Source organism: Cheilinus undulatus, linkage group 9, assembly GCF_018320785.1.
Source record: "Cheilinus undulatus linkage group 9, ASM1832078v1, whole genome shotgun sequence".
Lineage (NCBI taxonomy): Eukaryota > Metazoa > Chordata > Actinopteri > Labriformes > Labridae > Cheilinus > Cheilinus undulatus.
In genome coordinates this window covers 7,647,352-7,719,440 of record NC_054873.1, presented here as the reverse complement: position 1 = coordinate 7,719,440, position 72,089 = coordinate 7,647,352, and the positions used below count along the sequence as shown (strand labels likewise).

The window sequence follows — 72,089 nt, the reverse complement described above, 5'->3', positions numbered from 1 at the left end:
CTGTGAATGTATGCTGTGTCCTAACATTACACTTTCCCATGTACAGGAACAATAGATCATCATTGAGAGGACCCTGAGTGTTGATGGGGTCAGAGCCGGGTGATATGATCTATGTGTGGCACTGCTCCCCGCTGGGCACCTCCCAGTCAGTTAAGGCCGAGCCGATCCAGATAAATTACTTCCTGTAGAGAAAGGAAGGCGAACCAGCACTTAAGTCATTATCTAACTGCAGCCTGCTGTAATGGCTCTCAATCTCCAAATCTAATCAGTGGTTCGCCACCACAATGGAGGCTCGCCACCTGATTAAATGCAAGTTCAAGTGGTGGAACTGGTGTCACTTTGTGGTTTTCTACATCAGGAAGAAGGAGGGGTTTGTTTGAACACCTGGGATGGAGCGTCCATGGATCATTTAAAGTGAAAGATGAAGCTCTGAACAGGTGCTACGCTCTTGAACCTGTTCTTTAAACTAGCAAGACGAGTGGCTGAGCAGAAGGTCATGCTAACATTTGGGGACAGGTCATCAGTTAAGAGAGCATGTTAAATGTCAAGGAGCACACAGGGGAGTCTAATTTCCCCGCCGTTTGCTGTTGTTCATTCCCAGACATTAGGGAGATTACATTCAACCGTTGAGACCTCGGAGCATCCATCAGGAGACTCGGACATCGCTGCGTGGGAGGGATGCTGGCCTCCTGTCTCTGACATCACTGTCTGAATGGCCGAGCTCGCTTCTATCTGCTTCACATCCATTCAAGAAAAAGCAGCAAACGAGAAAAAGAGACCTCTCAGCAATCTGCAGCCAGACACTTACAAATGCTGTGGACGGGCCCAGCAACACTAAGAGGAGTTTGTGCTTCCGAAAAGTGCCTGCTGGCAGTCCAATTTATCATGATTACACAGGAATGAATGAAGTGACCTGACCGCTCCAAATATAGTGGGATTGGATCTGAGTCGTGCTGCCATTACGCTCGCCAACTCGACTAAACAAAACATTATGCGAATCATCCAAAGATTTATTTCATCCACTCACATTTTCTAATAAAAGACAAGAACCCCCCTCAGACCAAGACGCTGATCCCAACACAAATCTGGATTCTTCTATGAAACACTTTAGATTGAAGCCGGCACAGACTGCTGTGATACGGGTTTACCTTATTACCGGACCTCTCTATTCAAAAATCTTATTGGCATATTTAAGCTTCATCTCAATAAAGAAAACTTTATCTTAGAGGTGTTTTTTTACTCATCCTAATTCCAAAAAAGTTGGGATGCCGTGTAAAATGAAAATAAAAACAGAATGCAATGATTTGCAAATCTCATAAAACAATATTTATTCACAATAAAACTTAAACAACATATCAGATGATGACATATTTTAGCATTTTATAAAAAATATTAGCTCATTTTGATTTTACTGGCAGCAACATGTCTCAGAAAAGTAGGGATTGGGCAACAAAAGGCTGGAAAAGTAAGTGGTACTAATGTAAAACAGCTGGAGGAGCATTTTGCAAATAATTAGGTTAATTGTCATGACTAGGTATAAAAGGAGCATTTTAGAGAGGAGGAGTCTCTCAGAAGTATGGATGGGCAGAGGTTCATCAATCTGCAAAACTGTTTTCTTAAAAAATTTTTGAACAATTTCAGAAAAATCCTCCTCAACAAGAAAGACGAACACACTGATCATCCCACCATCCACAGCAGTGGTTTTCATCCGGTTTAAACATCAGGACCTGCCACTGCCTCCTGAAGGGAAATCGTGACCCAAATTTTTTCAAATTTCCAACCACTCAAAACTATTTAATGAATTTTTTTGCAGTTTGGACCCAATATAGAACACGACATGATAAAACAAATAGAGCAAAAAAAAAAAAAAAAAAAAAAAACAGTTTTAAAAGCACATCATTACAAAGGAACTTGCATGCATATATCTTATTTTACTCCATTTTCCCAAGACAGCATGTACATTTAGAAATTTCTATTGAAATGTTGTTGCTTTTTTGGAAAAATCAGCCCTCTAATCCAAAGAAAATGAGAATAGAAATCTTCAGACTAAAGGTCTTTACGCACTGGGTCCGTTATTTTCTGATCCATAATCTGAAAAAAACGTCACGCACTCAGACCTTGCATGCTGAGTCAGATGTGTTTTTATTTGCCTTCACAGTGAAAATCTGTAGAATGTGGCGAATTGTTTCATATTGTGAGCCTGTGGCTCCGTCACTCCTTTAAAATCACGCTGGATCCATCCTGACAGAGAGTTTATTCAGCACACGTTCATGCGTCATAGCGCTTAGCCAAGTTGGAGAGACGGAGAACAACTTTTCAATTCTGTCTCTGTTATGACCTGTGAGTACGTCACAATCTAATGCCTTTATCTGTTATATTTCCATGGCTGATATCCTCATAACACACTGGCAAACTACGGTGTTGAGGTTTCAGTGAGAGAGGGAAAGAGAGAGAGGAGGGGTTGGGCGATGTTGAACAAGCCGGGAGGAAGCAGCAGGCGCTGTTTTGAATCATCAATAACCAATTTAAATGACTTGGACTTTAACAACACTTCTCCTGAAATTAAACCTGTTCTGAAAAAAAAAAAAAAAAATGATGGAGGAAAATTTTGGTGCCAGTGTGCAAACATGATTAGAACAATGTAAGCTTGATTCTCTTTTTTTAACGTTCGGAGAAAGAAAAGAAAAGAAAACAGACTCTGTGTGTGAAGGCCTCAATACTGAAATTTACTTGTCATCATAAGCTACATAATGTCCACTTCAGGCTTATGTACATGGACTTTGTGACAGAGTTTTTTGTCCTGGCACGCATTTGCAACCCTCTGATCTACGGTACATGATGTCATTAAAAGATTTAAAGAATCAAAGCAAGGAACAAGGCCAAAAGTCAGTACTGGATGCTTGTGATCTTCAGACCATTGGTTGGCACCGCATTAAAAACAGGCATGATTCTTTACTGGAAATCACCACACGGGCACAGAAACACTTCCAGAAATCAGTTTCTGTCAAAAAATGCAAGTTAAAGCTGTGTAATGCAAAGAGGAAGCCAGCTGTGAACAGGATCCAGAAACCCTGCTGTCTTCTCTGGGTGAAAGCTCAATTAAAACGGGCTGAGGCAAAATGTAAAACTGTTATGTGGTCAGATGAATCAAACTGTGGAATTCTTGTTGGAAATTTGTTGGACTAAAATGGAGAGGGACCATTTAGCTTGTTAGGTATGGGGTTGCATTAGATCCTATGGCGTGGGCAACTTGCACATCTGAAAAGATACTATCAGTGGTGATAGAGGTTTTAGAGCTACATACTGTATACTCCCAGTCAGATGTCTCTTTCAGGGAAGGCCTTGCATATTTGTCCAGTATGTTGACATTGCCAAAGCTAAGTTCTTGTACTTTTCAAAATTCATTGATCTAACTAGCATCCCAGGTGCTTAAATATTAAGTTATATAACTTTGTTTTCCTGCAGTTCTTGTTTCAAGATGGAGAAATAAAATACCCAGTGCTGCAGTTCCATGCAGTAGTCGGTGGTAGCTGCCTAAGTTCTTTTTGCCCTCCAGGCCAGTCTACAAAAGCTATGAATTCTGAGCAATACACCTACAAAAACACAAATATTATATCACAACTATAACTATAGCGCACCATACCTTCCCATATGAATCAATGCATTGTACACTCAGCTGTTTCTACATTTTTGTAGTCTTCCCCAGATCTGTGCCTGCCAACAATCCTGTCTCTGAGCTCTGCAGGAAGTCCCTTTGACCTCAGAGGTGTGTGCCTTTCCAGCTCATGTCCTATCAGTTTGATTTACCACAGGTGGACTCCAATCAAGGTGTAGAAACATCTCAGCAAAGATCCAGAGAAATGGGAGGAACCTGAGCTAAATTTCAACAAATACATATTTTCAATCATTTCCAGGTTTCCTTGTTTGGTGTATGACCATCCTGTTATTCTTCTTCCACTTGAACCACTGAGATCTACGATAAGAAAGCGAGCAGTGACTCAGGATGGTGCCGTGTCAAAAGCTGGGCAGGGGCAAGCAGTTCCTCTCAAGTATCTTAAGGAAACTTGGCTCTCTTCATTGGAGTCATTTCAGATTCAATCACGCTTGATCAACTTGGACCGGGGCCCGTAGTATTTATAGAAAGTTAAACGTTATGCGGTTATAAAGCCTGGCTGAGACCCAAGAATCTGCCATCATTTCTGCCTCTGCAGCAGAGCGGAGACTTGGAAATTTCTGGCTCTTTGTATGCCTAAAAGATGCTCGAGTTACAATGAAACCGAGAGAGAAAACAGTCATTTAAAGGCATTTTAATTCATCTGTTGTTTCACCAAAAAGCTGTGTGTTGCTTTTAATTATGACGGTAGCTTTCAGAGCTTTAGATTATCGTGACTTTCTTCCTTTTTGAGTCATATCTCTTCCTGTCTTTCGTGTTTTTCACCCTGTATCATCTTACCTCTTTCTTTCCTTTGTCATTGCTCTTGTACCTTTCGCCACCTAAGCCAAATTTGTCTTGTGTACCACCATCGAGTACTCATCATCCCCTCGAAGAGCCTGTTCCTCTTATCCGAGGAAAATATCTCCAATTGTCAGCCATCAAATTCCTGACCCACGAACCTCTCCTTCCCTTGTTATGTTGCCCTCATTGACGTAATTGAGCCCAAAAGTTAATGGAAAAGCCGACGTGGCAATGAAATTAATGCGGCGTGTTAGGCCATGCCATTTTTTTTTCCAATCAGTCAAATGCGGTTAAAAGCACCCCTCACTCACCAAAGCCATTACAGAGACATGATGGATCCTGAAGCACAAGAGGCCATTAAGGGGGTTTAATGAAGAGATTAGCCGAGCAGCCAGGTGTCTCCAGAACAACACTCAATCACACGCCCACTTAAAGTGGCGCTTGTTAAATTTACAGGTCACCATTGACAGACTGACTTAAATGTGCATGTTTCAGCCTGTAGAAATATAATCAGACACTTTTTGTTTTGCAGAACTCCAGTAGAAATCCAAACATGGCGTCTAGACTGAAGTATTTCATTGGGCTCATAAAAAGTCAAATAGCATCAATATCAAATTGAGCTGACCTTTTTCTGTGGACTAGAACTCCTCTGTGTACAGACGGTTTGCTTGACTTCTTCTCCAAGAGTATTGATCAGCACGCTTCCCTGTCCTGAGTTTCTGTCGTGCCTGTTGCGCTGTTATCAACAAGGCATGCTTACATAATGCGGATAAACCCTCAGCTGAACCTCATGGCATGATCTCATGAGTTGTTAAGACTTTAAGAAAGGGGAATTAGGGAGAAAGGAAAAGCCACTGAAGACTAGGGCTGGGAGTCGAGGCCTAAATATCATATCACATTATTTTTTTGCCCTTCAGGGTAATGCTTTTATATCACGGTATTGTAAAATTAAAAAGAGATAACACATTTAAATGCATATTCAAGGGCTGAAACTAGAGCTGTTCCGATTCCAACTGCATGCATTTATGCAACGATCTGATACTGTTTAGTTTATCTTTATATTTTGCTCATTTAGCCATGCCATATGTTAGCATCAGCATCTAAAACACTGCACATAAGCTTCTGTTCTTAGAGCAGAGAAGAAGAAGAGGGGAGGAAAAAAAGGACCCACTGCATCATTAAAGTTTGAGCCAGCATGACATTCATCATCCTCTGTTTGTATTTGTTCAAAACCCTCCTAGACCAGCACTATCATTTACGACAAGAAGTGTCACAGGTTATTAAGAGTAAAATAACTTTTTAACCATAAATTATAGCCTCTTGCTTTTTTACTTCTTGAAGCTGGACTGCTCGATAGAGGCGATTTATGCCTTCATAGCTCTTACGGGAGCTTTTCCAGCAAGCGCTGGAACTCAGGTGATCCAAAATTCAGTAGGGACCAAAAACTGAGCTAAAATGGTGTTAAGGGACCTACAATGTTTGGGTTAAGGTTATATTATATACATATATATATATATATATATATATATATATATATATATATATATATATTATATTGGGTTAAGGAATCAGAGGTTGAATTAAAAAGTAAGGGTCAGGATTTTATAAGTTTGTGTTTTAGGATTTCCTTTTTTTTTTTTTTTTTTAAGTGGGGGTATTATGCCTTTTTTCAAAGCTTTACACATCTCTCTGATACCCACGTAGTAGCTTCACATGGTTTACAGTTCAAACCTCTGTCTGAAACTTCGTTTTTGCTGCTGTGTCTTTAACTCAGAATGTCAGAGTTTAAAAAATCATACATTTAGTCTAAAATGTTGACATTAGGAAACTAAAAAATATCAGGTTGTAAAAAATGTTTTTGGTTCATTGCAATTTACAACTATAAACATAAAAAACAGAAATCTACTTTCTTGTAAACTTGAGAATTTTGAGTTTTTCTTGTAAATTAACTGATCCTCTTTATTTATTTTTTAAAGATTGGTCCTTATATGCCATCGTAATAATGGGTAGTTTATACATAAATCCTTTTTCAGGAACACATGTACGTAGGCCAATTATGTTGGGATTTTATTTCTAAAAAGATTTAAATTGATGTGTGCTATTTCCAAGGGTGTCCTGGGGTGGGCCTTACTATTACTGTATGCTATGAAAAAGTAAATCAATTAATCAATAAATCAAACACTTTTTATATATAGTGCTTTACAGACAAATAAATGAATAAAAGGAAATGAGGCCTTAGTCGCCCATGGTACTGCAATGGATGCCACCTTTGCAAGAAGACAGCTGGTGAAATTTCATCTCTGCTGGATATTCCACAGTCAACTGTCAGTGATACTGAAGCATTTAGGAGCAACAGCAACTCAGCAAAGTTCTGCTGATTCCATAGCTGAACAGTTCTGAACTTCACTGGCATTAATGTAAATCTGTGCGGCATGGCCGAGCAGCTGCATGCAAGCCTCACATCACCGAGTCTAATGCCAAGCACTGGATGTAGCGCTGCAAACCGCACTTACACTGGGATTTAGAGCAGTGGAAACGTGTTCTGTGGAGTGATAAATCATGCTTCTCTGTTTGGTAGTCAGATGGGTGAGTCTGGGTTTGGTGAATACTGGGAGAGAATGTTACCAGCCTGATTTCATGATGTCAACTGTGAAGTTTGGTGGAGGAGTGATAACAGTATGGGCCCCTTATCTCCAGTGACGGACAATCTTAATGCTCAGTATACAAAGACATTTTGGATAATGCTATGTTGTCAACTTTGTGGCAACAGTTTGGGGAAGGCCCTTTTCTATTCCAACATGGCCATGCCCCAGTACCCAGTACACAGCACTATAAAGACATGGTTTGATGAGTTTAGCGTGGAAGGACTTGACTGGCCCTGACCTAAATCCCATCGAGAACATTTGGGATGAACTGGAACAGATATTGTGAGCCAGGCTTTCTTGTCCAGCATCACTGCCTGACCTCTAGAGAATGAATGGGCTGTTATAGCTGCAAAAGGGAGACCACCTCCATGTATTTGAACACAATGTCATGACAGGCCCTGAGAATCTGCTTAAATGTGGTAAATATGACTCTCTGCTCAGCATTATCATGTCTATGTTGGCAGTATAAACGGGCCAGTCTATTGTCTAGATTCTCGGTTCTTAATACGCACATAGGCCTGTGAGATGTGGCGCTCATGCAGGTACTCTGAAAGGCCTGACTTTTCAACATGAGTGCCAAAATGAAGAAAGAAGAGTTTGAAGACTAACAAATTTTAAATTCAACTTTGTTTGCTAGATTAACCTGCCAAGAATAAACATGAGCTGAGGCCCAAAGGGAGCTTATTACTAACTAAAACACAGAATTTTAAATAACAGGAAACTTACATGAACTATATCTTAAAACAAGACGGTCCAGTAATTTGGAGGAGCCTCATTAGGGCTCCACTTCCTCTCAGCTCTACTGGAGCAAATTACCAACACAAAAACAGAGGACTTTATTTAAAGTAATTGCTGCACCGACAACAAGGGTCATTGGGTGAGACTCTAGGGAGTAAAAACATCTCCAATCAGGATTTTTTAAAGTAAATTATCCGTCAATAGTCTTCTGCCATGTAGCACAATGTTTACAGCAACAGAAAAATGTGAGTGTGACGTCGCTGTGAAGCTCACTGAACTGAGATTCACACGAGTCAGGAATCAGAGTAAAGCATCACAGCAGACTGAGTTTGGTGTCAAACATTCATCTACGGTTAAATACATCACTGTGACAAAAAATCTGCTCCGGAGAGACAACAAAAAGAAAAGTGTGACTCATGATGGATCAGAGCTCTCCTGACTTCTTAGAGCTCTACTATCATCGTGTGTCATCGCCGAGAGGAAGCGTGACGGACTCACGTAACCCACATCACTTATGACGTTTGTTACAGCAGTCTTTTTACTGCAGTTCAGTACTAATATGTAGATATCAAACAGAGCGGTGCTGTTCGATGTGACAGAAGACGATCTAAACTCCAGAAGTGACCGCTCACATTAGTTTTAAAGCTAACTCAGAGAAACATGAGCAGAGACAATCAGAGCTTTAATGTTTGCTTTAAGGCCTCATGAATGATTGGATGTGTCCGTTCTTGGCTTGTCACATGTTTCTGCATTGGTAGTGACAGAGGATGACAAATGAATAAATGGCTCTGTACAATGGTGAACACAAAGTCAAGTTAGATTATATTCAAAAGTCTTTTCAAAACTTTAAGTCTCTGTTGACCAAATATGATGAGATTATAGAGATGCAAGGTTTGTAACACAAGGGTCAATGCCGATACCAATGTTTAAGGTAACACCCATGCAGTCTTCATTTGCAAACATTTGTGATACTAAATGGGTCATTCTGAAGAGCTCACTGACTTCAAGTGTAGTACTGTGATGGATGCCACCTTTGCAAAAAGACAGTTGGTGAAACTTCATCCCTGCTGGAGATCAACAGTAAGTGATATATTGGAAAGTGGAAGTGTTTTTATCTTGAAAAGCAGATGAATTCTCCCGTTTCTGTTTCCCACTGGCGATTCCATCTTGCAAAGCTCCCATCTGAACAGTTTGGGTCCAGTTAGAAAGTGACCGGACCAATAAGCGTCGAAGGGCAGTGCTTTCGGGCACAACAGAGTCATGGCGTAAGCAAGCAGCAACAAGAGGCCGGTGCAGTTATGTCGAAAGACATTTGCGTGGATGCTGCTATAGCATCAGTTTTATCAGAACTTGACAAGATTTCTTCATTGAAAGAAGAACAAAGAACAGCAGTGAGTTGTTTCCTTTTCAAAAACTATAAAAGTCTTGTACTGACATGTCTACAGTCACCATGGCTGGTGTTATGCAGTTCTCTATGGAGTTAATACCTCGGTAACGGCTATGTCACGTTTTTTTTTGCTCTGATTGGCCCGTAAAGATGTGACAGACAGAACGTTCCTCCAATCAAAGGCTCTGCCCTTTCCTAAACGTTGTCTATGGAGGGTTTTCCAGATGGATGTATGAAACAAATCCATCTGGCACGTCAGGTTAAAAGTATTTAGGAACGACAGCAATTCAGCCATGACGTGGAAGAACACGTCAAATCATAAAGCAGGTCAACGACTGCTAAAGAGTATGGTGCGTTTAATACCCTAGAGTTCTGAGCTTCTACTGGCATCAATGTTAATACAAAAACTGTGCAGCAGAAGCTTTATAGAATAAGTTTTCCATGGTCAAGCAGGTGGTTGCAAGCGTCACATCACCAGTGGAGTGACTAATCATACTTCTCTGTTTGGCAGTCAAAGGGTGAGTCTGGATTTGGTAGATTCCAGGAGAACATTACCTGACTGACTTCAGTGGACCAACCGTGAAGTTTGGTGGAGGAGGGATAATGGTATGGGACTTGGCCCCTTATCTCCAGTGAAGGTCAATCTTAATGCTTCAACATACCGAGACATTTTGGACAATGCTATCCAACTCTGAGGCAACAGTTTAGGCCCTTTTCTATTCCAACATGACTGTGCCCCAGTGCACAAAGAAAGGACTATTAAGACATAGTTTGACGAGTACAATGTGGAAGGATTTGGCAGGCCCTGACATAAAACCCTATGGAGCATGTTTGGAATGAGCTGGAACAGAAATTGTGAGCCAGGCCTTCTCGTCCAACATCAGTGCCCGACCTCATAAATGCTCTACCGAATGAATGGGCACAAATTCCCACAGAAACACTCCAAAGTGAAAGCTGTTACAGCCGCATAGAGGGATTAACTTGCTGAATGTTAGCATCTAGAAGTATCCAAATTCCAAACATACTCCACATCTAAATCACTAAGGAAGACTGTTTTGGACAAATTCTTTGTCATTTCATTACTAAAGGGTGCTTTTGAAACCAGTTTCTGCCATGTTGAAAACGCTGTCTCAAACTACCTGTAGACCACCCCAGAAATGGACAAAGAGGTGGAGCTGTGGCAGGTCTTCAGCCTCCTAACAGACTGTGCTGGCTTGCAGTTGTATCAGCAACTAATAATGCCAGCACATATCCTTCTTGAAAAAAAGGAACATTCAAGAGGAAGTTATTCCAAATACTCAACAATTCCCACCAAAATCTTCCTTTGAACCATGCTGCTGACATGTGTATTTCTGCCTCAAAAACCTGCATTTTAACATAAAGAGTGTATGTGACCTCTAGTGCTTTTGCAGGCAGCCTCTAGTGGACATACAAGGAACTGCATTTTTTGCACTTCCTCACTGGCTTTATCTTCTATTTGGTCCAAAATCTATTAATGATATTTAATAAATACTGTACACAAAAGTTGGACTGACTGAAGGACAAATAGGGCTCTTTTGTTCACTCTTTGACCTATTCAGTTGCAAATTGATGTAAGTTTGATAGATTAAAACATAAAGGCCAGTTCCCTCAGTGTCAAAAAGAACCAATGCCATAAAGGAGGGAATTTATAGTTGACTTGACCATGGGCAGTCTGCTGTAATAACCCAAAAAGTGTGTGAGTCTAAGGGGAGTCTGCAGACATAAATCCTCTGAGCACTTAGAGAGAGCCCAGTTTTACTGGTAGGCAAAGGGGTTTCCCTTCTGCTGATGCAGAGGGGTGTCCTCTTTCAGGAGGCCGCACAGCCAGCAGAATTTACTGCCCATCTCTTTTTCGGTTGTGTTTCACAAGAGCCATCAAAATGGTGCATCAGAAGCAAATAATGTTATGTTGTATTTCATCACTTTCAAAGGAAGTTCAACTCCATCGTGTCCCATTGTGACTTTAACATCTAGTTTAAATTTTGTTTATAAAAATGTGGTTCTCTTATGGTTTAAACATCATTAGTTTTATCATGTAGGCAAAGTTCTAAAGTTGTCTTCAGTGAGCTGAAGTCAGATGTAATCGATTCTGCTCCTTCAGCCCTGGCGTGGCTGTTTCCCCGCATTAAAACAATGAAAATGATGCATAGGAAAATTAACATAATGACTGAAATCTGCTTCCTACATGACTGCATTTCCTTCTTATAGAGAAGAGGATTAGTCACTTCTCTCAACAGCCTGATTACTGTTAGCCGGCATTCGAATGAGTCAAAGCAACTTTTATGTTTAATGCTTACTCACACACTGTTCCTTTGTTTCTGTTACTGCAATAAGATGAGTTAAGTTTTGACACTGATCATCTGAGTCAGCTCAGTCTTAGAAGTCATCTCTCCCAAACAGCCCTTCTATTTGAAGCATTTTGGTTTTGATTAAATCTGCAAAACGCTAAAACTTTGAAAATAAACTCTGATTAAACTTCCATTTACAGTTAGGGTGAAGGCTTGTCCAAAACGCACCTGCGCGTCTTCTGACAGGGAAGAGACAACGTGATCATATCACACCAGTCTTAGCCTCCCTCCGTCAGCTTCCTGATCTGGTTTAAGATCCTTCAACTGGTTTATAAAACATTGCATGGGGTAGCCCCACATTACTGTGTTGTTGCCATAGACTGTAGAAAGAATTGGACAAACCCCGTGTGACATCAGTCGTCTGCTTACAATAGGTGGACTCAAACGGTTCTTGAAGCCCATTCATGGAGGCTTCCATATTGATATTCATACTGGTGTAAATAAATAGTTTGATTAAATTTAACATATTTTTCCATTTTTTGCTACAGAAGATTTTTGTGAGAAAGGAACTAAACGTCTGTCCCAAATAGCTGCCTGGTCCCAAATAAACACCTGGTCTGCCCAGTGATTGAAACAAATAAAAGCCCTGGCTATTATTTGGTATTTTACAATATTTGTACTCTGTTATTGTTATTTAAATTGTGTTGTATTGTGTGTTATTGCCTTTTATGTCCTAAGCCTGTGAAGCACTTTCAGCTCTGTGGTTGTTTTAAATGTGCTAAAGAAACAGACAGGAGCACAGAACAAAGTTTGAGCAGACATAAACAAGCATATATGAGGAAGATGAGAAACCTGACATGCCAGATGATTTGTTTCACACATCCATCTGAAAAACCCTGCATAGACAACGTTTAGGAAAGGGCGGAGCCTTTGAAAAAAAAACTCGGAGGGTGATTGATGATCGTTTTGTCTGTCACATCTTTACGGGTCAATCAAAGCAACTAAAAGCGTGACGTCGTCGCCTCAAACCAAGGTGCGCCCCTACCGACCAGTAGGCTAAACTCTGTAGAGAACTGCATAACGCTAATCATGCCGACCTTAGACATGTCAGTACATGACTTTTGTCGTTTTTGAAAAGTAAACAACTCAGTGCTGTTCTTTGTTCTTCTTTTAACGAAGAAATGTCGTCAAGCTCTGGTAAAACTTACGCTTTAGCAGCACCCATGTTAATGTCTTCCACCGTAATTGCTCCGGCCTCTTCGATTCTGTCGCGCCTGAAAGTGCTGCCTCTCAACGCCAATTGGGCCTGTCACTTTCTAACCGGCCCCACACGGTACAGCTTTACAAGATGGATTTGCCTGTGAGAAACATGGAAACAGGCGAATCCATCTGCTTTGTAAGGATAGAGCATGAGTAAATTAAAATAATGAATTAGTGAGCATTTGTCAGTATTGAACTGTAATCATGAAAATATCAGGCTGATCATCTACATCCTCTAAAAAGCATGCAATGAGACCAGCTCATTAGGCTTTAGGAGTTTGATGTTTGATTAAGGTGTTTAATGGTGAATGATTGAGGGATGATCCATGTTGGAGCCAGCCTCCAGTGGTGACTAGTGGAACTGCAGCTTTTGCATCTGAGGTTTCAGCTTGATTATGAAACAGCCTGTATGGTGTGGTCCTGGTTTGTTGTAATCTAAGGTTTTTAGGCTTTACAGAGACTGTCTTTGTAGCTGATTGTGTTGTTACTCTCCCCACAACGTTTTGATATTTTAATAAGAAAAAAGCCTCTTCAGCCATTCGCCACTAAAATGCTGCATAGGCGCTTTCGTCAACAGCAGGAAACTGACGGCAGCGGGTTGAATCCCTGCACCTCTCCTCTCATACGTACACTGCTCTGGCCTTTTGCCGTAGGAATTGTTAACGTCAATGATGACATACAGTATTTGGACTCATAAAACCTACGGAGGGGGAGGGGCTGGGATGGCTTCCCTCTGCTCCGTTTGCTGCGCGGCTGCAGACCCCTGACCCATCTTGTTATAGGACTCCTGCCAGCTTAATGCAACCTTGGCTGGGCTGCCACCTTTCCTGCCCATTAGTCCAGTCATTTTCCAGGCTTAAACATATAAGTGACCTATTTTAAGCAGCAAGGGGATGGCAGATGTGGAGTGTTTCCACACACAGGTTGCAGCATAAATCCTATAATAAGTAAATACACACTTATGTGGATACTGCTGATGTGTAGCTCAGGAAAAAGTGGCTTCAGGGGAGCGTAGTGCAAAAGAAAAGACAAAAAAATACCATTTGCCGTTGCCATTTCAGTAAAAAGTCATAAATAAATCAAGAACCAGAGATAATTAGATAGAAATAAGATTGATGTTGAGGCAGTTGTTGCGAGTTAACAAGCTAAAAATCATGAATGGGAAGAACGGGCTCACACTCTCTTCTACTCCCTAAAACACCTCCCATTTGCTCTCCCCCCGCCACCACGTGCAAGCGCAGAGTCCACAGCGTGGCTTGGACCCACCGCACAGTGACTCAGGCTGCTCTCCATTTGAAAAATTAAACTCGGGGGCCGTTTGGCAGAGTTAAATGAGGCCCCCAGGAAAAAAAAAAAAAAGAAAAACATGCTGAGCTCAGCACGGCTCCTACAATCTCAATCACAAAGGAGGAGGTTGCCGCACTGATGTAATGGCCGCCGCCGTGCTGCTGCTGCTGCCTTGGCAGAGGAGGAGAGCTCGTCAGCACAGCCTTGCTAATTCATCTCCCCTCCCTCCCTTCCTTCCTCCTCCTCCCCCCTTCCTCCTGGATCAAGGGTACATCAGATATCATTAACAGAGACAAAAAGGCAAAGTTTAAAACCAGACACGAAGCCGGACGTAAGAGAGGATGAGGCCATCGGATCTCTCACTGCAGAGACATTCAGCATGAAAGTGACAGGATCAAGGAAGAAAACCAACATGTACCACATGTACCGTACCTGTTATGAAGAAGGAAGGATTTAAAGTCACATGGGAGGCGTCATTTATTACAGGCTCCCTCATTAAACCGCCACTCACCTGTCAGCGAGTGTCACCTGTAGAGCGTTTTACAATCTTATCAATATTCTCTGCAAAAAGCAAACAATAATGTATTTTAGAGGGATGTCAGATCTAATCCATCTTACAATAAGGAACCCCAGAAGACAAAACCCTTCAGATCTATGTAAGGAAACTACAGAGGCATGTGCAGGGCGCTTTTTTAATCCCACTACAGGTCTGTCCAATCTCACCCGCATCCTATACAGATTCTGACTATCCATGTAAAATATTCCGAATAACAGACAGTTTAACACAAGAGCTGCAGTGAATCTCTTTATACCGTAAACAGCCAACGGGTCAAATGTACCTGTCATTACAGTGCCTTGATTTTCATGAATAGCACTGATCAAGGACTGTTATACCCCTTTCCCACTGGCTGAAAAACCCATTAAAACATGCCAACAATCCGCTCCTGTCGCCAGTAAGAAAGGCTCTAATCGGCATTCAGACCCGCGTCGACTGACCCTGCAATGGACACGGGTTTTTATCGGCTTGCCTCTGATCAGCTCCATTGGGAACACCACACCCAGGTGAACGCGAGATGACTTTGGAGTAGCGTGCCTACGTCATAATATCGCACCTGTAACTTGGGGCAACAAAAGGACGCCGGCAGCAGACGGACAAGCATTGTCTTTAACTTCTGCGACTCTTTGCCAGCTCAGCAGTAAATTCCATCCGCCTTCGTATCATCAGCGCTCGAATGTCGTTCAGTCTGCGCTGAGTTTGTATATTTTGAAAGAGGGACAAAAATACAAAGTATGGAAATCAGTTGACCACCATGTCCGTGGCTTCCATGCTCCTTTCCGTTGTTTGCCTAGCTGTGTTTCGGCACGCTGATGACGCACCAGAGGAGAAAAACAGCCACGCAGCTCGTCTGCTGGCAATCAGACCCCGGTCTGCTGGCACTGGGAAAGGAATCACTTGCCGATTGTTAGCGGGTTTACCCACGTTTAAAAACCCCACTTTTACACGCTTATTTTAGTGGGAGAGCGGTATTAGTTAACCACTGACACTGAACAGCTTACTAACCACAGAAAGTGAACTAGATCACTGTTGGAAGATGATCCGGCACATAGATTGGACTGATTGCTAATCCCAAAACTTCCTCATCACTGGATTCTTCTTCATTAAAAGCACTGAGATTGACATTTAACAGTGATAAATGTCTTTTTTCCCTGGTGTATCCATGTTGAAGGTTGATCTGACTTCTGATTAGGCATTGCTGCAATAGAGAGAAGGTATTTCCATTGCACCTTCTATTTATGAAATAAAACAGTGAAAAAATCAAGGCTTTTTATGGGGTAAATTTGACCTGCATGGTGGTTCTACATATAAATGTCCATTAACAAAATTTGGATTTATTTAAAGATTTTTTTATGACACCAGGTTCTATAAAACAAACTTTTAGGAAAAGTCAAAGACCAGAAATCCAGAGATCCTGTGGGGAAATGAGTCAAAGCTCAAGAAGGACAACCATCACTGCTGCTCTCCACTGATCTGGGCTTAATGGCAGAGTGGCTAGACGGATATGGATTCCTTTTGTTTCCAGGAACATCAAGTATAGCTCAGTGTAGAGCTAAGCAGGGCAATTAATCAAAAGTTTGATTAAATTACAGCGTGGCCTCAAATTGCAGAAGGTGCAATATTTCTTTTACCTGAAATTTGTGAAAAATTCCAATTTTAAACCTTTTTGGCAGCAGAGATGTTTTATATTACTTATCATGCAATCATCCCAGTGGCATCTTTTTAGAATAGTCAACAAAAATCCAACTTTTTTGGAGGTTTTTCTTACTTAATATGAGAATAAGATAAAAAAAAATATATGACTCCCTTCAATACAACAATGCCTATCCAATTTGCAAGTGAGTCAAAAGCAACACAGTTAGATATTTTTCTAAATTGCTCAGCCCTAGTTTTATCTAATATTGTGTTGGTTGTAATATGTAATGATTTATTGACTAAAGAAAAATCGCCTATCATAATGCAATATTAGAGAGAAAAAAATCACAATTAGATTATTTTCCCAAATTGTTCAGCCCTAGCTTAGTGCAGGTTTAAATGTGATTATAAGAAACAAGAAAGGGTATTAATACTGTTTCAATGCATTTTTATGAATGTATAGGTTATTTGAGTAAAGACAGTGGAGGAAAATGTGTAAAATATGTCATATTTAATAGGAAAGCTTCATGGAGAGCTCTATCCTTGTATGAATTTAAACACTGAGTCAGACTGTTTATTCTTTTTTCCTGAAGCTGCTGAGAGCTTCTCTGACAAAGATGAAATAAAAATCAAATAAAGAAATTGAAAACTCTCGGGCTCAAATAGATTTTGCAGCAGACCTCATCACACTCCCGTCTGTTGTCAGTGGAGGATATTCAGGAGGATCTCAGTTAAAGGTCATGTGCTGCTGCTCCAGCTGAAGCTTTAACAAAAGCTCAGTGGATGAGAAGTATCGACTGGAGCGCTTCGTGGCTCAGAAATAACAAATGTGAATTATTAAAGTGGTTGGTTTGAAGATGAAGACATTACATGAACCCTCTTGCCTTCGTCTTATGGCTGCTTTTGGGTGCAGAATTTATTTTTGACTGATTTAGCAAAAGAAGCTCAGTCTGTCGGGACTTAGGTTAGTGGTTTGAGTCCTAATTGGAGCAGGTCTGGTGGCTGGAGAGGTGTCAGTTTAGTTCCTGAGCACTGCCAAGGCCACTGAGCAAGGCATCGAACTCGTTCAAACCATTTTCATTGCAGCAGCCCGTCACTCTGGTATCTCTCCATCACTAAATCTCCTCAGGATCCTGCTTGTGTTTCAACCATTGTTGGTCTTCCTCTAGAATATTTTCATGTTTGAACAGCAGGAGGGGGGACGTTGTGTCACTGTGACAAGTTAGGAGCGACCCCTTACCTCTATCTTACTGAGGATCTTGATTTTTATTCATGTAAGATGTTTCTAAAATAAAATGTTTACTGCCATATATAGTCCTGACAGAATCCTGAGAGAGTACTCCACACTGGTCTCACTGGTTTACATCTCGGGAGTGGAGTCTGTCAGCTGATTGTCTCTGGCTACTGATAATCTAAACCTGTTGTTGTATTTGATCGGGCTTTTTAGGGAGAGTTTGCTTTGAGATTTAAGCAAATTTGCTTCAAAATTTTCAGGCATTAACATGGACTTTAGGGGAAATTTTGTATTGGAATGTCAAGGCTTTATAGTAAAGTTAATATCTTAGGGAATTTTGGGTTACTTTGTATGGGATGCTTAATTTTTTAAAGAATTTTGTAGAAATGTTAGGTATTTTTTTAATCCAGGGAATTAGTGTGGATTTTAAAGGAAGATTTCCAATAAATTCAGACCTTTTAGTGTAAATGTTGTTGATGCTTGGCCTTAATAAGTCCTTATGGTCCATCATCAAAATAACCTCACCATCCCTCTCTCAGTAACTGAGATTAACACCATGGCTGTTTTCGAATTCGCCTACTATACTAGCAGTGGGTACTGATTTGCCAAAAATGCAGTATGCAGTATGCAAACAAATGCGAAAGTTGCAGTATGCCAAAAATACCCTGATGACGTACTGATTTGGGAAAATTATTACAGTATGCATCAGACCAGTCTGCTTCGCCTACTGTTACCCACAATGCAAAGCGCCGGGTCAGAGTTCATAATGGCAGAGAGTGGCCAAACTTAAACTTTTGGCGGCTGACAGTTACAAATGGAAGTGCTATTACTTTTTATCTTTACCTTTTTAACATGTACTATAGTGAAATAAGTTGTAATAAGGTCACTGTTGTTTTTGTTTTGCATTACGGCTCGTAACGGCCGGAAAGGTGCTGTGAAGTGTGTCCTTTCACTGCTCTATACGTGCTAAGCTAAAAACAACGGCTATAAAAATCCCCAAAAATCAAATAAAAACACTTCCCAGATTTTTTCTGTATGTAAATGGATGAAGAACACTGTAGCATCGTTTGCATTTGACCAGGGTATGACGTACTTATGTATACTGGAAACCAGCTAAGCCGGGCCAAGCATACTACACAATAACGTCCGACTGGTAGTCATGCTGCATCCTACTGTCAAACACAGTACGCAGTGCACATGCATACTGAATACTGCATTTGGCAGGAGTATGCAGTAGGCCAATTCAAAAACAGCCCATACCTTACCGACTGAAGACCCCCAACATCAGACCAACAGCCTGAAACATTAACATATGTTCCACAGCCAACCCAGCTCTGTATTTTTGTCAGAACAGGACTTTCAGGAGATTTCTGTACACCATTTTGAGTCAAAACTAATTTCTATTTAAAGACAAGGTTCTTATCAGGTCTTAGTGGAAGAAACTAAAAATTTATAACAGACAAAAGCCAAGGTCTCAGGAGGTTAATGAACAATAAATCTGTTTTGTAATCTCTTCTGTGTTTCTGTGATAACTCTAATAATTGATGTATCAGCAATAATCAAAAATAGTAAACAAATGTCTTCATTACTTGAAATGTCCATCTTCCTTAGCTGTAAAAGGACATACTGTATGTATTTTGATATTCTGTTATTAATTATATCAAAACAACAAATATACTCAGGACGTGATTGACATAAATAGTTTACTTAGCTGATTTTTACTTTTGTTTTATTTTCCTCATCTTCCCTTTAAGCTCTTACAACCCCTCTAGCATACCCAGTTGTTTTTTATTTTTAAAAAGGCTTTAAATGCATTCATTACTGGTAGAAATGCTTATATTTGTATCAAAATTGACATATTCTTTAATAAATAATAACATTTAAATAAAATATTAAGATTTTGTATCTTTTTCCTTGCCTTTTCCTATTTTAAATGGACTACAGACTGTATCCACCAGCCTAAGCATGGGTCAGATTAAATTCTATCAACTGAAAAGTAACTAGTGGTTGTTTTTTTTTTCTCAGTGAATTTGTGCAGTTAGATTTTGCCTTCTCTTTTTACCTTTATGTTAATCAGTGCATTCAGAAAGTATTCAGACCTCCTTCACTTTTTTCATGTTCTTTCTGTGAGGCCTTTTACAGAGAGGTGTGTGCCCTCGCTAATTATGTCCAATCAGTGGAATTTACCACAGGTGGACTCCAATCAAGGTGTAGACACATCTCAGCAGCAACGATCATGAGAAATGGGAGACACCTGGGCTAAATTTCAAGTCTTTGCAAAAGGTCTGAATACTTACGTCAATGTGATGCTGCGTTTTTTATTTTTAATGAATTTGCAAAAATGTCTCAATTTCTGTTTTCACTTTACCATTATGGGATCCTGTAAGAAGATAATGACATAAAAAATGTTTTCGACTGCAGCATCATGTTGCAATAAAAAAAAAAAGAGTGGAGGGGTCTGAATACTTTCTGAATGCACTGTATTTAGTTGGAAAAGGTTGATGGTCATGGAGCCAGTCTTCTGGTAATTTATTGCTGCCGCCTAGTGGTCATACAGAAACACTGCACCTTTAGGATGAGCGCAGAAAATACAAGAGCAGGACGAACAAACGGCTTCATTGACAAAATCATTTTAAACAGATGTTTAAGGGCTTCAGTAAACTAGTAGATATGAACCTGCCTGAAAACAGTAATCATCTATTTGAGAAATCCTTTGCTTTTATCGGAAATTATGAACATTTAAGTACTGAATCAACGTTTCTCCAAGAGTTAATAAACTGCGACACAAATAACGTTGATAAAAATAGCATACGGTAAGTGAAATTTTTAAAAACATGCAAAAACTGCAAATTAAATTAAGAGGGTCCCATCTTGATTAAAAAAACTCAAATGATAAAATAATAACTATAAAATAAATTTAGTATGATGACGTTTTTTAATTATCTATACAGTATATTTTAAATGGTATTTCGTTTGGAGTATTTATTATTTAAAACTAGAACATCAAAATAGTAAAACTGGCGTAAAGCCGAGTCCAACTAGAGTACAACTGATCAATCACTGATCTCAAATCGGGGCTCTACTACTTTCCCTGACATCCCGTCCAGGAAAATAAATCAAGTCACGATCACTTCACAGGCGGAGGAGACGACACACTGAAACGCGGAGATGGTAAGTTTGAATGAAATCTAACAAACGATCACTAAAGTTACGTGTTATTATAAATCTGTAGAGTGTCTGAATCTAACTTTTGTAATGTGGGAGGATTTCTAAACCTAGAAAACATGGCTGACTTACTCGCTCTGAGCTATCGTTAGCTAGCTAACTTACTGTGCACTGTGAGTAAGCAAAACAGCCTTAGCGATGCTAACGTTAGCTTCACGGAAGCCGGCTAAATGACGTGAGTCAAACGTAACGTTTCACCGCTGATAGTCACCGGTAGAAACTCAGTTTAAACGGTTGTAATAAACCCGGTTTATACATAAAAGCCCCAAAATCACAGATAGAAACTCCTCTGGCAGTTAGGTTGCTACTTAGCAGGCTAGCGCACATAGCTAGTAGCCTAGCATCAAACTGTAGTGTCATGTCTGTTACTTTCGATTTCCCTTAACTCACTGAACTCTTTCCTCCAACCGCATAAGTGTTTGTAAAGAAACCCAGAGCTATTGTAACAGATCACTGGCTGTTTCTTTAAATCGATCAAACTTTAGTAGACTGCTCGTTTCATCCGGTTAATGCCAGTTAGCTTTCTGCAGGATCACACTGAGGCATCGCTGCTTCAGTCAACAGTTTCTGTAATGAATTTACTCTGTTGCAGAGTCCGCTCTGCTTAGTAGCTGTAAATGATACTGAGTTTGTGTATTATTTATTCATGGCAGTAATATAAAACCTGTTTCTGGAAACGTCCAGGCTGTAGACGGACCCAGAATGACAGTAGTAGTGTTAGTTATGTGAAAAAAGTCTGATCCTGAAAGATGCCAGTGATGCAGGACAACTATGTAAGAAAATGTGTGTGTTTATACTGCATTAAGAGTTTTTTAATGATTTCACTTTTCAGTTATGGTTTATTTTGTTCTCATTTGTAGTTCCGTAACCAATATGACAACGATGTGACAGTATGGAGCCCACAGGTGAGTCTCTGTTTGTGCTAGGTTAAAATAGTTGGAAGAAGAGGCCGATTATAGAATCAAATCTTTAGGGATGCTCATCCCATAGAGACACTGTGGCATGTAGACATTTCTGCAAATGTTTAATACACCTGCCAAAACACAATACCTCAGGTGATGTTTTCCTATGTGCATCGTTCATGAAGATGTCTGTGTATGCTCTCATTCATCCAGGTCATGGTCATCCAATTCTTCTTAAAAGGGGCAACTGGACTCGCTAGAGGTTCTTGAAGATGTTTCGCCTCTCTTCCAAAAGGCTTCTTCAGTTCAGAACTGAAGCAAGTCCAGTTGCCCCTTTTAACGAAGAATTGGATCGTTCATGAAATTAATAACAACGTGGGTTCCAACTCACAAAACTAAACGTGTACAATTTAACAGAAAACAACTGGATCATCATGATTACCAAAGTTGTTTAGCATGTGTACCTGCTTCACACAGACCAGCACCTTTACCCACCTGATCACATCACCATTACAACATTTTTGAATGCTTATCCATGGTGAAAGAGGCCAGTGTCTATATTATTGCAGACCATTTCGAGATAAAAATGATTTCAGTACATGAGTCCTTATTTTCTGCCACTTTTTAGTAGGGATGCACGATATTAATGGCCTGATATTGGCAGTTACTAGCTTAAAAAGTGAATTATTGGTAATTGCAATTATCTGTCGATGGTTACAGCTGATATTTTGACTAAAAATCTGCCTATATTGTAACCTGTAAATATTGGTGGTACAAACAAGTAAGTCAGTTGAGTTTAAGGCTGCCTACATCAGCTAAAGTCTATAGTCATTATTATTCCTTACTTTTTAAGGTGTGTTTTCAGGCCTGATTTGTATTAATTTGTGAATCCTAAAACTTTAAATTGTGTGTTTAAGGACTGACGTTTTAGAGCAGAAGTACATCTAAATATGAGCTAAGATTCATTTGTAAAATTGGATATCAGCAAAATCCAACATTGTGCAACCCTGCTTTTTAACATTGTGCTCGAGTACATTGAGTGCAAACTTGTTTTTAATTTTTACTCAACATTACCCTGATCAAATGAGGCTACTTTCTTTCCACATTCAGGGGTTTGCCTCTTTCAAATATGATTTATGACATATAGATGTAGTGTTGATTATTGCTTTCCTATGTTTAAAATAGCTAAGGTATAAATGCATATTTATAAAATACCTGTGAGACTTTGAAAATCTGGTTGGACAAAATGCCCCTGTTACATTTCTAGAGGTGCTGAAATTAAATTTAGCATCCCTATAATAAAATAACCTATAGTTGGAAAGAGTACAAAACATTTTACTCAAGTAATAGTGTCACTGGTTAAAAATGCATTTTTAGAGTTTAGGGCAGAATGATTTAAATAAAAACACTGAACTGCTATTATTTTGACTTGTACTGCTATTTTAATATGATTTGTGGTCTTAAAGAGAAGGGATTTTTACATGATTCTCTTTGTAATTAACCTTTTTATTTGCATTTAGCATTCTTTTGGGTGTGGGAACAAATGTATGTATGTATGTATGTGTATGTATGTTTGTTGGATTGTTCCTATAGACTTGGGGTTTTTTTCTGTTAAAGGAGAATTTGTTTTATGTTAAACAATTATTGAAACAGAATTATTAAGATACATGGACATGTTTTGTTTTTTATCTTGCAATTTCTGCACCAGACAAAGACAGTAAATATTCTTATATCTGGGTATGGTATGTTTGCAAGGACAGCTCTGCTGCTTTCAGTGGAGGATCCTGTCCTATTTCCATCACTGTTGTGTCCTTGACTGTCTAATTAAGAATGTACACTATCACTGATATTTAAGCATTAATTTTTCATAAATAAAGTAAGGTTTTTTTGTTTCTCCAGGGTCGTATTCACCAGATCGAGTATGCCATGGAGGCTGTGAAGCAAGGGTCTGCAACTGTAGGACTCAAATCCCAAACTCATGCAGTCCTGGTTGCACTAAAGGTACAGTCATTAACCATCTTCTCTGGGGATATATTGTCTCACCTTGCAACACAGTCTAAAGCTCTAAAATGTCATTTAAAATTGTGCCAAAATCATTATTCTGTTGGGTTAGTATCGGGCGTGTGTACAAAAGTAAAGTGTGTTCCAAAGACTAAAGTTTGTTTCTTTATTCATCCTCAGACTTAAAAGTGTGTTTGTAAGGATTTAAGTTTGAGGTCTAAAAATGTCTGCATCTATTTGGTATTGGCTAAAATAAATGTATAGATATTTGCATATCGGATGAAGGGAAAAATTCAATATTGTGCATCCTTAAAAGAGATGTGTGAAATCTGTCATTTAAATAAACTTTTAAATATATTACTAAACTTAATATTCCAAAGCAAGGTACAGATTGTTCTTCACAGCTGATAACCAGTATTAGATCACGCCTGATTATTCTCATGATTCTCTGCAGAGAGCTCAGTCTGAACTGGCTGCCCACCAGAAGAAGATCCTCCATGTCGACAACCACGTTGGCATCTCCATCGCTGGACTGACGGCTGATGCCAGACTGCTCTGGTGAGTAAAAGCTGCCCTGAAAAGAAGTTGTAAAAGCTTCAATGGATCATAAAACTGTAATTAATCTTAATGATACTTTATTTCTTGTAGTAACTTCATGCGTCAGGAGTGCTTGGACTCAAGATTTGTGTTTGACAGGCCCCTTCCCACATCACGTCTCGTCTCTCTTATTGGCAGCAGTATCCTTAAAACAATCAATTGTTGGTTTAATACATGCTATTAGTAGTCATTTTTGCCTGTTGTCTTTGTGCAATTAAAGTGCAGTTTTTACTTTATAATTCAGAGCAGTGATCTTTAACTGGACTTTCAGAAACCCAAATCCCCACACAGAGGTACGGGAGGAGGCCCTATGGTGTTGGACTCCTCATTGCTGGCTATGATGTAAGTTTACTGTCTCAAATTTCTTGCTGTTTTATTATTTTTTTAACCGTGTAAAAATATTAAAGTCTTACAAATCTGGACTGTGACATCTGACTGCAGCTCTTGCTAACATGTTTTTCCTCCAGGACATGGGACCTCATATCTTCCAGACCTGCCCATCAGCCAACTACTTTGACTGTAAAGCCATGTCCATCGGAGCACGCTCTCAGTCAGCTCGTACCTACCTGGAGAGATGCATGGACAAGTTCCCCGACTGTAAGATGAAATTTCAACATACTGACTGTGTTCACTTATAGTGAGGAGAAACCAGTATCATTAAAGAGCCATGTTTTGGACAGATTTAGCCTCCTGATATGTATGCTTTGGCATTTTTATTGGAAATATTTTAATTTCTTTTTCCTAATTACAGAGCAAAAAGGAAATGGCAGTTGTAGTAATGTATATGTGTAAGCAAAGTGTTCTGTTTTAGTTTAGGATAAGACAAGAAAATATCTGCACTAATAGAGTCTCGTTTTATTTCTAGGTAATCTAAATGAGCTTGTGCAGCACGGCCTCCGTGCTCTCAGGGAAACCCTCCCCACCGAGCAGGACCTCACTACCAAGGTATCCCGGCTCTGTCTGACACTTTGATTTGATAACTCAAGCTTTAAAATCATGTTGACATAAAGTTGCCTACATTTGAAAGTAAACTCTTAAGTCTAGATTAAGTAAGTTCAACACTTTTACAATATAAACAATATAAAAGAAAAAGACAGGATCGAGTCAGAAAAGTGCTCCAAACTCCACATTGTTTTATAATCTTTTCTAATGCGTTCATGTGCAGGCTTTTTCTTAATTTCGTATTCTCTCTTTCAGAATGTTTCTATCGGCATCGTGGGGAAGGACATGGAGTTCACCATTTATGATGACGACGACGTCGCACCGTTCCTCGAAGGACTGGAAGAGAGGCCACAGAGAAAGGTACTACAGACGGTGCAAGATTTCCAGTCATGCTTGACTTAGACTGGAGCTGACTAGGCCAGACTGCAGCTGTTTATCTTTAAAACACTGTTGTTTTTGCAATCTGGCCCTCGTAGTCCAGCTCTTTTTTTAGGCATCTTGAAAAGAAACCAATGGAGTTGTGTTTTAGAGGGATGCTGATCATCATAAAGTTGGATAGGGTAGCACTGGTTTCAATATTGTTATTTTGTATTTGATAGAGCAGCTGGTTAAGTTGTTGGTTAACCTCCTCTAGACAACTTTTCTTGGAGTTTAAACACATGACCTTTAATTTACCTTCACCTAAAGGTAATTTAACTTTATCATCCTTAGACACATCATGATTTAACCTTATATCTCCTTGTTTGGTTTGTGGAGTTCAAAATTGGACTAATAAGATAAACTAACAGGATTAAAAATATCTGGGATCTTACCATGGCTGTTTAGAGCAGAGGAAGACTGACCTGCAGCAGACATATTGACAATTTCCTCAGGCCAGTTGTTGAAGGTGCTGCATTCCCATATAAGTTTCTGATGTGCTTGAAGCTAATTAGCTGGTCTATATGATGGCACTTAAATGCACACATAACATATTATATGACAAATATATAACATATTTAAACAGAGAGCAGCTTCGCATTAGAAGGTGGATAAAGAAAAGCAGTGAGTTAAAAAAGCTGCGAGTTATGCAGCAGAATAGTTCAAATACACACATTTGTCTTTACTTTAAAAAAAAAACTGTCAGTAAAGAAAAATATTTAACTGTTGGGGTCTGGCTATGAGTGAGATGTCAGACATGCTTTTTTCTTAAAAGTCAGTTATCCCTCAATATTACCGTTACATAACCATGAATTTAAGACAGACCCTGACCCCTTTGATTTGTGTTTTTTGTTTCTCAGGTCGCCCAGCCTGCAGATGAACCAGCAGCCGGAGCAGCGCCCGACGAGCCGATGGAGCACTGAGGTGGTCCCGTCAGTCACCTTCCTGTTTATAAGAGGAGAGGGCGGGAACGAACCCCAGACCAACGCGACACTTAATGCAACACATCACAGTCACTGTCACAGGGGGAGTGTTGTTGTGTTGATGTGCCACTTGCTAAACTGTTCATCCCAAATATTCTCTGCTAACATCAAACATTGTGATGTTGCTTTTGTATGAGTAAAATGTTCCATTATTCAAGTAATAAACTCTTTTTTTGAATTGTGCTGCTGCTCTTACTTTAACTTTAAAAATGATCTGGATTTAGTAATCCAACACATTTTTATCTGGATTTAAAAAAAAAACAAAAAACAAAAAAAAAACAAAAGCATAAAAACTTTAAGATCCTCACAATTAAAAAGTGAATGTTCTTTATTTGATAATGATGCTAATATATTTTGAAGGATTTTTTTACAGCCCTGTATACATTTTCTTCCCTATCTAAATAATAGATTTCTAGTGCAAAATAAGCTTAAGAAATGTCTTAAAATATCCACTATCCTATAAATTATTTTCTTCGATCAGTTTTATCATTTTCTCACATTCAAGATGCTCCAGATCTTTTATCATTGACTGAAACTATCTGAATTTCAATTTATAATCCTTTTCATGCTGTTTATTCAATATTTAAGGTAATTGGAATTTTTTAGGATTTCTTTTAAAAGACTCAGCCCAAGTTTCAAGGGTCTTCAGGTACAGCAGGGTACTTGTGGATCCTTGAAATGATTTAAAATGCCTTGAATTGATTTTAAATGAGATTGAAGGCCATGCTTGTCTTTCATTTTCTTTTGAAATGTTAATTTTATGAACTGACAATGTCTAACAAGGCCATCTCTGAATGCTTTGGGACTCCAATGAACCCTATTGAGAGCCATTATCCACAAATGGAGAAAACTTAGAAGGGGTTTGAACCTTCCCAAGAGTGGTCAGCCTACTAGAATTACTCCTAGAGTGCATCGACAATTTGTCCAGGTCCCAAAAGAACCCAGAACAACTCAGTTAAGGTCAGAGTTCATGATCCAACAATAAGAAAGAGACTGGGCAAAAATGGTAATACATAAGGGAGTTCCAACAAAACCACTGCTAGCCAAAAAGAATACAAAGGCTCGTCTCACATTTACCACTCGTAGTTGATGGATCATAAATTCTGACCTCTACCAGAAAATACTGGGGAATATCCGGCCATCAGTTCATAAAATTAAGCTCAAGAGCGCTTGGGTTATGCAGCAGGACAACGATCAGAAACACTAACAAGTTCACCAGGACATTGTCATATTCAGAAATACACAGAGAACATTTGTTCTTGTATATCAGGTATATTTTTTTATTTAATTCCCTAAAAACAATTTAGATAGGAAAAAATGTTCAGATTGGTTTAACGTCTGATCCAGAAATCCACCTGTCAGCCATTATAAGCAGATATAAAGCATGATAAACACAAACTAACAAGTCCGTTCTTGATTAAAATGTTTTTTGTTTTTTGTTTTTTTAAACTTAAGGCGTTTTTCTGCCTAAGAATCAAAACTAAAGACCTGTGTCTTGCACAGATTTTTCACCATTTAGGACACATCATACTAACATCAAATTCAGTGATGGAGAACAAAACAACCCCCGAGAGATTCAGCTAAAATATCTCAATCGCCCCCCTGTGGCCGTCTACGGTATAGCGACTGATCTCACTGTTGGAGGCTAAACATTACAAAGAATTCTTTTAAACCTGTTAATTAGAAAAAAATGTCTATTTATTGTACTTTATTTTAAAGTCCGGCCCCAAACATCAATCAACGAAAAAGCTGGCCCTTGTGCAAATGTAGTTGATGACCCTTGCATGGGCGTAGCACAGGGGGGAAAAGGGTACTGATGACCCGGGCCCACAGTAGGGAGGGGCCCTCGAGAAGCCTGCAATTAAAAAAAGAGTCTTTTTAGTTATTTTTTTCTTAATAATTAGTGTCATTTTGGATCAAAAGTGACTAAATGAATCGGTAAACGGACTAAATTTTCATAAAATAGAGTAAAGTGAAATACTGGGGGGCCCTGCACCATCCCTTAAAAAATGTCCAGCACTGCAAAATAATGCAAGCAAAGTCAATTTAACCCGAGTAAAAATATTGCTGATAAATTGGGAAATTGTGATTTCAAAAATACATTTAAATACATAGATATATGTCAAAATGACACATTTGTTGCTTGACAAGCTGGTAAAGGGGGGCCCTAAATCTCTAGCTACGCCCCTGGACCCCTGTTTTAGACTATTGTGACTGTTAAATAAACTCAGCTTTTTTTAGGAATTAATATACAAATGATTTTCCACAAGGTGAATAGAGATTATAAAAGTGAAAATCTTTAAATAATTTAAGAGCACACAAGAGCAGGTCTGTTACAAGCTTAGAATAAAAGCAACACTTGAAGAATCAGTGCAAATACTCTAAAACACAGTGGACCCATTCCTTTTTTTACTTCTGTCTTTTTTGTTAACATTTTCAATCTTCTCAAACAGCAAGAAGCTTAAAGTTTGGTCAGCATTTTAACAGGATTAAAAAATATTACGGCAAAGGAAAACAAAGCATGCTGGTTCAATTAAACTGATGTAAATACTGTGACTTAATTGTCATTTTTTTAAGTTGTCCAAATCCTTCATAAACTACACCAATTTTACAGTAAGTTTGTTTACATCCATCCTTTAAAATTCAAATTTAGACATCAAATGCTTACCTCCAGCATTCCTGAATGTCTCTGGGTCAAAGTTAAAAGTAATACTCTTTTACAGAGTTGTGAGTGTTCAAAAATGACAGCCACCTTTTCTAAATGGATAAATATGAAATTCAGAGCTATTTAAATTTGTCATCATTAATGAGTGGATAAGGCTGATATGAGCTCAATAAAACATCCCTTTGCACACATTTCTTTTGTTGTTCTCTTCAAGTAGATATAAATAAAGTTCACACAATGTGAAAAAGAAAAATTAAGTAAAAGGAGCCAAGCTGTCCTCTCCAACACCAGGCCCAGGAGTTCATGAGCAGCCTTGTTTGAAGTCAGTATGATGCCTTTTTGGCTCTCCTCCTCCTGTTCCTCCGTCTGACCGTGCTGCAGGGCGTTTCTGTCTCCGCTGACTTATTCAGGTCTGACTTGCTCAGGTCCTCCATCTTCTCCTGCTCCATCGCTGACGTCACCTTCAGGGAGATCTCCAGCTCCTGCAGGACTCCGGCCAGGTCCTCTTCCGCCACGCCCAGATCGATCTGACCCCCTCCCTGCTCCTCTGAGTGTTCGTACACGTCGGCCAGCTCATTATGATCTCTCTGTGGCTCTATGCTCTCCTCCATCACTGCTGTAACATCTGGTTCATCCAGAGTCTCAGTTTCTGCTTCCATTCCACCTGCTACTTCCTCGGGTAAGTTCTCCTGATCGGCTCCGTCAGCTTGTGTCCTCTCTGCATCACCCTCCGTCTCTGGGCCGTGGTGCTGCTCGCCGTGCTGACAGCAGCAGTGGGGGTGCTCCCAGTACTGCTGAGGCTCCTCGGGATAACCTGCAGACCCTGCAGAGAAATAAAACCAGGCAGTAACTAACCAGCACTTCATTTATTAATACATCTGTCTGAAAGTGTCTGAAAACTGTCATCTTACTCAGTATTTACTATTAACAAGAGGAAAGTGTTGTTGCTATTATTTTTGTTTATTTTTGATATCTTGAGTTTTATTCAGGGAGAGGGAGTTGATGATGCACTGGCAGTTTTGGCACTGAGATGCATGATTGGGAGGTGCATGCATGCACCAGGAAAGGTTTACAGCTATTTCAGGAACTCTGGACATGCCATAAAAGTACGAGGACACCAATAATCATCCACTGTAGGCCAAAATACACTGCCTGGCCAAAAAAAAGTAGCCACCAAAAAAAGGTCACGCACTCCAGTATTTCGTTGGACCGTCTTTAGCTTTGATTACAGCATGCATTCGCCGTGGCATTGTTTCGATAAGCTTCTGCAATGTCACAAGATTTATTTCCATCCAGTGTTGCATTAATTTTAATATTGATGATGGGAGAGTCTGACCACTGCGCAAAGCCTTCTCCAGCACATCCCAAAGATTCTCAATGGGGTTAAGGTCTGAACTCTATGGTGGCCAATCCATGAGTGAAAATGATGTCTCATGCTCCCTGAACCACTCTTTCACAATTTGAGTCTAATGAATCCTGGCATTGTCATCTTGGAATATGCCCGTGCCATTAGGGTAGAAAAAATCTATTGTTTAAGAAATGAAACGTTACTCATTGCATCAGCTGGGGTTAAATAACTTGTTGCCAGCTGAAAGATAATCACCCATGCAGTAATTATCCAATAGGAGGCTCGTACTTATTTCCTTAGTTAAATCCAGGTGGTGACTTTTTTTGGCCAGGCAGTGTATTTAATGACTGCAGAAGCATCAGCCTGTGGCTGGAATGATTTGAAGTATCGTCTTTGTAAGCTGACTAATCATCACTTCAGAGATGAAATTAACAGCTGCATGGTACTAGAATTTGAGATTTGAATAAAATATTTTAAGGCTTTAAACACTTTTAATGAGGTGTCAGCAGTTATCTACTTTAAACGTCAAATAAACAGTTGAATATTCTTGACAAGAGGTTTTCCTTTTGGTTGATTTTGACTCTCCCCAGTAGACTAAGCAGACTCTCTTGGCTTTTTTTAAGATATATTTTTGAGCTCTGTATGCCTTTTGTGAGCAAGGAGGGCAGTGGATAGGCTCAGAAACAAGGATGAGAGAGTGAAGGAGACATAGGAAAGGAGCTACAGTCTGGACTTGAACCCAGGCCGCCTGCAATCACTAGGAAATTTGAGCGCCTCTTTCTTAACTTCCAGTAGATTTTATCCTCTACAGGTCCAACTTTTTTTTTTAGTTTATTTGTGGGTTTTGTCATGCCTTTACTGTAGTAGATAGACCAGTGGTTGGAGTAGAAAACCGGGATGAGAGAGTGGAGAATGATGTTCTGCAAACTGCCAAAGGTCGGAGATGAACCAAGACCGCCTGCTTTTAGGACTACAGCCTCTGTGCAAGTAATGTGTCATCACATTTGTACCAAGAGTAAAGTGTTGAGTAATGTGCAGAGCTGTAAAGCTGTTCAACATATGTAAGGTTTAGCTGCTTGTTAACTTGTTTAAGTCTACTAAACCTGTAACATTTCTTCCCTTATATAAATTAAGTATTTTAAAATTATACTGTTTTATAATTGTCAATATTACTATCATTTTAAAGGCATTATAAGACAGAAGAGTGAATGAGCAGGCTGCATGTACCTTCCCAGTCCTCCTGGTTCTTCTTCTCTGGTACCACGTCGTCTACCAGCTTCCCCTCCTTCATCACTCGCGTGATCTCAGTCAGCTGCTGCAGGAGGCTCTCCTCCTGATCCGCCATGACTCCCTTCATCCTGACACACAGACGACACATCCAGAGTTTTACTCTAATATTATCAACATTTATTTAACATTTTTCTGAGTGATTAAACCTACATCCCTATTTCTCGAAAATGTTAAATGTTGTGCAAAATGTACAAAAAAAAAAAAAAACAGAATGTGATGGTTCATTTAACGAAACCAAGTGTAAGGGCCATCTCGTGGCTTAGAAATGGGACACCCCTTAATAGCAGTTACAATTTAAGACTGTAGAGGGCAGTAATGTGCCAAAACGGCATCGTCCGTCAATTCAGAGGAAGAAGAAGAAAAAACGAGAATGTGTTAATATTCAACCAAAAAATCGAATTGGGACAGCCCTCGCACTTTGCAGGAACGTGCATTTTGAGACTGAGGGTTAAGGGGAGAATTGGGAATTGAGTACCATCTTGTTTTTTGAATTAAAGCTTGCCCAGTTAAACCCCTGTACCATCTGATAGCTTTTTTTGTGAACTGCACCATGAGGAATGTATATTTTAAAACTGCCGTAACAACATTTTACAGCTGTATTGATTCCGTAAATCTGTATCGATTGCCATATCGATTTTCAAGCCTACGCCTGTGGCTTAGACCAATGTTTCTCAACTGGTGGGTCAGGACCAAAAAGTGGGTCGTGGAGCAGTTTTCAGCAGGTTGCTAATGTGTGTCTGGAAAAAATGGTGGCAAAAGTCTGTGAAGAACATGCAACCGAACTGCTTTTTTAGAGTGATATTGGGTCTATTTAAATGTTTTATTGAAATTTCAATGTATCTATCTCCATTTATCGTAATAAAAGAGCTGCTTTTACCACGTTACTGAAGTAACTTCTCAAGATCTCTGGAAAACTGGCTAATATTTATACTTTCTCATGGGGAAAAGGGGGTGTAAAACATGAGTTTTGTCCTCTCTTGTTCCTGTCATAAATTCAGTTCCATCCAAGATCTTAAGTGCAACATTTTTATTTATCTAAATATGCATTGTTGAAAAATTTTGGAAATTTGGGTTGCAATTTGTCATCAAAGATTTTGGTTGGTCCTGAGGCTAGAGCAACTGAGAACCACTGGCTTAGACAGAGAGAGGAGCACTGCATCACATTCTGGTTTTAAGATCCACTAACTGGTACCAGTTGGGGTTTTATATGTTGGTGAAAAAATTAATATTTGTCAACTATGGAGGTGGATTATTCCAGCAGCACCTCAGAGTTTTCCCCCTATGTTAGACTCCATCTATGCTCTATTAATGACGGCCATACAGGTCAACAATAACCACTATGTAGTCCTTCCTGACACACTGATGTTACAGCTGTATTTTATGGAGTCAAAAAATGACTACAATAAAGGCTTGAATGGACAGAAGACTTTGAAAACACTCCTTGGTAATTATGTTATAAAAAAGTCTCATAATAGTCATATGCAGTAATAATGATCATTATTTAAAAGGAAGACAACTTCTGGAGAAGTTCTCTTTAATAACTTAACTGTAGGATTCTGTGAGTCTTTACTCTTTCAGTGGAAAAGATTATCACACGCGTTATTTAATTGACACAAAATAAAACAAATGAACTGAATAAAAGCCTTCCCTCCCATCAGTAACCGAGAAAGAGCAGAGAGGAGGGGAAATGTTTCCTCGGTAAGCACACACCCACCTGTCAGGACTGCTGTGGACGTTGGAGACGATGTTCTCCATCACCAGCTCAGTTTCTCGAAGTTTGTCCTGCAGCTGAGCGAGCTCAAAGTCAGCTGGAGGACGGCGAAGAAAAGAAAACAAGTTTAAGCACAGAAGGACTAAGGAGCGGGCGGCTGCTTCAAAATGTTAATTCTTGTTTTCACGGCTCAAGTGGAAGGCAGTTCATCTTTCTGTTTAATGCTTTTAAGAATCAATATGCCAGAAAATTACAAACATTAGTTTATTTCTCATTAGGTTAATGCACCACAGAGATGAATGTTCATGTCAGCGGAGGATTTTGAGACTGGATGTGACAAACACGCAGAGCTGCTGTTTTAATTTAAAGGAAATGTTATCTGAAGGGTGGCAAGGCATCCTACATTCAGAGAGTTCTCTTTTCACTAATGGATTAATATTTTTCTCATCAGTTATTAGTAAGGCTGCAACTTTTTAAACCTAAACTTTGAGAAGAAACTAGCTTTTATGGCACTCTGTATCAATTAGCTTGTTGTAGCTTTTTTACGTTTGTATTCTAATTTAAAGGAAACCAGAAGTTACTACTGACTTAGCTATTAATTTATGACGTTAACCACACAATAACTAAAACATATATATGCAACAGAGCATGCCCTCAGAAAATGAAACATTTATTTGGCTGATGTTTATGTCAAATAATCAAGAAAATAAGTACACAGCATGAGCAGACCAAAACACTAAAGCAGCAAAAGTCAGAAGTTTCTGAAAATGTGTAGAGAAACACTCCCAGAACACAAAGATTACACGATAACTGAAAGCATGCATTTGAGATTTTAATGCTTTTTCTTGGAAATTCACTAAAAATTGCAGATTCAAGTCTTTTTGTCATTGTGCAAAAAGAAAGAAAAAGAGCAAAAAAATACTTACTGATCTTTCTCTTCATGTTCTCCGAGCGAACTGAAGGAAATCTGCTCTCTGACGGTTTGCTGCTCCCCTTAGAGGTGATCTGAAGAGGAGACAATAACATTAAATGTGAGCACAGAAACTGTGCAGCAGGAGCTTCATGAATGTGTTTCTATAGCTGAGCAGCCGCATGCAAGCCTCACATCACTAATTCCAATGGCAAGTGTTGGATAGAGTGGTGTAAAGCACAGTGACACTGGACTGTGGAGAAGTAGAAACCCAGTATAGGTTTGGTGGATGCCAGGAGAACATTACCTGCCTGACTGCACTGTGCCAACTGTGAAGTTTGGTGGAGGAGGGATAATGGTATAGGGCTGTTTTGCATGACCCTTATCTCCAGTGAAGGCCAATCTTAATGCTTCAGCATACCAAGACATTTTGGACAATGCTATGCTTCCAACTTTGTGGCAACAGATTGGGGATGGCCCTTTTCTATTCCAACATGACTGTGGCCCAGTGCAGAAATCAAAGACATGGTTTGATGAGTTTGTTGTGGAAGAACTTGACTGGCCAACACGGAGCCCTTACCTCAACCCCATCCAGCACTTTCGGGATAAACTGGAACGAAGATTACAAGCTAGGCCTTCTAGTCCAACATCATCCTGACCTAAAAAATGCTCTACAGAATTAATGGACAAAAATTCTTGAAAATCCTTCCAAGAAGAGTGGAGACTGTTACAGCTGCAAAAGAGGGCCAACTAATGTAATTGCAGTCCCTGCTGGTGTAATAGTCATTTTGTCCACATAGTGTACATTTCTTAAACATGATGAGGCAGAAAAGCTATTAATAGTATCCTTCATGGACTGTCCATTTGTGACTAAGAGTTTATTCTAAAGGACAACTAGACTTCATTGAAGTTTTTGAATACATTCACCAAGCTAAGCTCCTCATGAGCAAATAACTTGAATAGTAGTTTAAAAATGCATTAGAGTTCAATGCTCTGCTGCAGTGTTGATGTATAATAATGTTTGAGGAAGGCCTTTTCCTTGTGCAAAATAACATTTTTAAAATACTCAAACCATGCTCAGTGAATCTCTCATTAGTAAACTGTTAGCTTAGTGCAAAGATCAGTAACTGGGGGAAACACCATATTCAGTCCAAAGGTGGTAAAAATGCCTGGTAATTACCGGGCTAGACATTTCACCAAACAGAGAAAATTGAATCCCATTTGATGGATTCATTTGTCACTGTAGCATAAAAATGTCAAAATTTTGGAAGGTGATTTTTTTCCTCAACCCTCTGTCTCTTTATAAAGCTGGTGAACAAGTTTATTACTCCATATATATTATTTCCAGTGTTTCACCTTGAACAGTATGTAGAGGATGTAGAGTAAGATCCCAAAGCCGTACACGGGGATGATCTGCCCCGCCAGGTTGGATTTGCCTCCTGCTCCTGCCCCTGTTCCTGCTCCTTTTGCCCTAGCGATGGCTTCGGTGTTGTGAGCTCTGGACAAACCTGCGCCTGCAGCTCTCTGTCCTCGGCCATCAGGAGGCAGCTGACGGTGCATCATGGGAGGGAGGTGGCCTGAACCTGCAGAGGAGGGGGGAGGAGGAGGACAAGTTATCTGAGTGAATGAGAGGAATGGAAAATTATCAGTAATATGTCCTTCAACTTTAATTTATTTCTGGTTTAAGTTACAAGTGTTTCTGGTGTGCTGGGATGCTAATGAGCCTCATTCATCAAAAAAGTTTACCTTTGCACAACTGAAAGTAAACACAAAGGCATTTTTAAGGCATCTTATTCTGTCAAATTCAGTGTTACAGTTGCTCTTCTACAAAATACAATACTATACATACAACCAACAATAATCATAACACTGCTGACTTTATTTGCTACAGGGTCATTTCCTCTTTCAATTAGAATCCTTTTACTCAAAGTGATAGGAAACTGTGTTACGCTTCCTTTTTTGTTAGGGATGGTGGTCTGTGGCTTCTTGCTACCATGTCATATGTTTAAGCTAACTTATCAAATTATTTACAAAGCAAAAGCACACCTTTACAGCCTCTTAGACACAGGGATCCCTTCATTTTCTTTGTTTTAGGTATGAATTGAAAAGTAAATGAAATATCTCTGACTTTTGACAGTTATTCAAAATTATGTGTGCTATTTTCACTAATGTTTCTAGGTATGGAATAGGAAATATGCCCTTTTATCAGACATGTTTAAGACCAGGATCATCCACTCACCTATTTATTGCCATTATTGCCATGTTTCCAACTATTATTTAATATCCTATTTATTACAGGGTTCCCACACACTTTTAAAAATCACATTTAAGACTTTTTAAGACCTAACCTGAAAGGATTTAATGCCACTTTTTGCATGGTAAATGGCCAAAAATGGAAAGTGAGTGAGATATCTCAGTACACAGGACAGAGCTGAACCTTTTAGTTTAATGCACTGTTAAAGTATCAACTGATATAGCACAAAGAAATGTTTTGGGTCATAAAGACCCTACTCTAATTATTTCTGGCCTATTTAATGCATTGATTCTACCAATATATCCTATAGTTATATTTATTATAACATGCCAGAAGCATATGCTAAAAAAAAAAAAAAAAGATTAAAATCAAATAAATTTGCCTAAAAGCCCTCTGAGATTTAAGACCTCTCACAAGTAAAAATAATATAAGTTTAATAATAGTTTGATCCGCAGGAACCCTTATTACATTAATTAACTGCCGTTTGTGCTCCGACCATGTTGGATATTTTCTCCTATTACGTTGGTTTAAATAAATAAATAAACAAACAAACAGTGTCTATTTTAATCTGTGGATGCGTTGGGAATAAAATGTATTCTCAAAAAAACAAAACATTATCAACTAAATGTAAAAGTTGTAGCGGTGTATCTGGCGCCCTCTGGAGGGATGAAAATGTAACTGCGGGAACACGACATCGGTGATGTTCAGTCCAAACTGGCGTTAAAACAACAAAATACGACGTCAATTCCAACCTTTATGAATCTAAAAAAAAAGGCACGCTACGCCTTTAGCACACATATCGAGTTGGATGTTTGAAAACAGACACAAAGAAACCGTTAAAACGTGACGCACCCTCCGGCCGCTCAGCAGCATCCTTCCTCCCCCGGGATAACAGCATTCTGGGAAGCAGCAGCGCGACGCACAGCACGAGACACGTAACGAGAGTCACCTTCTGAAATGTTGACATTGCCATGGCAGCGGGATGATGGTCGCTTGTCTAGGTATGAAAACGGTGTTTATCTGGAGAGTTTACAGTGAGAAAACGGAGGAGAGAGGGGCAGGTTGATGTCGGTTTTCATCCATCGGTGGACTTCCTTGTTGTTTGCAGGACCGGAAGTGCGCCGGAATGTACTTTCTGTGTTTTACCACTAGAGGGCAGCAAAGGACCGTTTAAAAGTTTTGATAACAACGGACTTTAGAGAGTTGTTTAACAATCGTTATGCTCTTTGTAATGTTGATTTTTGTCGTATTAAGGTGCTAAATGTGTGTGTCAGTAATTTTAAGGTTGGGTCGTATGAGGTACTAGGTATCAGTACGCCATTAGCCTCCAACAGTTTCAGTCTGCCTTCCCCTTCATACAGGATGCACTTGGGGAAGCTAGTCTATACAGAGTAGCAGATGGGTACAGTTATATACAGTTATAGGAATTTAGTGAGTTTTAGGTAAAAATGGGCCAAAGAAATTAAGTTAGCTTAATTTCACGCTATATCTACATGTTTTAAGCTTTTTATTTTTCACCCAGAAAGCTTGTGTTTTTGGCACTATTTTCCAATGTGAGCTTTGGCCACCTGCTACGTGCTCTTCTGCCTGCAGACCTCATCAGAGGAAACAACAACAAGCTAAACTAAAGCTCTACTATTTGGGGAAAATTGTCTAATTATGACATAGGATTTAATATGCATTTATTTTTAAGTTCCCCACCTTATTTATTTTTTCGACAAATACAAGCAATAAATCAAGTAACGAAAACACAACTAGATATGTTTAACTAGGGCTGAACGCTTGTGATTTTTTTTGGCTCTAATGCAAATTTGATATGAAATGTACTGAAGGGAATGGCCAATTTTATGTCATTCTTATTTTTGATAAGAAAAACATACAAAAATAAGGAAAGTAGGATTGTTTTTTGCACAGCATTATAGAAAAAAGGGCACTTTTGCATAATGTGCATAGCAGAACATCTCTGCTGCAAAAAAAATAAGTATTAAACTGGTATTTTGGCACATTTTAGGTTTAAGAAACCTTGCACCTTCTGCCATTTGAAAACTGCAGAAAGCCATAATGTGATTTAATATCAATTTCAATTAATTGTCCAGTCTTAAACTAAACTAAAACAAGTTATTACAGCTCATTTTCCACTTCAGCTAACGCACGTCTCACAAGGTAAACACATACTGACTGTAGCTAGTCTAATTATCAGCCATTAGAAGAATAAAGTGAAAGCTGTAGACTTTTATTCTGATGTTCAGTTTCCATTCATCTCTATTGGTCAGGATCGGTTTAACCAGTATATCTCTGGAAAGTTTAAGAAGGACCATTAAAAAGCAGAAATCATTCTCTCCAGTCGGTTTTGTCTTTGCTGCCCTTTTTTGCTCGTTTTCCCACATAGTACTATTTGTGTCATGTTTCTCACTCATCTTGTATTGCTTATGTTGTTTTGCATCACTAAAGTTAAAAAAAAAAAGGGGGGGGGGGGGATTCAGTAAGGCAGGGAACTCTGAATGGGGACTGATGCAGGCTGCACCACCACATCTTCACCACCAGGTAACCTGGAATCTCTCCTGCTGACCAGTCTCCACTAAAGCTTCCTTGTTTCTTTTTCTTCCCGCTGACTCTCCATTTGTAGAAGTTGTTTCTGTGTGCTCCAGCTCATAAAAGTATCTCCTCATGTCCACAGTAAACTGCACGTCATCATCATGTGAGGGCTCTCACTCTTACTGCTCACCATGGCAGGTGAGAGAATCAACTCAGTGCTGAGTCAGGTGTGTGGCTGATTGGCCTTGATCAGGTCCAGGTGTGGGAAGCTTACTAATACTCTTCAGCTCCTGTGCTCTATGCTGACTCATTATCTCACCATCAGAGCTAGTGAGGGAATCTCTTCACATTTTCTCATTGTTTCCATGATTCTTAGTAACACAAAGCACTTCTTGTGTTTTCCCTGATCCAGATCTTTAAAGATTGGTGCTGGATTTCCTTGTCCAGTCTTTTAGTTCTCTCATAAAACCAGTCTGGTGACTTTTGTGCATTCATTTCCCTAAGAGTGTTTCTCAGACTCTCCAAGAATTTTAGTTTCTTATCAGCTGCTAGGCAATCATGGTTTAGTTCCTCATTTTTATTCAGAGTTATTCAAAACAGGAGCTATTAGTTTGGATTCTCCCATTTTGTTTCAATTTTTTCCCCCTTCCCAATTATCGTTTGCGATTCTAGTGGTTATCCCTTTGGGGGTAACTTTAAGACACCTGAGTCTGCGATCGTGTCCCACCTTACTCTTCCCTGACACGTCATTGCAAAAAAGTGCTGAACACAGAGGCTTTCTGGGGGGAGGGAATGCTTTAAAAAAATTCAATATAGCATACAATTGAGTATGTAGTGTTTCTTGGGTTATTAAGTGGAGCAGCTGTACCCATCTGCTAATCTGTATAGCCTAGCTTCCCTGCCAGTATGACCAACGAGTCTTCTTAAAGGGCCAGTGCTCACTGAAATCACTGGAGGCTCATTCCAATATTGTTGCCAAGTACCATATACGACCTAACTTCAAAATACCAACATATCCCTTTAACTATGTACTAATGTTTTTTTCAATGCTCAATTGTATGCATTTGTTCTGTAATTGCAGTCAAAGGTGCTCCAATTAAGAACTGAGTAAAGGGTTGTGATACTTGTGTCAATGTGATATTTCAGTTTTTCATTTAATAAACTGGCAAAAGAAAATTCTAAAATTCTGTTTTCGCTTAATCATTATGGGTTACTGGGTGCAAATTAATTGGGGAAATAAAGAATATAAAAAATTTTAGCATCAGGTTGAAACATCTCAAAACTGAAAAATGTGAAGGGGGTCTGAATACTTTCTAAGTGACTATATTTCAGCCTGTATGAACCCTGAACACACGAAGTGGTAATAACCTCTTCCCAGCAAGTTATCAAAGGACAACCTTCACTTTAAAGGGTGTTTAAGTACATCATTGAACTTCCTTTAACTGTCAAAATAAATTAAAACTTCCAAGTGCATAAATTACTTTGAAATCATAGGATTTGTTATTGACATTTTATATGATCTTTTATATTTTTTCTCGCTTAGATCATGACTCTCACAGAGGTTTTGATCATTTAAGCACAGAAATAAAAAGCACGCACTCTGAATTAATAATTCTGTTTAATTATTCAAGAAAAAACAGCTTAAGATCGGATTGAAAATAAAGTTTGGTGGGTCTGATGATCGCTCATGTCAGTCTCAGCGGAGATAAAGAAGATCCTTCTCGTTCGTAGTTGTAGTTTCTGTGAATATGGTTCAGTTTGTTTTTGGGTTTTTTTCTTCCTGCATGCTGGACGGGTGGAGTTAACCACAGAGGACAGCTCAGCGACTGCCAGAACATCTCGACAATCAGAGAGAAGCTTAAAAAAAAGACAACCGAGTATTTTCTCTGTGATGGATGACTTGGTTGATGCTATGTGCAGGCTGATTGGCTCCATCCAGCTCCTGTTTCAAGTTTGGTGGACAGACTCTTTAAATTATCGGCAAACGTTAGCTGAATGTAGAAAAAAAACTGTGAGGGATCCATCAGAGTCCACGTTAAGTGCTCTGGAAAATATCCTCTTTGTATTTTCATTATTCCATTTTTCAATCTTAAGTCCTTTTGATCAGAAATATTCAGTTTTTGGAGCGTCACCACACAGCTCTGTTTTAGAGTTCAGTTCTGAGCTGATGGAAATATCTCCCACATGGTTCAGCCTTAAGCACGAAGCCAACGAGGACCACGCTGCAATGATCTTTATCGTCTGATTGGCTCACAGTCGTCCTGAAAGAAAAGACAGAACAGCTCCAGGTCACTCAGTGTGGTTTCAGAGGTTCAATTAAAAACATGCCTGTCCACTAATAGCAGTATAAAAACAGGAATGTTATTTGTCTTGTTGTAAATTTTGGGTAATGTTACAGATAAATGGTGGTTTAGATTTCTTATTATGGCACTGTCAGTGGAAAAAGATGTTTTTCTTTTCAGAAAAACAACATAGAGTATGTGAAGCAAAAAGGAGAGCAATGATTTGCCTGTTAACTTATCAATAAAAGTCCATAGTATAGATGGCAGTCAGAACTGAAAATCTGAGGCACTCTGATGTAAAAAAAATTCCTTTTTTCAACAGGGGTATCTACGTGTTTCAACTCCAAAGAGTCTTCATGAGGACATCAGGACATCAGGATGTCCTGGCAAGTCATTGCTCTCCTTTTTGCAAACTATATTTTTGTCCATTTCCTGAAGCGCACCTGATCCTAAAGACACAGTTTTGGATACTACGACCCCATGTAGCACTCACCCACCTTTTATCTACATAGAGTATGTAAAGTCTGCCACCATGAGACTGTACCACTGAGGGAGATCAACATCACCAGACTTTTAATGAATAATCAGGCTTGTCAAAGCTTAACGCTCCAGTTAGAGATATCAGGAGTAAAACAGGGCGAAGTACACAATCACAATGGCAGGAAACACTAGGGAGTAAAACTGGACTTGAAACACTAGAAAGAAAAACTATAAAACAGAACAGGGAAGACTACTCTCAAAAAACACTTGAAAAACACACTTGAGGCACAAGGGAAGGAGAAATAATACAAGAAATACTAGAAACAGAACCTGGGAATAATTATCAAGACACACAAGGAACCCAGGGATACAAGGCGCTAACCATGCAAACTAGATTTGTCTGATCCATGTCTGTCGTCAGGCAGATCCATCGTGCAAACCTTTAATCTGACATGCTTGTTCCACATCTGAGAATGACCTGACCAATCAGCATCATTAAAGGAGAAAGAAGTGGTAGCTTGGTATCCTACCTGTTACCTTAATCCTTACCAGAACACTTAAACTGAAATTTAATCTGATTCCATTTTGAAAGTTTAAGCGTGTATTTCCACTCTGAAATAGGTGGTGTCTCATTGAGAGTTATTGCAAATGTTAGCAGTTGTTCCATCAAGGTTGGCACAATCAGTTATTAGGTTTAAGGGGCAATTACTTTTCCACATAGGGCCTGGTAGGTTTGCATGGCTTTTTTCCTTTAAAAATGAAATCGTCATTTAAAAACTAAATTTTGTGTTTAATAGGGTTATCTTTGTCGAATACTAATGTATTTTTTGATATGCCAAAATATTAAAAATATAAATCAGGAATCATCATGCCTGTGGAGAATATTTCCAGGTAGTTTATAAGAGAAACGACAACATTCTTTGCAAAATTTAAGCCAATGCAGATCAGTTACTGTGGCGATCTAGTCAGATTAAAACAGACCATCATAACACCGAAAACGTGGCCTGCTATGTGGTACAGCTCCCAGGACACTCTCACTCAAAACAATAACAAAATATGACGTCAACACTTCCAGATCTATTAATATGCACATAAATGGTCCCTAGAAAAGTCTAAATTTGATTCGTTATGAACTCCAGTAGACCTAAACCCAGCCCAATGTAAAATGTCTCCCATTCCAGACTCCATCAGTGCAGTGTTCTGTATTTCTCATGAACTCTAGTTGTGGAGTATTATAATGATAGCTTTGGCTGCTGGTGGCTTTAGGGTATGTGTTTGAACCCAGGCAGACCCTGAAACCCTCATCACTGTGGATTTTGTGGTGTTTTCTGCACTTGTTTTCTAACTTTTCCCATCTGCCCACACAGCCGACCGCTGCTCACGCCCATCGACAGGCTCAATGAAGGAAAAAAGTTCCCCCTGAGGATTTAATTTTCAGATGTTTAGACTTTGCAGATAACTCTGAGACGTGTTTAAACCTGCAGGCAACAAAGTGGAGAGATGTAAAGATAAGATTAGGTCTGCAGAATGATATTTGGAGGGACAAAGATGCAATAATAAAGGACAAACTAGAGCATGATTTTGAGGAGTCTCATTTTCTCTGCTTATTAAACTTGGATTAAGACGACTTTAACTCTCAATAACCCTAGAACTGCTGCAGTGATCATGAAGCCCTTTGTCAGTTCTCTAGTGAGCTGACATGAGAGGTTTTTAATAAAAATGACATTAAAAAACAAGTGATATAAAACTTTCAGGAGCATAAAATTTCCAGTGTTTCCAAGTCGACCCACATAATAACAATGAACTGCATATTAATGCTATATTGATAAAACTTCACTAATACAGCTTCATGTTTTTACCCCATCATTCCTGTTGTTATGCATTTATAATTTATATAAAATTAGGTACATTTAATTGTTTCAGGGAATGGGAAAGATGGGAAACACAGTAACCCCATAAAATGGTGTGCCCAAAGCTCAGTGAGATGACTTTTGATAGTTTCATTTTCCACTATTGCTAAGGTCAGGATTAAACAGACTGCTTAACATAAGACCTTTAGGAACTGAACACGTTGGCACAACAAGTGCTTTTTGTTTATATTGAACAGCTTATGTGGCCTGTGCATGCCATGTAACACACACAACAGACTCTATATGCCAGTGTTCAAAGGGTTCGGGTCTTTTTGTGCTAGCAGTGCTCATTTTTAAACCAAAGCCAATGCAGTCCAGCATTTTTCATGCTCAGCATCATGATTGAGAAGTTTTCACATCTAGAACTGCTATTAATACCAGGATACTACATCAGTTTTTCACTCAAAATGAGCACTGCCAGCATAAAAATTGGCTGTTGATGTAGGCCCACATACAATCAGCAGAGAGCTGTATTATTATTAAGGGACTGTGTGTACAGCTCCCAAATTTGCCAGCCTTTACATATCCAAAAAGTCTTGAAATTAGGCACATGCATGGGGCATGGTGAAAAATGTGATATTTAAATAGTTTCCAACATGAGTGACAGGAACTGACTCACTAGCACCCCGTAAACTGGCTTTAAAATTCAGCTCCTCAAGCCCATTTTACCTATCAAAAAGAAATTTTGTACAAATGTTCAGCTTCACGAGACGCACAAAAAGTCTCTTATTGTCATGGTGAATTCCCTAAAGGAAGTCCACCATTTTGAGTAAGTGTTAAGTTTTTTGCAATGTCCATGGGTCCTTTGAGGATGTACTCTTACAAAAGCGTTTGTCCAGTCAAGGTGAATTTTGGTACGCAGCTGGAATAGCCCTCAAGGATGAAAATGTATTCAAATCATGAACAAAACTCAAAGGGTGCGGCCATGGCCGCTTATCAAACTTTGATGTCTAAAAATAGCACAAAAACTGGCTTTTTCTCAAATAAACAGGGGTAGTTCCTGCGAAATAGACAAAATCTGCCATAGAATTGCTGAGAAACATCTGGCAAGTGTGCCAATGCTATCTTTTCAAGCTCACATGTCTGACACTAAAGTGGCCACAAAAGAGGAAGTAGACATTTTCTGCTTCTTTAGTATTAACTACTATTTCTATTAGATTTATCAAATCACATTAAGATTTTCTTTGAAATATCTAAAGAACTTCACCTTTACCTGCAACACAACAAGGTCATTAGGTTTTGTCCAATGCTGTGGTCCTGGTGATTTTTTTTTTTTTTTTTTTTTTTTTTTACCATGAAACAGGAAGTAGTTAACCTGACATGCCATCTGGAAAACCTTCCATAGACGGTGTCTGGGAAAGGGAAGAGCCTTTGAAAAAACACTCGGAGGGTGACTGGATGCATGTTCTGTCTGTCACATCTTTACAGGCCAATCAGAGCAAAAAAAACACATGATGTAGCCGCTACCGAGCAGTTAACTCCAGAGAGAATAGCATAACGCAAACCATGGCGACTGCAGACATGTCAGTACACGACTTTTGTCGTGTACTGACATGTCGTGTACGTTATTGAAAAGAGAAACAACTCAACTCTGTTCTTTTAACAAAGAAATGTCATCAAGTTCTGATCAAACTGTTGCTTTAGCAGCATCCACGCTTATCTCTTCCGCCATAATTGCATCGGCCTCTTGTCGCTGCTTGCCTAAGTCACAACTTCACCGTGTCCGAAAGCACTGACCCTTGACGGTGCTTGGTCCTGTCACTTTCTAACGGGGCCCAAACGGTTCAGAGAAGGAGCTTTGCAAAATGGTTTCACCAGTAAGAAACACGAAAACAGGCAAATCCATCTGTTTTGCAAGGTTAGAAAGTTCTTTTGTCAGGGGGTAAAAATGGTAATAAAGCCATGAAACATGATTGAGAAAATTCTTAGATGGGAAACAAGATTATTTATCTTAATGGCTCAGTTGTGCCCCCTACTAAATTCAAAGAACCAGCCCCCACACCACGTTTGACCTACGATTTTGAATTTTGGTACAGTATCCAGTGTCAGTCAAAATATTTTTATGTTAATAAAAAAACAGTACAACTTTAAAGAACACTGTTGGCATATTAGAGGAAATACAGTATATTTTATAAGGTCACCTATTTTTAAGATCAGGTAATATCTTTGTGACATGTCTTAGTCTGTTGTAATGAAATTTACTCTAATTTCATGTTGGCTGTGACAAAAGTCGTGAGGCATTGGATTTAGCAGCTGTGCCACATGCCCAATGTGCACCAAACCCCGACATGTGCAACGGTGCTGCTTGCAGCCCTAGTTTGCATTTGCAATGCTTATTTTAAACAGAAAAAAATGGAGATTAGCATGAGCTGTATTAGCATCTAAAGCTGTAAACCACGTTGTAATTAGAGCTTCTTTGTAAGTTTAAACTGTTGGCATGTGGCTTAATCATTACATAATCACACAAACTACCAGTTTGTTTGGTTGGTTTAAAAAATCAATGATTGTTTATTTCATTAAGAGGATTATTAAGATTTAAAAGATGGTTTATCTTAATTAGGAGTACTTAATGAGAGATATTTTGCTCTCAGCCTACTTTAAACTCATAAATTTGAAATGAGACACAGCCTAAAAACTCCCTTCATAGTTTCACATTTCTGCATGACATGATACAGACTTTTCAAAGAAAGTATGCTACGGCATATCATGGCATGGCTTTCTCACTAATGCCAGCAGCCTGTGGTTTGAAGTCCCATGTCTACATATGGTCATATGTGGGATGAGCCTGTGAGCTCACTTGTATACCTTCCAGATATCTGTGTGCATGGTTTACTTCAAACTGTCAGAGCAGCTGTCTGCTTCTGTAATTTATGGCCATACCTCTTATTGAGTCTGCCTCTCCACGCTGCCATTAAGATGGCCTCCTTCATAGTCCAGCTGGCACAGGATCATGTTGTTCTTGAGGAAAAACTTGTCTCCCACGCAGAATCTGTGGAGAGAAATAAAAATATGGATCTAGGTCTTGGTTCAAGCTGAAGTGAATCATGAGTTCCCAGAGGAGCATTTCAAGCATATTTTCAGCGCACATCCACTGCTATGATAATCAGAAAATTAATCTTGCATGATTGCTGCATGATTAAGTCTCCAAGTGATATACAAAGTCTTTAACCCCCTCGAGGTTTCAGACTGTGCAGGATATTTCATCGCTTTCTGATTACAATGCTTGCTCATAATGACCAGTGAGCTCACGAGCACACCTCCCAGATAAGTCCACTGAATTTGATCTCCCTGGCTAATTGCTCCCCTAATCTTACCTCTGGCGGCAGAGCTGACAGGCGAAACAGTCTAAATGGTAGACGTTGTCTCTGGCTCTCATCACCATCTCAAAGGCAGGGATCAGCTTACTGCAGGCTGCACAGTTCCCTGTCACCCCAAAGAGCCTGCAGAGAGACAAAGGGCGACAAGCAGACCTGTAGTCTGGACGCACTTAGAGTCATTTCAGCCAAGAGCTGAAGAAAAACACTGGAATAAAGAGTGGACAGACCTAAAAACTACTGCGTCTGGTGTCAGAGAAGTGGAAAGAAGCTGCTGCATTTCCTACGGATGATTGCTGGCTTTTACTGCTAATGCAGCACTCACATCACATCTTACTTTCAGCTAAGTGGGAGGAAAAAGTCACATCAGCCTGCTGGTTGATTTCCATAAACTTTGATTCCTCCCACATAGCTATAACCAAAGGAGTGTCAACAGCAGAAGTGCCAAAAGCTCCCTTCTTTAGGAGCCAAATGTCAGTTAAAGCAAATATTAGCGCTGATAGACCCAGGCTAGAGTTAGCTCATTTACTTTACTGCTTATAACAAGAGCATGGCAAAAGTAGAAGTCTGAAGCACTCAATATCAGTATTTATCTTAATTATCAAAAGTTGCAGACATACAGTTCCTTTAAAAAGTGTTTGCCCCCTTGGATCGTTTATCCTTTTATTGATTTTATAAATCAATCATGGTCCAAATCAGTGGTTTCTAACCTTTTTTCCTCTGAGCCCCCCTTACTTGTATCATAGAGGAGCTGAGGACCCCCAGGATCCACACAAACAAAAGGTGATATATGGATGTCAAAAATCAATGTTAGATGTAAAAGTTTTCATTGTCCAAATCTATATAAAATAGCCCCAAACAAAGGTTGTCTTATCAAGAGACCTTTGCCAGGACTATTCATAAGTGTTTTATCATGATTTTAGTTGGTACGAGTGGATCTAATTTTGGAAACTGCAAAGCAGACAGAGCCTGTACCAGGCTGTACTCCCCCAAGGGGGTCCTGGGCCCCAGATTGGAAACCAATGGTCTAAATAATTTGCCATTTTTGACCAAAAAAAACATTAAAAATACCTCTTAAATGTCAAAGCGAAAACAGATGTCTACAAAGATTATAACAGCATAAATATTCAACCCCTTTAAAGTGACTGACCTTGTTCAACCGAGGTCCAGTCAAATGGTGCTGTAGTCTCATACATAGTTAAATGCACTCACCTGAGTGCAGTGAATATGTCTCAGGTGATTGTAGTATAAAGATACCTGGCTCTGGATGGTCAAGTCTATGGTTAATCAGTATTCCTGGCTACCATTACACCATGAAGACATAAGAACACCCAAAGAGAAAAGGTTATTGGAAGAATAGAAGTCAGGGTATGGATACAAAAATATTTCCAAAGCACCAAACATCCCCCAGAGATCAGGTAAATCCATCATCAAGAAATGGAAGGAATATGGCACATGTGTAAATCTGCCTAGATCAGGCCGTCCTCACAAACTGAGTGACCTGAGAAGGAGACAAGTGAGAGAGGCCACCAAGACACCTATGACTACTCTGAAGGAGTTACAAGCTTCAGCAGCTGAGATGGGAGAGACTCTGCATACAACTATTTAGTCAACAGTGGCAAAGAGAAAGCCACTGTTGAAGAAAATTCAGATTAAATCTGGACAAGAGTTCAACAAAAGGCATGTGGGAAACTCCATGTTTAAGTGGAAGAAAGTTCTTTGGTCTGATGAGACTAAAATGGTGCTTTTTGGCCATCAGACAAGACACTGCACATCACTGCAAACACACCATCCCCACTCTGAAGCACGGTGGTGGCAGCATCATGCTGTGGGGATGCTTCTCAGCAGCCGGCCCTGGGAGGCTTGTAAAGGTAGAGAGGGAAATGAATGCGGCAAATTATAGGAAAACCCTGGAGGACAATCTTATTCAGTCTGTAAGAGAACTACGGCTTGGTTTCAGCGAGACAATGACACGAAGCATACAGCAAAAGTTACACAGAAATGGTTTAAAGACAACGAGGGGAATGTTCTAGAGCAGCAGAGTCAAAGCCCAGACCTCAATCCAATACAAAATTTGTGGCTGGACTTGAAAAGAGCTTTTCACACCCAATCCAAGTGCAACCTGACAGAGCTTGAGCAGTTTCGCAAAGAAGAACGGAGTAACAGTGCAGTGCCCAGATGTCCTCTCTAGTTTGCACACAAAGCCACAGAGCTCTTCTTTTACACTCCATCATTTGAGGATAAAAAAAAATCATGTCAGCTTTTTAATTGTTTGAAGCAGAAAATGTGATTGCGTTGCTATCACTGTCTTCTAATATACCACTATTCAGTCTCAGGGCTGGTTTTCACCCAAACAGAGGTGTGGCCGCTCATTTGACTGCTTTGTCCTGTCAAAGTGCTTGAAATAACACAAAAACATCTTAAGTGCAAAAATAAAAGTAGCTGTAGTTCAGACCTGAACTTTCGGTTTAACCAATGAGATGGAAAAAGAGGATAAAATTTATTAAACTCATTATACATGTATTCAGAGGGTACTTCTTACTCACTCTGATGTCACATCTAGTATGAACAGTCTGACAGTATACAGTTTCATACGAAGCATATGCATTACGCGCTTTCTAAACTAAAAACTCATTAGATAACTTTCCAACTATGTCCTCAAACTCTCTGAGAACAAAACCCTGTTATGTTTGAAACACTCTGTGACTCACTCCTGACCAGCTGCAGATTGCCTCACCTCTCATTCACCTCTAAAAGCACGAACAAACGGCTCCCTGAGAGCCTGACACACATGAAGATAAGTGGCTGCTGCTGATTTCCATATTCCATTAGAGGGCAGATAGAAAAGGAGGTTTGGGAGTAACCGTTATGAAAAACGGCGTCCACGGAGGGAGGGAGGAGAGTGCCAGAGCCTCGTACGACAAATGAAAAACGTCATCGAACAAGTGACCAACATGGGAACAAAAGAGAGTCCTAATTAAGCCAATGTTGGGATCTAACGAGCCTGAGTCCTGAGCAGGCACCTGGTGGGTTTTTTCCCTTCTCCTTAACGAGGCTACGGAGCTCAATGCTAATTCTCTACTAATGGTCCAATTAAAAGAAATCACATGATTTTAATCCTGCTCTTCAAAGGCTTTTGGTCTGCACCCTCGCAATGATGAGGAAAACAGGAGGCAATCTAGCCAATTTAACTGTCAAAAGGGGTTTTGGTCTCTTAAGTGCAGCGCAGCTAATGAGAGACTTAGCTCCAACCAAATCCAGCTGGATTGTACATGAGACTAACACATGAGTTCAGCAATGTGGCTGAGATATCAGGAGTTCCCCTGCTGACCTGACATCAGACGTCGTTATTTAAGGGAAAAAGAAGGTTGTACGAGTCTCGGAGGAGAAGTTTGAGCCAGGCTTGGGTTTGTATATAAGAGGTGTCATCTAGATTCATGGTGCAAGGTGAAACCTTAAATCTAAAGTAATTTAAAGAATAATTTGTTTTAAATTATTTCTGCAGCAATTTAAAGACACCAGAGGTCACATGATGAATGACTTTGTTCAAAGGATTCACTTAGGAGAAGCTTAGACATTCTGCAAACATTTATCTTCATCTGAAGTGTCTGAAGTGCTCCAAAGTATGCTAAGTGTTACTGTCTGTATATGCAGCATGTCTGATGGACTCGAAGCAGAAAGCTCACTCCCTTTCCTGCAAAAAGATGAAATTAAAAGCAGGTTGGGAACTGAAAAAGCTAGCCTGAAAACAAAATCAACTTGCAAGCACCTCCTTTGTTTCCAAAATGACTGTGAGTATGCACATTGTAAAATAGGGCTATGAGTTTTAGCTTGATAAGGCTATTTAGATAAGGGATTTTATTTCCAACACCTAACATTAGCAACACAGATAAACAGATGCATCTAAAAAAATAGAATATCATGAAAAATTAGGTTTTTTTTATGCAATTAACTTCAGAAAGTAAAATTTCCATATATTCTAGATTAATCTCATACAAAGTGAAATATCTCAGAGGTTTTTTGTTTGTTAATCTTGATGATAACAGCTCACATCTCACAAAAATCCACCATCTCAAAATATTTCAACATCTCAAAACCCCAATCCAAATCAAAAAAAGATTTATAATACAGTAATTGGTTGGAGTTACTGTTGCGCAAATTACTGCATCTATGCAACATTGCAGGAGGCAATCAGTCCATGGCACTGCTGGGGTGTTATGAAGCCCAGGTCGCTCATCTGTATTGTTGAGTCCGGTGTCTCAGAGATTCTCTATGGGTTCAGGTCAGATCAGTTGGCCGGCCAGTCAAACTATGGTCAGGAAACCAGTTTCTGGTAGTTTTGGCTTCACTGTGGTCACGTGAAAAAGAAATCAGTATCTCTATAAAGCTCCTCAGCAGATGGAACAAGAAGAGCTCTAAAATCCCCTGGTAGACGGCTGACAGCGCCGACTCTGGACTTGATAAAGACCAGTGGACCAACAGCAGCAGATGACATAGCACCTCAAACCTTCACTGACTGTGGAAACTGAAAACACCGGACTTCAAGCACCTCTCTGATCCCCTTCAGACTCTGGGATCTTGGTTTCCGATTGAAATTTAAAATGTACTTTCATCCGGAAAGTTCTTTTTCTCTCTAGTCCAGGTGAGACACTTGTAACCTTGTCTGTGGTTCAGGGGTGCCTTGAGACTAGAAACATGACATTAGTAGTCCATTTCTGGACCTGTCTTTGTGTAGTGGCTCTTGATCCACTGACTCCAGCCTCAGTCTGTTCTTTGTGAAGCTCCTTTAAACTCCTGAATCTGCTTTGTTTGACAATCCTCTAAAGGCTGAGCTCATCCCTGTTGCTTTTCTTACCACACTTTTCTCTTCCAGTCAACCTTCTATCAATCTGCTCGGATACATCCTCTGAGACCAGGCTGCCTTTTCAGCAGTGACCTCCTGTGGCTTACCGTCCTTGTGAAGAATGTCAATGATTGTCCTCTAGACAACAGTCTAAACGGAAGTCTTCCCCATGATTGTGTCTGTGTGTACTGAACCAGAGTGAGAGAATGAAGGCTCAGGAAACTTTTGCAAATTGGACTTATCCACAACATTCTAATATTTTGAGAAAGTGGATGTTTTATTGTTGTAAAAATGTAAACAAAAAAGTCTTGAAATATTTCACTTTTTATGAGATGAATCTATAATTGATAAAAGTTTAAGTTTTTGAAGTATATCACAGGAAATAAATTAACTTTTAGATGATACTCTAATTTTTTGAGATGCAGCTATAGGTATGTTTTGGCCTGATTTTAAGATACAATGTCAAAAAGAGAATACTTTCTAAAAGCATTTTGACAAAAACATTCAGTTTTATTTATTATACCATAAAGTTTTGATGCAAGCTCTGACTTTTTACTTTAACAACCTGAAGTAGTTATACCACAATCTAGAAGGACCTATTTACACATTTTACACTCCAATTAAAAACTAAAAAGTGTAGCACCACTTATTTAAGTTTAAAAATACAAGGCCAAATTGTCCATACTTAAATGCATTTAAAAAGCGCTGTTAAAAGATTACAATTATGCATCCTTTTTATCGCATTCAAACATTCCACTTTTTGCTTTCAAAACTTTTTTGGTCTTATTTTGTAAATTTCCACTGCCTTAAGCTAAAAGTAATACACTTCCTGTGTGGATATAAAACTGCCTTTATATTTAGATCAAAGATTTAAACATGAATATAACCACAGCAGAAAAGAACAAGGAGTTAAACGTTAGATAACACAAGGTACAAATGACTTTTGACTTGTCCATTGAGCTGTCTTTGAGTTTTTAAACTGAAATAAGCCATCAAGGAGCATTGGACTAATCTAGTCTCCATATCTCTGCGTTCAGATCGCCTCCAATGGTGACAAGCCTTGTTTTTCCAGTGAGGAAGATACTGCCCCACACCATCACACTTCCTCCACCAAAAGATGTTGCAATTGCAGTGCAGCAATCAGCATAGCATCCTCCGCGTCTTATCCACGCTTTGACGCTACGATGTAGCTGCCATAGACAGAATCTGGACTTGTGGTGAGCCAATTAGAGGCCTGATTGTCAGCATGGGTGGTATCAGAAGAGTCAGTAGCAACAGCAGAACAAGCTGGCATTGGCAGAGAAGATTTGGCTAATATTTCATGGGCACAAACCCTCATACTCAGCTCTGCTGCTTATCCCACAAATGCATGTTCCTTACAAATGTGGTGCCATTTATTTAGGGAATTAAACAGGCTTTCCAACGGTATAAGATTTATGCCAAGAAGCATTAATATAACAATCTACCAAACACAAATATCTAAGTTTATATAACTTGGGAATAGTCTTTTTGATTAATGTAGACACTTTAGTGGGAACAAAAATCAACATTTAGTGACACTTGGCAATAAAAAGTGTCCTTCTGTCAGGCTAAACTCTTGAGCAGAATTGCAACAGATTGGTGGATCACCATCTGCTAACAAAGAGTTTGTGCAGTCGAACAATTTTCTAAATTATTGGGCTACTTTACTGTTAAACAGTAGCTTATTTACTATAAATGATATTCTGCAAACCCAATGTTTCAGTTTGTTTGTATCCTGGTTATGATCAGGTGTTTCTGCTAAGGGTGTAGCATTGTTTCCCACTTTCAGGGGTAGAAACAAACCAAATCCACGTTTGTCTCTTTTTTCTTTTTATGATTTTTTTGGCCTTTTTATTGCATTCAGTCATAAAGAAGGACAGTAGATAATCAGTAATGTGGATGAGCAAAGGGATAACGACATGCTGGAAGGGAGCCAACAGGCCTGACTTGACCCAAGGCCACCAGGGATGCAAACAATCCTGCAAAGCCTGTGGTTCTCAACTCATGGATCGGGACCCAAAAGTGGGTTGCAGTGCCTGTTTAGTGGGTTGTGGAGGTTTACTTGGGAATAAGAAGAGTTGGGGAAAAAGTTGATGTTGCAGAGTTATTTTTAGGAAGTACGGGGAGGTCGTTGTGTAGTTAATGCTGTTTTCCTTCTGCCATTAAAGACTCAAGAAATAGAAGTATAAAGTGTGATTTTATGAGGGCAGTTTAGCAAAATGTGAAGCATGTAGGACACAGGAGCCATGAAATACGGGTTCTCTTTTGGGACAAAAGGGACCAAGGTGAGTTTTGAAGCCATTGAGAAGAAATAGAGTGATGTTATCTTCTTTCCAAGGTCCAAATTGCATCTTTCAACATTACATAAATTTGAAAGGTTGACTTTTTCTAATAAAAGTTTGTGTCATAATAACTCATAGATTTGGGGGTGGGTCCTGAGGCTAGATCAGCTGAGAGCCACAGTGCTAGGCCATCTGAACCCCTATCACCTATTTTCTTTAAACCAGTGGTTCTCAAATGGTGTGGCGAAGCAAGTCTTGGTGTGCCATGGAGATTTATAACTAAATCTATAATTATATTACCACTTTAGTTACTGTAGCATGATTTAAAGAGGCTAGTTTGTATCAGTATGGATATGGTGTGTCTTGAGATTTTGGCTTAATCTTAGGTGTGCCTTGGTTTAAAAAGTGTGAAAGCCATTGCTTTGCCCCAAAAAACTCTGAAAGCAAACAAATAGAAACCTGGATGATGCTCTTATAATTCATACAAGGTCCTACCATTGCCCACTTCTTAATGATTTATGAAAACATCATCTATCTAATCGATCACAGCCTGGCAACATTAGCAGTTTCTAGGATGTTATTTTCAAAGTCTCTCCCTCTTTCAGCCCACTCACACCTGTAGAAGGTTTCAGGTTACCTCAGGTAGTCCCTGCGGCAGAGGATGAGGTTGGCCCGGGTGTACAGGGTGGAGCCCAGGCGGCCCAAGCGGCAGTCACAGCAGGCACATTTCAGGCAGTCCTCATGCCAGAACCTGTCCAACGCCTGCAGCATGAAGCGGTCTCGGATCTTCCCATTGCAGCCGGCACAGGCCCTCGGCTTCTCTCTGGACTGGAGGGGGACGAGAGACACACCTGGTGGGAGACAACAACAGGTGGTGGGACTACTAAGGGCAAACAGAGACAGGATGTGTCTATGATGTTTGTAAAACTGCAGATTTTTCTGTGTCCTATGATTTTAAATTCATTTTTAGTTCCTGCAAGTGTCTCCCTTAGGACTATGGAAGTTTAAATTTAGCTAATTCTTGCAAATGTAGTTGATGTAAATTGCTGATATGTTGGTTAGTGTGCACCGCCCTAATTCAATAATTTACCAGTAAACACATGAATGAATCTGCATGTTTTTACATCTGCACAGGAAGAAAAAAGTTCTGCTTACTGAATGAATTTAACATTTCTTGCCTGTGGGACAAAAGGAGCAGAGAACCTGAGGCTTTCTGCATCAATTAGCACTTTTAAAAAATGTCTTAAAACATTTTTATTTGCAGCTGCTTCCCCATTAGTTCATTATTCTCAGAGCTTCTTTCTGTTGTCATGTCATTTTTTTTAATTCTTCTTACTTTTAATTCTTTACATTCAATTTTAAGCTGTCTTTTAATGTTTTTACAGTTACACTGTCCTATTTTAGCTCTGTACAGCACTTTTCATTGTTTTTTTGTATGTATGGTGCTCTCCAAATGCATTGCATTGACTTCAGAGAGTTTAAAATGAAAAAGGCATAGAAAATGTCTGAATTAAGGGAGTTTATTGAGACACACTTGGGTGGAATCGTTTCAGTATTTCTTATAAACTAGTCACTGCAGTAAATGTCTGTAAATTATGATAATCCAGCAGAAATATGAGCATTCAGATCACTTTGAATACATGATTTACGTGCATTCACCTATAATATGCTTTAAAATGCCTTTAAACATTTAAAAGAACGTGAATACCTTACTGTCGATGAATAATTTTCAGCTATGGTGGAGGTTTATCCACAGTATGTATGTTAATCAAAGTAGTTCTCAAAGTTTGACTTAAAAATGCATAAATTATGCTTTCTGAAACCCTAAAGTTAATTCATTTTGCTGCAGACTCCATCCAAAGTCCCCCAGCCTTTTCCTGCTTCCTTTTTTATCGATAGCACACACAATCATGTCGTAAATGTACTCACTCTCCTCCTTATCCAGCACCATCCTTCAGGAGAAAGACAACAGTCCACCAACAGGAGGGAGGACTCTTCAGCAGAAACAAACACTGAGAGATCTTCACACTCGGATAAATGGTGGAATCAGCCGCTCAAACTTCAGCTCCGCTCCTCACAGCCACGAGGGAAGCCAAGAGAAACAGCCATAGAGCCGCTGTCCGTCTGTGACTACACGCGTAAAAAGCAGCCTGCTAACAGGGGGGGTGAAAACAGCGAGTCCGTGGATCACCTTGCCGGTGGGAGAGATGTCCTTAAATCACGAGTGTCCGTGTCTTATCTGAGCTGATGTCAGTGCAGAAGCATGTCTCTCTCTCTCTGGGTGCTCAGTCAGGCTGCGTCTGCTCCTCTGCACAGACTCAACCTCCTCTCTCAGCTCCCTCCCTCTCTCTCTCTCTCTGCAAAAAACTCCCACAGTCAAACGTTTTTTTCTTCTACGCTGCGTGCTAATTATATAAAGTCATTACGCTCAGATCTGATAGTAACCGCCCCCTCCCTCTCTGAATCAATTATTCAATAGACAGTCACACACCAGGACAGCCCGGGCCTGAGGTGCTTTAGAATGAGCTTATTCAACTCCAAGGACACCAATTATCTCCAGGGCGCCCTGTAGTCAAAGCACAGGCTTTCTACAGCGCCAGATGCAGCGCCTTTTAACATGCGGGTGCACGCGTGGAGATGTGCACGTGCATGTGACACATATTATCAGTGAGTACCTTATACATCCTCTTGGAAAATAGGCTGTAATTGTAGTAGATATGGACAAACAAGCACACTTTGAGTATGCCTCTTATAACTGAAGGTTGGTTTTCTAGAAACCTCTTGGAGCATTAATCTTGTAGAAAAGTCTGATTGGTCAGATTCATGTTCAGCTAAATTCATGGTGCAAAGTTTCAGGCTGAAGGAATGGGAGGGTTCTGGTTTCAGACTTTTCATCTGAGATTCCGTTTATCTCAGAACAGAAATAAACCCTAAAATGTTTTAAATGAAATCAGATTAAACTTCTGATTACAAAAGTGTATAGTCATCCATGAAAACATTCTAACACAGCAAGGATAGCTGACTAGCTCAGTTAGCAGCATAAGCTATGTAGACAATGTAGCTAAGTGGCTTATGTAGCCAAAAGCTAATCTCACAAAGCAGCTACCAAAGCTACATATCTACATAGCTAAGTTAGCTTTATTTACATTTGTTTAAGCTCACATCGCTAAGGCTAACTTAACTACATTGGCTAATGCAGTTATGTTAATTACATAGCTAGCATAGCTATCTTAGCTCAACCTATGCTTGCTAAATATAACATTGCTAAAGCTAACTTATCTACATTGGCTTATGTAACATAAATTATGTAGCCTGTGCAGCTACATCTGCTACAGTTAAAGCTACATTGGCTGAAGTAAGCCACTGTGCATGTAGCGTCTTCTAAAATATCTCTATACATAATTTAATCCTGGGTTAGACCTCTGACCTTTTTTCCTTTTTATGAAATTTTTTCCTCTGTTTTGTTTAAGCAAACATAAACAAAGTCTGGCAGTTACTTTCCTGGAATAAAGACATTATAAACATACCAGACTAAACAACATACATAAATTAAACAGAAACAACGGTCAGAGGTCAAACCCAGAATTAAACTATGTATAAGCCTGTTTTAGGAGTAGTTACACAAACAGTAGCCTGCTTTAGCTAACGTTAACTGCTAACTAACTAGCTTTACAGTTGAATTTATTTCACATGCCAGTGTAGCTACGTGACTTTAGCTTTAGCAATGTGAGCTTTAGCAAACATAGCTTATGCTAACATAACTATGCTAGCTACATAGGTAGCTAACATACAGTAGCTATGTTAGCCACATAGGTAGCTAAGTCAGTTTTAACAGATGTGGAAAAGTACCAGACTATTGTACTCAAGTGAAAATACAGTTTCTCTGGTTTAAACTTATTTGAGTAAAATTTCTTGTTATAAATCTATTCAAGTTAAAGTAAAAAGTAATACTTTAAGAATTTACTCAAAGTGCTGAGTACTGAGTAGCTAATTTTGATATTCAAGGGGCTTTCACAGTGAACTATAACCTGTCCTTAATGTGCAATAACAAGAAAATATGGACCTCCAACCAGGTTATTTATCAGAAGGTGTGACCTAACCTAAAGTACAATGCAACAGCTGATTTGGGAAGAAATATGGAATCCTTCTCTTGCTATGTGCCTGTACTGACTGACGTGTTGTGACAGCGAAAACAACTGGTCGTTTTTATGTTGTTGGCTGAAAGCTTGGACCTCCTTGTTGTGGCTTTTAGTGTTTATTTGTGTAATCAGTGCTTTTTAAAATGTAATAAAGTACAATACTTCACTCGAAACATATATTTGAGTTAAAGTAAAAGTAGTGATTTTTAAAACTACTCAAAAAGTACAAGTAGGCTACACATAAAAGCTACTCAATTACAGTAATCTGAGTAAATGTAGTTAGTTACTTTCTACCCCTGGTTTTAGCAAATGTAGCATAAGCTAACATAGTTTAGTTAGCTTTAGTTTAAGCTACATTGGCTGCATTATTAGCTATTTTACATAAATAAACTACAGGTTTATTAGATTTACAAAACTGTAACGGCTTCAGCTATGTAACTGATGTTGCATCGGTTGCTTTAGCCTTAGCTACATTAGCTACATTAGCTACTTTAGCTACGTTAGCTGAGAATTTTCATGTTGGACAAGCTTTTGTCCTGTAAGCAGAATGTATACCTCACTTTATCAAACCTTTTGTAATCCGGTTTTTGACTTTTAACTTTTGGTATCCCAACCCTTACTTTAACACCTACTATTTAGAGTTTAAGCCAAATTTATTTATGAAGTTTTAGCGTGTATTTAGCAGTTTTGATAGATATGATACAGTACAGTACACAGTAATTTATCTCCCATTGGAGGAAACTGGCTTATAACAACAGCTCATAGTAGAGGGCAAACTTAAAACAAAAGCAAAAGTGCAGATTATTGATGCAATTGAGGAACTTGAAGTTAGAATAATCTCATAAATAACACCGCTGATTTGCATCATGTTTCTTCAATATAAAAAGATTTCATCTCCTGCAGCATAGCAGCCCTCTGGACAATTCTATATAAGAGGATAATATAAAAATGATGGGGAAAATCTTAACATCAGCCTTGGTTTCTCCAGTATTCCTTATATGGGAATGTATGCATCACATGCTTTGATTGCAATGCAGTAAATGCTCAAATGCAATGTGTAATAGTTAAAGGTGATTATAAACTTGCATAAAAACAAATATACTGCAGGGGCTTTTTGCTGGAATATTTGCAGAATTATCAACCAGAGGCTCTTATGCTCAACTAGGTCTATCCTCCATTCTGGATACTAATAAAAGCAGCTGTAAAATGCTCTACTCAGACTACTAATAGACCCACCACAGTGAGAGAAGTCATGGTAGTGCTGTGAAAGTTTTACTAGAATACCAAAGATGAAATATAAACAGCCTTCAGTGCTGACTCCCAGATCTACTGAAGGTCGCTGTATGGGGATCCAAACACCACAGAGTATGGTGAAGTCATTTAAGTTAATATTGAACACCACAGAGGCTTTATTAGTCCTTGTGGATAGATTATTGGAACATTATACTGATTTTCTTTAGGGGGTTTTCAAGGGCAGCACTAACCCCGCTCCCATAAACAACACTGCAGCGTGTTTCCAAATAGATCATCCGGCCCTAAATCCTCCTCATTAGAAGCTGTGGCATAAACAACTGTTCTAACATGGCCCCTGGATCAGGTCACACTAATTAACCAGCACCATCGACCGACAAGTCCCTCATTATCCGCCCTCTCATCTGATCGCATATAGGCCGTCAAGACAGCTAACGATCAACACACTAATTAATCAGCTGATGAGGTGCAAGTGGAGCTCCGGGTTCCCCTCTTCATTTGGGAGACACATGGGAGCTAATTAGCTCAATTATTAATGCATCTAATTAAATAGTTTCTCTGGGTAATCATGGTAACTGTCTCGTCTTCTGTGATAAATGCATGTGCACTGCTATAGACCCCTCTTGTCCTTTTATTTTGACATAAAGACTCCAATGCAGCAGCTGAATCCAGGCTAAACATTACAGGCTATTCACAGGCCCAGACCCCATTAGGCTAATTGCGCTAAGAGCAGTCTGCGGCTGACATTAAAGGTGAGCTGTGGTAAGGGCTCTAATTAGCAGGCTGTGGAAATAGGAAGCCTTTTTGGCCCATCTGCTGCCGACGTGTCCTCGCTCTGTGTGAAAAGGGCAGAGACAAATTTAGGCGATGTTTTTGTGGAAAGGCTGTTTGTCTGATATAATGCCACGAGACGCCGGGTCACCGCAGGAGAACGTTTCATACAGTTACAGCTGAATTTAAAGAAAGAGGGTGCAAGGGAACTGCTGTAATTTGTGGCAGCAAGGTCACATTGTTTTGCATATGAAACCCCGGCCTGCTGCTTTCTGTCAAACTCAAAGAAAAACTACTTGTATTATTTAAACCCTGAACCTGTTTCTTTCATTAATATTCAGTTAACACTTTCATCAGGGTCAAAAACCTGCCCTAATTATTTTATTTTTTAAACAAAGGTAATGTTACGGATAAAAAAGACATCTTAACCTTTGCTAGGAGGAGAAGCAAGTCAACAGGAGACTGATTCATAAACTTTTAAAGATGATTTCCTCTGATTTTGTGGATAATAAAGTGTCTTACCTGATTATTTAAAGATACAATATGTAGAATTGTTGCTCTGAAATGCATATAGTAACACAATTTAACAACTTCTATAACATGTACAGTGCTTAACAAATGTATTAGACCACCTGTCATAAAAACAAGAAAACATAAATATTTAAGAAATCTTTAAAAAACTTGTTTAGAACTAAAAATGTTATTGATATTTATTTGGCAAATTCCAAACTGAAACAACTAAATAGTCCTTTTTCACACATAATAACCAAAAAATCTTCTTATTTTGTATGGCCCTCTTTTGGCCTTGATAACAGCTTGCATTCTTGCTGCCATTGTTTTTATTCACTTTTCCACAGTCTCTTTTGTTGTTGAGTTACAAATAGTTTCTAGCTGTTCTCACAGACTTGCTTTAGATGAAACTTTTGTACCATCAATCTTTTAATCTACTAAATCCCAAATTTGTTCAATAGGATTCAAATCCAGACTTTGACTCGGCCAGTCCATCAGTTCCAGTACTCCAGATTCCTTTTTCTTGCTCAAATAGTCTCTGCACAGCTTTGAAGTCTGCTTGGGGTCATCGTCTTGTTGTTATATGAACCCACGACCAATCACATTCAGTCCAGAAGGGATTCCATGATGCACTAAGATGTTGTGGTAGACGTTCTTGTTCATGATACCGTCCATTTTCACTAATTTGTCCACGCCGTATCCACAAGTGGAACCCCATACCATAATGGAATCTCCACCGTGTTTCACTGTGGGTGCAATGCATCTGGCATCAAAACGCTGTCCAGCTTTTCTGCAGACATGAACACGGCGATGCTGACTGAAGAGTTCAAACTTGGACTCGTCCGTCCAGAGTACCTTCTTACAGTCATCAACAGTCCAGTGTTTGTGCTCGCTGGCAAATCTGAGGCATTTCTGCATGTTTGCAGCCCTCAGTAATGGCTTCTTAGCAGCTATTCTTCTCTTTAAGCCTTGTTCCATGAGTCGTCTGCTTATGGTCATTCTGAAGACTTTCTCAGACGCTGATCTAGAAGCATTCATCTCTGCCTGAAGATCAGCAGTGGTCTTCCTTCTGTCTCTAGTACTTCAAATCTCAAGTTGTCTGACATCTGCTTCAGTTAACTTTGGTTTCCTGCCTCTTCCTGGGCACATTTTGTAAGTACCGGTCTTGGCTATTGACTCCAAAGCATACTTGACCACACTGGGAGAACAATTTATGTCTTTCCCTATTTGTCTCAGAGACCATCCAGCATCATGAAGTGCTTTAATGCGGACTCTTTCATTTTCACTAAGCTCTCCACAATTTACCATTTTGAACAGGAATGAGGAATTTCAAACTGAATTCACCTTTTTAGAGCCAAATTTGAGCCGGCTCACTGGGCTTCTCTGAGAAGTCAGAAATGAATCAAGCACAACATTCAACCACTAAGACTCATTTTTATTTTCAGGAATGCAGGTAAATAACTATAATTTGACATATTAATCAAGAAATATTAATGTGCTTTACTATTTTTTCAGGTTTTTGTTAATCGGTAAATTTGAAAATTCATGGATAACAATGATAATTATATTTTAGCATTAAAAATATCATTTGGGTTAAAGAGCTTCTACATATTGGTGTATTAACCATTTCAGAAACATAAAAAATGATTTTGGTAATTACTAATGTTGTTAATTAGTGCAGCTGTAGTATAAACCTTACTTTGGTCAGGGTTAGGGTGGGCTAATAAATTTGTTAAACACTGTATATGTATAATTTCTATCAGAGTTCTTGCATTCCCTCAAATACAAACCTAATTCTAAAAAAGCTGGGACACAATTTAAATGTAGATAAAAACAGAATGCATTATTTTACCATCACATAAACTCATATTCCATTCATGATAGCTCATAAATAACAAATTTGACTATTTCCTCAAAAAAAAAAAAAAAAAAAAGCTCATTCTGAATTCAAGGTGGCAGCAGGTCTCAAAAAAAGTAGGGACAAGGCAACAACCGGCTGGAAAAGTTAGTGGTACCATTGGAAAACAGCATTTTTGCAACTTATCAGGTTAATTGGCAACAGGCCAGTAACATGACTGGGCATGGGCTTAGCACAGGGGGGTAAAAGGGTACAGATTACCTGGGCCCACAGTAGGGAGGGCCTCTGAAGCCTGCAATGAAAAGTGTGCTTTTATTTATTTTTTTCTTAATAATTAGTGTCACTATTGAATCAAAAGCAACTAAATGAATCAGCCAACAGACTGAAATTTGTATCAAATAGAGTAAAATACAACGGGGGGGGGGGGCTGCTCCTCCCTTTGAAATGTCCAAATGGTGTTGTCAAGTCCTGCAAAATGATGCAAGTCAACTTTATTTAACCATAGTAAAAAAATATTGCTCATAAATTGGGAAATTATAGTTCATAAATATATTAATATGTATGGATATATGTAAAAATGTAGCAACATAAACACGGGGGCCCTGTTTTATATTCTTTCTGGGGGCCCAAAATCCCTAGCTACGTCCCTGTGACTGGGAATAAAATGAGCATTTTAGAGAGGGAGAGTCTCTCAGAAGTCAAGATGAACAGAGGATCATTAATCTGCATAAAACTGTGTCTAAAAACTGTGGAACAATTTCAGAAAAAAATCCTCAATGTAGAGTTACAAACATGTTGAATATCCCACCATCTGCTGTACATAATGTCATCAAAAGATTCAGAGAATCTGGAGAAATGTCTATGCACAAAGGACAAGGTCAAAGGTCAATTTTAGATGCTCGTAGTCTTCTGGCTCTTAGGCGGCACAGCATTAAAAACAGGCATGATTATGTGGAAATCAGTGCAACACAATTTTCAGTGCCATCCACAAATGCATGTTGAAGCTGTGTCGTACAAAAAAGAGGCTTTATGTGTACAAAATTCAGGAATGTGGAAGTCTTCTCTGGGCCGAAGCTCATGAAAATGAACGAAGACAAAATGGAAAACTGTTCTGTGGTCAGATGAATCAAAACTGAAACTCTATTTGGAAACAATGGACACTGTGTCCTGTGGACTAAAGAGGAGACAGACGACCCAGCTTCTTTTCAATGCACAGTTCAAAATCCTGCATCTCTGATGGTATGGGGCCACATTATTGCCTATGGCGTACTGGAAAGAGACTAACAATGCTGAAAAGTAGAGAGGGGTTTTAGAGCAACATAAGCTCACATCCAGGCATCTCTTTCAGGGAAGGCCTTAACTATTTCTGCAAGACAATGCTAAACCACATACTACATCCATCACAGCAGCATGGCTTCACAGTAGAAGAGTCCAGGTGTTAAACTGGCCGGCCTGCAGTCTAGATCTTTCACCGATAGGAAACATTCAGCACATCTTGTAAGGAAAAATCCAACAGTGAAGACCCAGGACTGTTTGGCAGCTAGAAACCTACATCAGACAAGAATGGGACAACATTTCCCTTCCAAAACTCCCTGGCCCTGCCATCAAATTCCAAATGAGCAAATATTTTTCATGAAATGGAGAGCATAGCTAGAAACCCCCATATGGCTAGACAAATTTATGACAATGCATTCTGAATACAATACAGTCAGTTCAAAAGCAGTTAAGACAAGCTTTATAGCAGGGGTGTCAAACTTAAGGCCCCGGGGCCAAATTTGGTCCGTTGCACAGTTATACCCGGCCCACCAGATCATATCATAGTTTTATTATAACTGGCCCACCAGTATGAGGTCTGCAGATTTCCTCCAGTATAACAACATAAACTTAACCTTGATGACTGAAAATATCCTTTCTAAGTCATAAGACTTAAAAGGAGTAAAGAGTTAAAATAATTTGATAAAAAGTCAGGAATGTGGGGAAAAAAATTTGTGTTTTCATTTCTCATTTTCAAATGTGCATCTCAGAGTTTTGGTTTTGACTTTTTATGTCATATTTTGACCATTTCAGATCATAATTTTGACTTTTATCTCATATTTGACCATTTACATTCATGATTTTTATTTTTAAGTCATATTTTGACTTTTTAAACTCATTAATTTGAATTTTATCTTACATTTCGACTTTTTCAACTCCCAACTTTTAATTTTAATCCCAAATATTAACCTTTATGATTTAAAAACATACATTTTTATCTCATCTTTAGGCCTTTATAACTCAGTATTTTTAACTGTATCTCATATTTTGACATTTAAAACTCTTGATTTTGAATATGATCTCATATTTTCACCTTCTAAACTCAAAATCATATTTTTTAATCTCACCTTTTGACCTTTTAAACTCATGATTTTGAATTTTATTTAGTACTTTAACTGTTAACAATCCTAATTTAACTTTTGACTTTTATTGCAAGATCATTTATCATCAATGTTACATTTTTGTCCCTATAATTCATTTATGGGACATTTTGACCCAGTTAGGCCCTCAGGTTAGACCCAAATTCACAATTCGGCCCCTGCTGTGATTGAGTCTGACATTCCTGCTTTATACTATAAAGGAGGCGGCTGGGGTGGAGGAGGAGAAGCTTTGCCAGCAGCAGCAACATAGTGCATCAGCATTAATGCAAGCAGGGATTAGTAAGAAGTATATTTAAATTCACTGCTGTATTGAGAGAAAGAGCAGTGATTGGCTGAGGGAGCTAAACATGACTATCAAGTCCTGCATGAACTAACACTGAGCTTCTGCATTTGCACTGTGAGTCCTCCCAGAATTCTTTGTGAGCATCATTTACAACAACAGCTAGAGCAGGTGATGTGAATACACTTTTGAAATACTTTCACAGGAAACAGTGCAAAACAGCACATGAGTCTTTACAATGTCAAAATATGAGGAAAAAATTGAGATCATGAGTTTAAAAGTCAAAATATGGGATTAAAAAGCCAAATTAAGGAGTTGAAAATATGAATTAAAATTCAAACTAATGGCTTAAAAATTAAAAGAATTACTTAAATTTAAAATTGAGAGTCTTAAATATCAAAATATAATATAAAAAGTAAAAATGGTGTTTTTAAAATCTCAAAATATTAGCTAAAATGTAAAATAAAAACTTAAAGGGTTAACAAATATTACTTAGATTTAAAACTGTGAGTCTAAAATGTGAAAATGTGATATAAAATTTAAAATGATGAAAGGAAAACCAAAGAATATGACTTAAAATTTGAATTTGTGAGTCTGAAATGTCAAAATATGATACAAAAGTAAAGATTATGAATTAAAAATGTCAAAATATGAGAACATTTTTAGATCATGAGTTTAAAAGTCAAAATATGGGATTAAAAAGCCAAATTAAGAATTAAAAATGTCAAAATATGAGTTAAAATTCAGGATAATGACTTAAAAATTGAAAAAATGACTTAAATTTAAAATTGTGAGTATAAATATGAAAATATAATAAAAAAGTAAAAATTATGAATTTATAATGTCAAAATGTGAGCTAAAATTTATAATAATGACTTAAAGCGTTACAAAAATTACTTAGATTTAAAATTGTGAGTCGAAAATGTGATATAAAATTTAAAATAATGAATGGAAAACCAAAAAATATGATCTAAAATTTAAAATTGTGAGTCTAAAATGTGAAAATATGATACAAAAAGTAAAAATTATGAATTAAAAATGTCAAAATAGGAGAAAAATTTGAGATCATGAGTTGAAAAGTCCAAATATGGAATTAAAAAGCCAAATTAAGGAGTTGAAAATGTCAAAATATGAGTTAAAATTCAAGACAATGATTTTAAAAGTTAAATTTAAAAATTGTGAGTCTTAAATGTCAAAATATTGTATAAAAGTAAAAATGATAAATCTAAAATGACAAAATATGATCTAAAATTTAAAATAATGTAGCAGTGAGATCCGGCCTTCATAAAACACATTTCTATCACAGTGCCTTCAAATCGATCTCTTCCACATGCAGATGAACTGAAAGGAACAAAAAGAGGAGTTAGACACTGACATGCAAAGTGATTTATCAGGACGGCTTGGCTGGTCGTGTTGGAGCTTCACTTAAACTCCCGGAAAGTTACAACACTGGGGAGACGATTTTAAAGCACATTTAGACGTTTCATATCGTAGGAGGAGCAGCAGATGTGAGTTATTGTCTTACTGAAGGTTCTGTTCAGCTCATACGTGATGACGTGACCACCAGAGAATTAATGATGGCAGGATCATGAAACTGAAGAGTTTATATCTTTAAACATTTACAAACATTTAAAACTTGATCTACTCGACATGGTGTCACATCAGCACGTCCTCACTGAACCTTTTTCCTCCTGTGTCTTTTGGCTTTTTTAATACCTCCAGTTTGTTTTCTCCTTTGACGCTGTTTTCTAAACTCTTGGATGCTCTGATTCAGCAGCTGACAGCAGAAGCTTTAGCGCGCCTCTCTCTGATACCCAGCTTGTTATCAGAATCACTTCATTTGCAGACTTTTGGCTGCATTTTTGTAAGAGGACACCGTCATCTTACAGAGCAGTATTCAGTGCAAACACAGCAGGACGTCCCATTCGGTGAAACGGGAGACGACAGGACAGCGAGCAGAACACTTCATACAACATATGAAAAAGATTAAATGAGATTCCTTCCATGATACATGTCTTTAAATTCATTAAAAACAGATGATCCAGATGTTAGTCATTGAAAATGACACTCACTAAATTCAGCATAATATGAAGGATTCCTGCGTCTACGTGTCTTTTCACTGAGGAATCATGTTTGTCTGAGGGTGGAGATCTCATCTTAGACAAAAGCTCCTCAGACACAGTCAGTGTATAACAGGACAGATTCATACCAGCACATCCTGAACAGAATCACTGTGGGCTCTCATGCAGCAGGACACTCTGTACACAAGCCAGTCAGGATCAGGTTCAGATCATCTCTAAGACCCTCTGAGGGATTTTAACTTCCAATCAGAAAGACCAACAGAAGTAGAAAAAATGCGCTAAAAGTGGCAAAATTAGGTTAAAGTGGGAAAAAGACGTTGTAAATGGGTAAAAAGGAACAAAAACTGGTTTTAAAAAGTGGCAAAATCAGCAAATGAAGGCAAAAAGCAGCAAAAATGGGTGAAGGACCGAAATAAAAGTGGCATAAAAAGGCCAAAGAAAAGGCCAAAAGCAGCATTGGGTGGATTAAAAGTGTTAAAAAGAAGTGGCACAAAAGTGCAAAGAAAAACAACAAAAAGTTGTTGAAAAAAGTGCCAAAAACAATTGGTAAATTAAGGCAAGTAGTCAACAAAAGTGGGTAATAATAATAATAAAAAAAGAAGAAGTGTCAAAAATAGGGCCAAAAGCAGAAAAAATTGTTTAAAGTGGCTTAAAAGGCAAAAAGCCACAAGAATGGACAAAGTGGCAAAAAGAATTTTCAAAAAATGGTTAAAAGCAGAAAAAATTGGTTAAAAGAGAAGAAAGGGCAGAGAAGCAGCAAAAATGGCGAAAAGCAGATAAAATTGGAGAAAACTGGCAAAAAGAATCACCAAAAAATGGCATAAAGCAAAAAATAAATTGGTTAAATGTGGGAAAAAAGGCTGAAAGGAACAAAAATTGGTGAAAAATAGCATAATTAGAATAGAAAGAAGTGGCATAAAAGGGCAGAAAAGCAGCAAAAATTGGTGAAAACTGGCAAAAAGAATTGGCTAACGTATACATAAAGGCAGCCAAAATTGATAAAAATGAAAAAAAGAAGCAACAAAAAAGGGCAAAAAGCAGCAAAATGGGTAAAAAAAATATATATATAAAGAGGCGATAAAGAACTTCCTGTGTCTGGAGGGTCCACTCCCTGGCTAATCAGTATTCCTGGCTACTATTACACCATTAAGACAAAAGAACTCTCCAAGCAACTTAGAGAAAAGAATATTGGAAAGTATAAGTCAGGGGGATGAGTACAAAAACATCCAAGTCTCTGAACATCCTCCTGAGTTCAGTTAAATCCATCATCAAGAAATGGAAGAACTATGGCACATGTGTGAATCTGCCCAGATCAGACCGTCCTCAAGACTAGTGAGAGAGGCCACCATAGACACCTATGACTTACTGTAGGTCTGATGAGAACAAAATGGAGCTTAATGGCCATCAGACACGACACAAACACACCATCCCCTCTGTGAAACACAGTGGTGGCAGCATCATGCTGTGGGGATGCTTCTCTGCAACCGGCCCTGGAAGGCTTGTAAAGGTAGAGGCTAAAATGAGTGCAGCAAATATCAGGAAAATCCTAGAGGGCAATCTTATTCAGTCTGCAAGAGAACTGCAGCTTTGAAGCATACAGTGAAATCTGTACAGGACTGAATTAAAGACAACAAGGTGAATGTGGAGTGGCCGAATCAAAGACCAGACCTCAATCTAATAGAGACTTTGTGACTGGACTTGAAAAGGGCTGTTCACGCCTGTGCAACCTGACAGAGCTTGAGCAGTTTTGCAAAGAAGAATGGAGTAGCATTGCAGTGACCAGATGTTCAAGCCTGACTGAGACCTATGCACACAGACTCAGAGCTGTGATTGCAGCCAAAGATGCATCTACTAAATACGGACATGAAGAGGGTGAACATTTGTGCACTTATTTTACATTACATAGTTGTATCTAACTGGCATTACTTTGTAGAAATAATCTTCAGTGTAGTTGTAAAAACTTCATTGTAGCTGTTAAAACCAGTATTTAAAGACGGGGTCTCACTTGGATGCCTCTGGAGCCAGCCTCTAGTGGACACTTTAGGACATTAGGACATTGACAGAGTATGCTTGAATTCGTTTTCGACTGCAGAGGTTTCTGCCTGAACAGATCCATTATTGAGCCACACTGACTGTTTCCATTTTTAAGGAAAAGGCTGATTTTCTGACGTATCCAGACTAAACATATTTAACTGCTGTTCATTTCTACAGTAAAGACTACAGACACTTATGCTGAGGTCTGATGTAGTCAGACTCCTCCTGCTCCTTTATGGATCTATTTCAGTGGAGGCTGAAGGCTTCTGGATGCCCTCCAATCCTCCGTCCGTCAGTCTGAGTAAGCTGCAGAGTTTGAGATTGGAGTCGGGGATGTGCTCACCAGCTGTGAGATTAAGGGGAACTGATCGATGGCCTTTCTGATTGGCTCTCTCCGTGTCCCAGCAGCATCCAATCCCCTCGGTTCGGGTGATTGTCCTCGGCCGAGCCAAAACCAATTCTTCCTCCACATGGGGGCCAAATAAGACCGCTGACCTGAAGCTACGAGGCCATGCTCGGACGTTATGTCTCCATCCGTCTGCAGTCTAAAAAAAACTACAGACAGAGAACAAGGAGAGATTTATTGACTGATTTCTCTTATTTTGTCTTATTTGTCACATTTCATTTTCCCTCTCCTCTCTGTTCATGCTCTCTTGTCTTCCAATCATTTAACCATCAGATCCCAGATATGTTCATTTGATTTTAATCATCATCTAACCTTTCACCTCTCTGTTTTTTATGTTTTCCTTTTTTATCCTTAATAGAAATACACAAGTACTCCCTCAAATATATAAAACTATCAAAAGTCTTAAAAGTCTTGACTTAACCATGGTGATAAAAGGGTTTCTTTCAAGTGTATGAGACATCAGTGAGAGAAATCAAACTTTAGCTCTAGCCTACACCTCTGCACCAAACCTAAACTCTGGACCAAATTGACAGACTGAGGTGAAGTTCATGACTGTTTAATGAAGCTCTGACTGGTGCAAAAATCATCCAAATCACACAAGGCAGAAACACCAGGATAAAGGTACATTACAAGAAAAATGTGACCATTTTGCCTATCCCAGCTGTCATTGGATGAGAGGTGCAGTGCACCCTGGACTGGCCACCAAACAACTTACCAGGCACACTCACATCTATGGGCAATTTAGAGTCGCCAATTAACCTAACAGACATGTCTGTGGTGGTGGGAGGATGCTGGAGTACTTGGAGAGAACTCATGCATGCACAGGGAGAACATGCAAACTCATGCAAACAGAACGGCCCAGACTGGGAAGAGAGCCAGGGACCTTCTTGCGCAAACCCCTGCACCACTGTGCACCCCATTACTGTTACTGTAAAACGCGGGTGTCAAACTCAAGGTCCAGGGGCCAAATCCGGCCCGTGGTGCAGTTATACCCGGCCCACCAGATAATATGATATTTTTATTAGAACTGGCCCACCAGTATGAGGTCTGCAGATTTCCTCCAGTGTAAAAATGTAAACTTAACCTTGATGATTTATAATATCCTTGCTGAGTCATAAAAAATAGATAAACAGTAAAAATAATTTGATAAAAAGTAAGGAACGTGGGGACGAAATTAATGTTTTCTTTATATTTTTAATTCTGCATCTCCCAGTTATGACTAAAAGCTATGGTTTTGACTTTTTATTTCATATTCTAACTTTTAAATCTCATAACTTTGTCTTTTTATTTCATATTTTTACCTTTTAGATAAATAATTTTACATTTTAAATCCTATTTAGACCTTTCAAAGTCATGATTTTGACTTTTATCTCATGTTTGACCATTTTCAACTCCTAACTTTAACTTAAATCTCATTTTTTTTACCTTAAAAACGCAGGATCTTTCATTTTATCTCAGTTTTTTGACCTTTTAAAATCATGATTTTGACTTCAACTCCTAAATTTAAATTTTATCTCTTTTTTTTACTTTAAAAATGCATGATTTTAAATTTTATATCATATTTTGACATTTGAAACTTGGTTTCAACATTATCTTACGGTGGCGTATTGCATTCACTTGAAAATAAAAAGAAATCCTCCAGTTTTTACGACATATCTCATAAAAACAGGAATTCATTTAATTTTGAATTTCCTGTTTTTACGAGATACTATCTCTGTAACTCATTATTTTGTCAATTCTCACTCATTTTTGCTCATTTCTTTCCCTATTTTTGTCAATTTTCAACCAGTTTTTCCCACTTTCTTGCCATTTTTTTACCATTTTTGCCACCTTTGACTTCACTTTATTGCCACTTTAACCCATTTTTGCCACTTTTCACCACTTAGATTGTGGCTTTTGTGAAGGTATTTTTCAACAATTTGGCTC

The 72,089-nt window shown here is 38.9% G+C and overlaps 3 protein-coding genes across 3 annotated transcripts; 1 reads left to right on the top strand and 2 right to left on the bottom strand.

Moving 5' to 3' along the window:
• The first annotated feature begins 20,570 nt into the window (after positions 1 to 20,570).
• psma1 (proteasome 20S subunit alpha 1) lies at positions 20,571 to 26,752 on the top strand. The gene is made up of 10 exons (XM_041794783.1): positions 20,571 to 20,678; positions 21,593 to 21,637; positions 23,534 to 23,635; positions 24,090 to 24,193; positions 24,284 to 24,372; positions 24,504 to 24,574; positions 24,700 to 24,829; positions 25,098 to 25,177; positions 25,430 to 25,534; positions 26,452 to 26,752. Exons 1-10 carry the CDS (start codon positions 20,676 to 20,678, stop codon positions 26,512 to 26,514), a joined length of 792 nt encoding a protein of 263 aa, XP_041650717.1. The 5' UTR covers positions 20,571 to 20,675; the 3' UTR covers positions 26,515 to 26,752.
• A 2,097-nt stretch (positions 26,753 to 28,849) lies between these two features.
• ric3b (RIC3 acetylcholine receptor chaperone b) lies at positions 28,850 to 37,835 on the bottom strand. Its single transcript, XM_041796116.1, has 6 exons — positions 37,605 to 37,835; positions 35,855 to 36,081; positions 34,515 to 34,593; positions 33,592 to 33,685; positions 31,815 to 31,945; positions 28,850 to 30,062 (listed from the first exon to the last, which is right to left on the bottom strand). The coding sequence occupies exons 1-6, from the start codon at positions 37,723 to 37,725 to the stop codon at positions 29,563 to 29,565; spliced, it is 1,152 nt and encodes a 383-aa protein (XP_041652050.1). The 5' UTR covers positions 37,726 to 37,835; the 3' UTR covers positions 28,850 to 29,562.
• Positions 37,836 to 40,934: 3,099 nt separating this feature from the next.
• On the bottom strand, positions 40,935 to 56,717 carry LOC121515154 (rhombotin-1-like). Its single transcript, XM_041795781.1, has 5 exons — positions 56,349 to 56,717; positions 55,057 to 55,270; positions 47,274 to 47,399; positions 46,840 to 46,948; positions 40,935 to 41,548 (listed from the first exon to the last, which is right to left on the bottom strand). Exons 1-4 carry the CDS (start codon positions 56,368 to 56,370, stop codon positions 46,843 to 46,845), a joined length of 468 nt encoding a protein of 155 aa, XP_041651715.1. The 5' UTR covers positions 56,371 to 56,717; the 3' UTR covers positions 40,935 to 41,548; positions 46,840 to 46,842.
• Between the last annotated feature and the right edge of the window lie 15,372 nt (positions 56,718 to 72,089).

Bases quoted from the DNA above. Each gene is read 5' to 3' on its own strand.
- psma1 (XM_041794783.1), top strand. The intron at 24,194-24,283 runs GTGAGTAAAAGC...TATTTCTTGTAG, and splicing joins GCTGATGCCAGACTGCTCTG to TAACTTCATGCGTCAGGAGT. The intron at 25,178-25,429 runs GTATCCCGGCTC...TCTCTCTTTCAG, and splicing joins AGCAGGACCTCACTACCAAG to AATGTTTCTATCGGCATCGT.
- ric3b (XM_041796116.1), bottom strand. From the start codon at position 37,725: ATGGCAATGTCAACATTTCAGAAGGTGACTCTCGTTACGTGTCTCGTG. The intron at 34,594-35,854 runs GTGAAACACTGG...TCTCCTCTTCAG, and splicing joins TCCTCTACATACTGTTCAAG to ATCACCTCTAAGGGGAGCAG. The intron at 30,063-31,814 runs GTACATGCAGCC...ATTTCTCTGCAG, and splicing joins GAACCAGGAGGACTGGGAAG to GGTCTGCAGGTTATCCCGAG.
- LOC121515154 (XM_041795781.1), bottom strand. From the start codon at position 56,370: ATGGTGCTGGATAAGGAGGAGA. The intron at 55,271-56,348 runs GTGAGTACATTT...GTCTCCCACCAG, and splicing joins GGTGCTGGATAAGGAGGAGA to GTGTGTCTCTCGTCCCCCTC. The intron at 46,949-47,273 runs GTAAGATTAGGG...TTCTCTCCACAG, and splicing joins TGTCAGCTCTGCCGCCAGAG to ATTCTGCGTGGGAGACAAGT.